Source organism: Cucurbita pepo, chromosome 11 (assembly GCF_057944985.1).
Source record: "Cucurbita pepo subsp. pepo isolate OVF chromosome 11, ASM5794498v1, whole genome shotgun sequence".
In the NCBI taxonomy this organism is placed as follows: Eukaryota; Viridiplantae; Streptophyta; class Magnoliopsida; order Cucurbitales; family Cucurbitaceae; genus Cucurbita; species Cucurbita pepo.
In genome coordinates, this window is record NC_141808.1 from 4662351 (window position 1) to 4734439 (window position 72089).

The 72089-nt window shown below is 36.5% G+C and overlaps 4 protein-coding genes across 5 annotated transcripts; 2 read left to right on the plus strand and 2 right to left on the minus strand.

Annotated features, from left to right (window-relative positions):
• Window positions 1-883: 883 nt before the first annotated feature.
• Window positions 884-6931, plus strand: LOC111805714 (uncharacterized). Its single transcript, XM_023690910.2, has 19 exons — window positions 884-1119; window positions 1265-1541; window positions 1795-1914; window positions 2010-2132; window positions 2235-2297; window positions 2433-2540; window positions 2999-3076; window positions 3240-3332; window positions 3458-3544; window positions 3759-3860; window positions 3961-4080; window positions 4166-4228; window positions 4710-4849; window positions 5474-5555; window positions 5658-5716; window positions 5817-5862; window positions 5954-6045; window positions 6133-6202; window positions 6376-6931. The coding sequence occupies exons 2-19, from the start codon at window positions 1317-1319 to the stop codon at window positions 6445-6447; spliced, it is 1743 nt and encodes a 580-aa protein (XP_023546678.2). The 5' UTR covers window positions 884-1119; window positions 1265-1316; the 3' UTR covers window positions 6448-6931.
• A 1771-nt stretch (window positions 6932-8702) lies between these two features.
• LOC111805187 (transcription elongation factor SPT6 homolog) lies at window positions 8703-26463 on the minus strand. The gene is made up of 17 exons (XM_023690123.2): window positions 26289-26463; window positions 26110-26196; window positions 24184-24310; window positions 23812-23884; window positions 23589-23739; window positions 23340-23469; window positions 22972-23218; window positions 22705-22893; window positions 22496-22615; window positions 22024-22410; window positions 21842-21952; window positions 20975-21754; window positions 16900-17041; window positions 15630-16801; window positions 10868-11077; window positions 10046-10538; window positions 8703-9113 (listed from the first exon to the last, which is right to left on the minus strand). Exons 1-17 carry the CDS (start codon window positions 26317-26319, stop codon window positions 8740-8742), a joined length of 4824 nt encoding a protein of 1607 aa, XP_023545891.2. The 5' UTR covers window positions 26320-26463; the 3' UTR covers window positions 8703-8739.
• A 1982-nt stretch (window positions 26464-28445) lies between these two features.
• LOC111805861 (putative peroxygenase 3) lies at window positions 28446-31633 on the plus strand. The gene is made up of 6 exons (XM_023691122.2): window positions 28446-28669; window positions 28769-28918; window positions 29536-29621; window positions 29698-29792; window positions 31068-31193; window positions 31304-31633. Exons 1-6 carry the CDS (start codon window positions 28561-28563, stop codon window positions 31455-31457), a joined length of 720 nt encoding a protein of 239 aa, XP_023546890.2. The 5' UTR covers window positions 28446-28560; the 3' UTR covers window positions 31458-31633.
• A 2682-nt stretch (window positions 31634-34315) lies between these two features.
• Window positions 34316-53259, minus strand: SUVR4 (SET-domain containing protein lysine methyltransferase family protein). 2 transcript variants are annotated; one of them, XM_087128087.1, is made up of 9 exons: window positions 53054-53259; window positions 52182-52349; window positions 50557-50821; window positions 45277-45971; window positions 37864-38129; window positions 35701-35767; window positions 35488-35538; window positions 34949-35062; window positions 34316-34482 (listed from the first exon to the last, which is right to left on the minus strand). In XM_087128087.1, the coding sequence occupies exons 2-8, from the start codon at window positions 52263-52265 to the stop codon at window positions 34949-34951; spliced, it is 1542 nt and encodes a 513-aa protein (XP_086984213.1). In that variant the 5' UTR covers window positions 52266-52349; window positions 53054-53259; the 3' UTR covers window positions 34316-34482. The 2 variants fall into 2 exon arrangements, with proteins under 2 accessions (XP_086984213.1, XP_023545762.2); XM_023689994.2 differs by having other exon boundaries at window positions 52182-52389.
• Between the last annotated feature and the right edge of the window lie 18830 nt (window positions 53260-72089).

Consider the following 72089-nt stretch of genomic DNA (forward strand, 5'->3'; position numbering starts at 1 on the left):
GATAAACATACATTAAACAATTATAAGGTACGACACATTCAAGGGGCATAGGGAATGCATCATACGCACTTCAAGCAATTCATCTAACTAACCCAATAGTGAAGTCACTTAAATGATTAGCTTAAGCCCGAGTCACTGGTTTATTCTTGGAGCTAGTCCAAATTTGTCTCTTGAAGTTTAAGTCAACCTAGGTGAGTTCACAACACCACCAAATTAGAACATGTTTAGGAACCTGATTTACCTAATACTCATAATTAAGCCTCTAATTTAGCTTACAACAATTTAATTTGGCAAAATAGTGATTGTTAGAAGGGTAAAAAATGGAATTTGAGGTCCAAAAAACAATGGAACAGGTTGAAAAAGGCTAGACCGAGCTGTTTGCGTCGCCAAAATCCGTCGAGCTAGAACAGCGCTGCGTTGGAAGCAAGCCACCACCGAGTCACAGTTAATAGTTTGTTCGGCCACACACGCTGCTTGTGCGTGCATGTTCAATCGTTGTGACACAACAACGTTGTATCTCATTGTCGTCTCGGTTCGCAACTACATGGTCCATACATCGTGATGTCATCCCATGTCTCTAAACACATCGGCCATCTTAATTTACTCGGACACATCCATTGGGAACTTACCCATATGTCGATCATCTCATTAAAACATCCCGAATATCCATCCATCTGAGTTCACTCGAGTATCAGACTCTTCCTTATCCATGCTAAATGTTTGTAGTGCATAATCGAAGAAAGGTACTTACTAGTATTGTGTACTAAAGGACTCATTTGGCCTTAGAAATGCTTAAAAAGGCCAATATCTATGCGTTGAAGGAGGGGCAATTACGACTTTTCACATTCACATTACCCCTTCTCAAGAACTCCATCACTCTAATGGCGTCCGTTCAATTTCTCTCACTTCGAATTTAGCTATGCAACACACAAACACGCAGAAAGATTCTTGAGATTTCCCTTCCACCGCCTGCCTGATTGTCTCCCAATATAATTCTAAGATTTTCCGCCGCTAACTCCGCCTTGCCTCTCGTTTCTGCTCTCACCGGAGAAGTTACAGAAAACCTGCTTTCCGTCTTGCCCTAACTATCCTCGTCCGCCGTGGCCCTGCTGGAAACAGGTTTTTCTTCTTCTTTACTCTATGGTTTTTGTTATTTTTCTGCCTTTTACTCCTCGGTTTTGGTTGTTTTCCTGTTCATCATTTGCTGATTTCCGTACATTTCTATTTTGATTTGTTATGTTCTGTTCTTCTCTTCATTATACAGTTGCGTACGCTGTTTCTTCATTGATCGAGTTGTGCGAAGACTGAATCCGAGAATGACTGCGGAGATTTCTCAGTCGAATGGAGTTGTCTCGAATGGCGACTTGGACCTTAATTCTAACCCTAAATCTGGCGCCGCCAAGAAGTCGCGGGAAAGCGAACGACGTCGTCGTCGGCGAAAGCAGAAGAAGAACCAGAAGGCTTCTAAGGTGGAGGCTACTGCTGGAGAGGATAGTGACGCTTCTGGCGACGATACGAAGGAGAACGATAATCCACTGCAGGTTTTTTTTTTTTTTTTTCTCTCTTTTATTTCAATTTCTAGTTTTATTTTAGGTTGTTCGTTCACCTTCCTTTGAGGAAGGTACCTATTTATTTCTTATTAAGAAAAAAGGAGTTAAGAATGTTGATTGTTGGACAGCGAGAACATTCACGGTTCAATTCCATCTTCCTTTTTGCTTCGTGCTATATAGTTAAATTAATTGCTTGATGTTGATGAGCCATTCAAAATGCATTTGTTTCTTTTTGAATTTATAGGTTGTTGAGAAAGTAGAAATCGAATATGTACCTGAGAAGGCCGAACTGGATGATAGCTTGGATGAAGAATTTAGAAAAGTTTTTGAGAAATTCAGTTTCAGTGAGATAGCTGGTACTGAGGTAAGTATAAACTTACCAGTGTAAGTTTGCTTATCAGTTCCATCTCTTCAGTCATGATCAATCCTCTGAACTTTCTGCTTTCTAATTCTATATAGGAGAACGAAAACAAAGATGAGTCCGCCCAAAATGCAGCATCTAAGAAGTCGGACTCCGATTCTGATGATGAAGAACTTGATAACCAACAAAAGGAAAAAGGCTTGTCAAACAAGAAAAAGAAGGTTTTAGAGCCTTGCTATTATCTTAACATTTATGTAGAAAAGTCGGCATTGGTTATTGCTTGTCATAGTGATCTGAAAGTAAATGATTTTTGTCACTTTCAGCTGCAACGGCGTATGAAGATTGCAGAGCTGAAGCAGATTTGTTTGAGACCTGATGTTGTTGAGGTAGAAAGGGAGCACTTCATACCGTATTGCATGTATCTAATACCTTAAAACATCATCATAAAAGTCTGAAACCGGAGTGTCTGGTTGCATTTTCTGGTTATGATGTTCTTGTGTGCTTGTCTTTTTACTGTTCAGATCTGGGACGCAACTGCAGCTGATCCGAAGTTACTTGTTTATCTAAAATCTTATCGCAACACCGTTCCTGTGCCAAGGCATTGGTGTCAAAAGCGGAAATTTTTACAGGTTAGTAATTCTGCTGATTTTAAATTTACAACTATATACATCTATGCACAATTGATGGGTATATTCAACATGCGGAAATGAAAGAGTTGAGTGAGGGGAGATCGTGTTAATAAGGTTTCTCTTATATATACATATCTGGTTCTTGCAGGGGTTTGGCTGTGACATTTTTTCGAGCTGGAACTTGTAGGTGTTTGCTAAGAGCACCCTTGGATTATTTATATTTTAGTATATTTGGTGGTGTGGGCGGGGATGTGAATAATTTTAAGTTGCATTGATGGGCAATTTTGTACCCATGATTTTTCCCCTTATATATATCTACTTCGATATAAAAAATCAGTCTGTTTTGAAATGTTAGAAGCCCTTTTCATTAATAATGATCCTGCCAATCTATGATTCTATTTATGAATTAATATCTTAATTTGGATTGTATCTTAGTAGTAGTTGGATTTCTTTTGTAGGGGAAGCGTGGTATTGAAAAACAACCATTCCAACTTCCAGATTTTATTGCAGCAACAGGAATTGAGAAGATTAGACAGGTAGCTTCCACTACAAGTTTAGTTCATATTATGCTGGCAAAAATCTGTTTTCAGTCCAACTGTATTTCAATACACATTCTATGTCCAATACGATGCCTGAAACTGCCAATTGTTCTTTTTCAGAAAAAGAAATTTCCAATTCTTTATTATATTTGTTATGCAGGCCTACATAGAAAAAGAGGATAGTAAAAAATTGAAGCAAAAGCAAAGAGAACGAATGCAGCCAAAGATGGGAAAGATGGATATTGATTATCAGGTTTTTACTTTTTTTCTTTGATGTATATTTGACTAGTAACATCTAGATTTATGTCTGCTTCTAGATGTCTTTGTTGTCATGCCCCGAATGTGAATATTCTAACTAATTAGATTGGCTCTTGTTAGGTTCTTCATGATGCTTTTTTTAAGTACCAAACAAAGCCAAAGCTGACAACTCTTGGAGATCTGTACTATGAAGGGAAAGAATTCGAGGTAATTAGGCTATTACCATTATTTTTCAACAATGCTCTTTGGTCTCTAGGAATCAGTGCATCTGGTTATATTTCATGTGTTAGGATATGATTGGCTAATGAGCATTTTAAGTTCATAAATAAGGAGCTGGTAGTGACTGCTGCTTGTATACAAATATTGTGTAGTTAATGAGTGGGGATTTTTTTTTATTACTTATTTCTTCCTTGGCATATAGGTTAAGTTAAGGGAGATGAAACCAGGCATGCTGTCACATGAACTGAAAGAAGCACTTGGCATGCCAGATGGCGCTCCTCCTCCATGGCTCATCAACATGCAGGTTCGGCAATTAAACTTATTGTCAAACTGAAATCTGACCTCGTGTTTTCTTAAAGCTGTTCTTATTTGTGATCATAATTTTCTTTTGTTTTTCTCCATAGAGATATGGTCCACCTCCATCCTATCCAGATCTAAAGATTCCAGGACTCAATGCTCCCATTCCACCTGGAGCTAGCTTTGGCTATCATCCTGGTGGCTGGGGCAAGCCTCCTGTAGATGAAGTAAGTATTTGACTTGTCATTTTTTTTTTCAGTTTAATGCCTATCAGATAAATCTTACCATTGTTCTTTCTGTTTTCATGGATAGTATGGTCGTCCGCTGTATGGAGATGTTTTTGGTGTTCAGCAGCAAGAACAAGCTAACTATGAGGTATCTTTTTTTTTTTTTTTTTTCAACAAAAGATTTTTCTATTGATTTAGAATGATGAATCCATGAAAAGTAGAACTAAGTATCCAACATTTAGGTTTTTATAAGACTTGCTCAAACTGTCCCTTGGAGGACATCCGATAAATTTCGATTGATATAAGACCTGCTCAAACTAGAGCTATGGAAAAGGGGTAGAATTACAGATATAAATGGTGAACATCAATTTGGAGATGTAAATTTACCATATCCAATATTTGTTCTTAATCACTCTATGTTTGAGATACATCGTTGCTGAAACCCTTTTTCACTCCAGTATGGATTCTCTTTTATGCCAATTCCTTACTGTTTAGCACTGAGATTTCAAGACGTTCTTTTATACTAAGTTTCTCTTAAGAAAAAGGTTTCGATAATAGTGTGATTCTCTTATCCATCCCCTTTTGAGTTCTGTGTATATGTTGTAGCTGATTGTTGATGCCTTTGACAGGAGGAACCTGTTGATAAGACCAAACATTGGGGTGATTTGGAAGAAGAGGAAGAAGAAGAGGTGGAGGAGGAGGAGGATGAGGAGGAACTTGAAGAAGAGGAAATGCAAGATGGCATTGAATCTGTGGATAGTCTATCGAGGTATGCCATTTTATACCATTGGTTTTTGTTTATAAAGACTTTTGTAATCATCTCTTATGTCTCATTTTCTCTAATTGAAGCTTGTTTTTACTGTAGTTGAGTTTTTTTCCCCTTAAGTCACGTCAGTTAATATGAATGTTTTGGTTTATTTCATGGACTGTGGTAATCCTGCTGAAGGAATTGAGATTCCCATTTGGGGTAGTATGTGGTTGGTAATATGGTTTGAGGCCTCTCCTTTTCTTTTCAATAGAAACCTTATCTTTAGCTAGAATAGACTGAACTTAAAAGATTAAAACCATGTTGACTGCCCCAAAACGGTTATGTTCTGTCCCAGCCATGTCCAAGTCCAATCCAATTGCATGTTTAAACTGAATATCTAATTGATTGAATGCTTATTTAGCCTAGTCTTATATGCATCTGTTTTGAAGCATACCTTCATGGTTGTTTGTCCCTGACCTTTTAGATATCTAAACCTGAACTTTGGAGTTCGTTTATGCTTTCCTGTTCGATTCTATTCTCTGGATTGACTCAATAATGAGTTCAAATATTTTGTTTGTACTGGATTCTGAACCTCTGTGATTATCCTGTAAGCTGTTCAATAATTGACTTTTCTGTTTCATGCAGCACCCCTACTGGTGTGGAGACACCTGATGTTATTGACCTTCGGAAACAACAGAGGAAGGAACCGGACAGGCCCCTTTACCAAGTAAGTAAACAGTCTGTGAATGTGATTTCATCAGAACTTGCCTTCTTTCTATTTTTGTTTTCCAAACTGAAATGTGATTTACCATCTGTTTGGTTCTTGAAGGTCCTAGAAGAAAAGGAAGAGAAAGTTGCTCCTGGGACTTTGCTTGGAACTACACATACGTATGCAGTTTATTTGCTTTTATCTTTTTATGATTGTCGTCTAACTTCTCTTTCTTTTTGTGCTTAAATTTGACTCTTTGATGTGTATCTCTCTCTTCAGTTATGTTATTAGTGGCGGTACTCAAGATAAGACGGGAGCCAAAAGGGTAAGCAACTTTCTATTGTTTCATGTTAATATGTAAAGGGTGATTATTCAACAAAAGTTAATCTATCTGTTCATGGCTATTTATCTTGTAGGTTGACTTGCTCAGAGGTCAAAAAACTGATAAAGTAGATGTTACTTTACGACCTGAAGAATTGGAAGCTATGGAAAATGTTCTACCTGCGAAGTATGTGATATCACCTAGATGTATAGTTTTGGCATTCATGTTATAGTATGGTTGCAGCTTCTAATTCTCTTTGTTCTCTTTTCACAGGTACGAGGAGGCCAGGGAAGAGGAGAAGTTACGGAGTCAGAGGGAAGACTTCAGCGACATGGTTGCAGAGGTTTGATTTTTTTTTTTTTTTTTTTTCTTATTATTATCAAATGAATTAACCCATCAGTTCTATATTATTTGTTTTTTTGGGAAAAAGAAAAAGGGCAGAAAATTTGCTCGTACTTGAACTTGACAGCGATTTCTTTTGTTGATCATATTTTGATGGGGAAAATTTTCTTGCAGAATGAGAAGAAAAGAAAACGTAAGATGCAAGAGAAGGACGGAAAATCGAAGAAGAAGGATTTCAAGTTCTAAATCATCCTTTGTTACGGTACTCAAACCACTCTATCGAATACGACAGCCATGCTCGTCATGCTTTTACTTGAAGAAGTTGGCCTTTTCTTTTGGTAGAGAGAGTTCCAATCTTGTGTAGTATCAAGTATATGTGCTTATTATCCCACAAACTTCAACGTTATGTGGTTCTTCCTAAAACCAGATCCTCTTCACGGGATAATCTACGTAGCTAGTTGCGTACGACTCTTCAGTGGAAGTAGTTTATCATCGTACTCAGTAGGTTTTGTATTCGTTCTTTTCGATTCCCGAGCTTAGAAATGGCTGATATGCTGTAACTTAAACTGATTAACAGTAGCTGCGATGGAAGAAGAGTTGGACCATCCACAAATGAGTTCTATGCTCTGTTTTGTCATGGGATGCTTTGCCTGTTGTACTTGAAACACCACTTGATCCATGAAAAAGCATAAAATGGTGTTAAAGAGTTTTATGGGAGAATTTATTTCTACCCTCACGCCTTGGGAATGCATTCCCATCTCCCCTCCCTCGTTTACCCCTTTTTATTGTTGTGTAATTTGTTATCAAGTATTGTATGAGACATAAATTATGGAGATACCAAACAATGGGGATGGTGAGTGTTTTAGTTTCAGAATCCAGGTGTACAGTTGTTAGGGTGGAGAGACGACTGGTTGGTAGAGTCCTTCCATAATATTTATAGACTAAAATCAAATCAAATGTCAACCGGAATCTACTTTAATAAAATAGATATCAGTGTCATCTCGACTAAACAATTAGCTAATGAATCTCTTTCTTTTTGCCATTGAACTTCCCAATCAAATTCGTTATAACACTTGGATCAACTTTACAAAAATCCTATAGTATTTCGGAAGCTCGCAACATTGGTGCAGTAGTCAAAATAGGGACAAGCACCCATAGACTTCTTTTAAGAATTCCAATCTTGAAAAAGAATTTCGATATCTTGGACTTATGATGTATCAATTAGCATTTTAACGATAAACTTCTCCCATAATGATATCTATGCTACTTAGTATTGCCATAATATTAGTCAATTTCATTCTTTTAACTAACTGAAGAAGAATTTGCAAATTGATAAAATTCAGCGTTAGCTAACCGAGGAAGAATTTGCAATTTGCAAATTGATAAAATTCAGCGAGCAAATTTTCCATTCCAAGGAAAACTACCATAATCCCCTATAAAAAAAATGCTCAATTCCCTTTTGGTACTTCTCCCAATTCAAAAGTTGGCGAAAGTTTTTTTTCATTCCATTTCAGAGACTGACTAACTAAAAATAAAAATAAAGAGGATCCAGAAAATTTCAAAATAATAATTGAAATTTGCATATGGATCAAGGTAAAAAGCGAATGAATAACAAGAGCGACCTAGAGCGATCTAGCATGCAAAGTTCATATTTTCTATGGAAATAAAGAATTGGTTGTGTAAAAATTCTTATCTTTTTATAATAATAATTGATCTCTAAGATTTAAAAGTTTTGACTTTAATGCCAAATAAATCTTATTTAATAAATCCGTTCAAAAGCTTGAGAACTTAATTTTTATTTTTAGAAGTTTGAAAATCAAATAAATACAAATTTCCTAAATAATCGTTTAAACCGTAGTTTGCAAATTTTATCAAATTTCAATTTAAAATTAGGGAGTGAATAAGTAAATACTATTAAGTACTCGAACTGGATAATAAAATATTTACACTGAACCAAAAAAGATCCAGAACTCCCACAATATTATATTGTGCGACTACAAAGTCTTGTCTAGCCCAAACAACTATAGCTAACTTACATCTTCCCAAAGAAAAAAAAAGGTAACATGAACTAATCATGTCACGATTCGAAAAACTAAAATCTACCAACCAAGCCAAAAGGTAAAAGAAAATGAACACTTAAGACTGATGGAACTAAGTTAGCAGTAAGAAGATGTCGACATACAGCAATGGTAGATTTTTGTGCTCAAGTATTCACATCAAGCAATCGGTTCGACCGAGAGCGAGCTTTTAGGACAAAAGAGGCTTATAAATACAGCCCTCGAAACCTTTTCTTTTCCTATATAAGGTGAATTCCACCCCACCCATTTCCCCCCTCCCTCCCCAACCACCTGAATGAATATGATGAGTTATTTTTTGTCACTGTGAAAGAGTAAAAGGCAGAAGACATCAGGAGAGGGGGAAGGGTTCACCTATTTCTGACTATATTACTATCTAAAGATCATAAGCTGCGGTGTAATAAGATCGGTACCCACTGTTAGACCTTCAAATGGCATCTAGTTGAGAGAAAAAGGTTTAGAGTTATGAACCCCACCCCCCACTGTTACCTACTGAACTCGCACCAGTCCCACCCCAACCTCCACCGCCACCGCCTTTACTGTCGCTCCATCCATTACCACCACCACCCCCGCTGCTCCCACCAGCGCTCCAGCCACCAGGAAAGGCTTCTTTTCCAGGTGAATTTTGAGTTTTAGCTCCTGGGAAGTTGCTTAATCCATCATCCCCATCCTTTGAAGATGAATCCCATCTGGAGCCATCATAACTAGAATCTTGTCTCTCATTATTCCCTCTATTATTATTGTATGAGCTTCGACCACGCCCACGTCCACCGTATGGTCTAGGCAGACCACTTGGATGTCCATCGCGACCACTGGAATTTCTGTTGTCATTTCTCCCTGCAAGCAGAATATAAAGATAAGTCGGAGGGTAAAATGAAATATGAGAAGAATAAATACAATAAACTGGCATGAATTCTCTACCAGCACCCAAAACCACGCCAAAAAGAAAGCGGGAAAACAACCAAAAGAGAGCAATCTGCGACTGGAGTAAAAATCATGGCCAAACCAATCAAGAATAAGAAAAAATATTCACAAATTGCTAACTTTCAATGGTACACCACTTACAAATGTATAGAACATACAAAAAGGGTCGAAAGGTGAAAATGCCAAAAAAGAAGCACTCTTACGGGAGCAAACTTTAAGGGAAAAAAAACATCAATCACGAAAGATGCACGCACAAACCCAATGAAGGTTTAGACCATTAGATGAGTCAATCTTACTACATAAAGATCAGATACTTAACAGAATATCAAAATACATAATATCGATGATGGCATAATAAAAGCAGGAAAAAACATATTCATGGTCAAAATTAATGTTATGTAATCAACATTTTCTCATAAGAAGTGAAAAAGCTTAAAGCCATTTAAATCTATAACAATGTAACTCGTTAATGGTATTTTGAATGTGTTCAGTAAAATCAACCAAACAACTTCAAAGAAGCTCTAGCTGTTGTTTTTTTCTTTTTCATTTTATTTAAGGAAACAAACAACTATATGTAAGAGAGGACTTTTCCCACCAAGCCAAGAAGATTACCCAAAAAATCGTAATTGGCATGGATACACAACAAATCATAGTAACAAAAACTTTTTAAAGAGAACACCAAAAAGAGGAAAACAGCCTGACTAAGCCCCAGAAAAGGAGCTCTAGTGGTTTAGAAAAAGAAATAACATTATTCAACCTGAACATTCCAAGAGCATATGTAATTTAAATGCACTTTTCAAGAGAAAAAGAAAAGAAAAAAGAATGCAACATCTTGTAGACCTCACCTGTTCTAGACCCAGGAGTAGAAGAACGATCCCTATCATATGACTGGCTTCTCCAGCTACCATCATGTGATGAACCACCCCAAGGGCTACCTGCAGATGCTGAAGAGCCACCAGTTGCAGGGCTCCGCATTGGTACCATAGCAGCAACTGATCTAATTGATGGTGCTGAATCATGCTGGGGATCATCGATGTGCCTTTGAAAATAGGCCACAAGCCTATCAATATCTTCGAACATTCTTTTCCTAAATTTAAACCCCTTTGGATAGAGACCAATATACTCGTGGTGTGGATTTGTGCTTCGTATGTATGTCAAAATGAATGTACCCGGATGTTCATGAGATATTCCAAAGCCATAAACTATTCTCATTGGATACTCTGACTTCTCAATCTTCATAAGTTCATCAATTTCTGCTTTTGTGCCCCTCCTGAACTTGCGATAACTTAGCATTGCCTTTAAGTGAGCAACTAAAGGATCAACATAGCGATCCATCACCTGCATTTTTTTTTTTTTTTTGGGGCGGCAAACAAGAGATATTCAATAGAGGCGCCATATCAAATTCAACAAACAACCAAGACATACAGTTCTGAGGAAGTTTGTTAATCATATGATAGTTATTCGATAAATTTTGTCAGGAATTTCTGGGGGAAAATATCAACACAGAGAACAGGGTACCAAGAATTAATTTAAAAACCATTATCTGATACTCAAATGCAGAAGCCTAGAAATCAACGGATCCTAAGATGTAAATAAAAACTACTACAACTTATGACATGAATCACATTGAAGACCTCTATCTATGGATACTGGAACACAAGACTAACCTCGTCCAGGTCCTCAAAAGTGTCATCCCCTATTTTCAACGTCTTCCCAATACGCAATAAGCTAGTGATGTCTTTATGCTCCTTTCCACCTTCAACTATATCTTTGTGAGCATATACCCCATCGTAAATTTTAAGTGTCAAAGTCAAAAAAGAAGGTCCACGAGAACTAGGTCGGACAATACTTTCACCAGGATCCTTGTCAGACAAGAGCTGCCATAAAGAAAAGTGTTAGAAAAGATCCAATAAGAAAATTAAGTGCACAAAAAGTACCATTCACGAAAAAACTAATCAATCATTTTTAAACATGCAAACTGTCGAAGGATTAGCCTTAAGTTAGGAGATATTTGTGTAATTCATGAGTTAGTATCCAAGCTGAAAAAGAATGATATCTATTACTCAACTTGAAGGTAGTGTCAAAGGATATTTATGTAGTCCAGTAAAATAAGAGAAGTAGTCGACCTCCCTATTTTATTTATTATTTAGATTTAGTTACCTAATATCTAAGGATTGTTATTTTATATTTATTGTTACCTAGTAACTATAGATTTATTTAGATTTATCTTAACTAAAATCAAACACTAACTCAATTGGTGAAGCCTTCATAGCCACCGATCATTTATCGTGATGAGTTTCATATGGAGCCTTCATAGCTGCTGACCTTCTGTGCATTACAGCCGCTGCTTCCTGCTTTCAACCGAGTATCATAGTAACTCATCCAATCAAGTATCACAGTCCATCACAAGGTCACCACTGCAAGTCCACTACCGCCCACTACCGCCAATAGCCACTATATTCCACTATCACATCAGCCACCAGCATTAATCACACTACCGGCAATAATCGCAGTCCACTATTAATCGCAGACCATAATTGCAACCGTGGTACATATATTCATCGCACATATATCAATTGCAGTCCACTATTTTCATCCTTGGTCTCGAAATAAAATTTCCATCAGCCTCCACAAATCCACTGCTTTCCACTTAAAAGTGAGAGAAAAGAGTCATAAAGAAAAACAAAAAGCGAGAAAAGCCAGAGTCCAGGTATCATGGACCTAGTACAGTGTGATGGGGCAGCCTTGCTTGGTTATGCAGTTCGTGGAATGAATGTTGCTATATCACAAAAAGAGAGTTTCTAGTTTTGGTCCCGATCTCCTCCCTTCTATCTACAAGCTTCTTCCCCAATTCCAACAATTTCCCAGATGATCGAATCCTTGTCAAATCCATTAACAAAGTTATTTGAAGCCTATTGACAAAGTTATTTGAAGACTTCATAGGTACTGCTAACAAATTTATTCAGAGCCTTCATAGTTACCGTTGACAACTTTATTCGAAACCTTCATAGTTGCCAATCTTCGACCAAACTTGTTTGGAGCCTTCCTAGCTATCGTTGAAGTCGTGTCGACGAAGTCGTGCTATCAATATTACACATAAACCTATCCAGTCTAAGCTGAGTAATAGATACATTCATTCTCAGTTTGAGGGGTAGTGTTGAAGGATTAGCCTTAAGTTAGGAGGTATTTGTATCCAAGCTGAGAATGAATGATATCTATTATGAGGAGTGTCAAAAGATATTTGTGTAGATTTATTGTTACCTAGTAACGAGAGATTTATATAGATTACCTAATATCTGGATTTATCTAGATTACCTACTATCCAGGAAATTTAGATTATCTATCAATTTAGATTTAGTCAGTCTTTCCCTATAGAAGGAACATGTAATTCTCTGAAAATAAATAAGAAAAACAGCAGACTTGCAACATATATATTGAAGACTAAACATGAAATTAAAGAAATCAAATCACTTTCCTCGTGTATTAAATCAGTAACTTAAAACTACAGAGTTAACCAGTTGCCCCAAAATCAGTTCCACAAAACAACATCATTCCTCTAAAGCCTCTCTCTGAACAAACTACAACAGTCTTTTCATCTTATGACCTCTCCTCTCTGAGAATTTAGCAGATTTAATATCTTTGGTACCTGCTTCCCTTCCAGTCGCTTCCTCAGATTCTGGATCCCTCTCTCTGGTTCGTCGATCCCAATGAATGTTTCATTCTCATTCTTCTCCCCTCATTAATCTTTCATTTTCTCCCTAAAAATAGACAGAGGATAGGATCATTCTAGTTTTTTGAGTGTTTACAGGAGAGTGAAAGGGCAGCCTCATCCTTCTTTTGTCTTGTCCGGCTGAGTTTGAAGCCACTATCCTTCGGTTCGAATATTTGACAAGACATTCCGTACCTTGCTAAAAAACACGATAACGGAACAAGGAGTGACAGAGCGAGGTTGACGAGAATTAATAAAAGGAGTAAGGTCTTTATGACACAATCAATAATTCGCTTCATTTTCAATTAGGCCTACCCGAAGGAAAGTCAAGAGAGAAAGTGGGTACCGGCATGGTTAGAGGATTCAAACTGGCAAATCTTTCTTTCATTCATTTACTCGACAGAGAGGAGCCAAGCAACGAGACAAATAAATAGGGAGAGGAGCGAAGCTTACCGACAGGGGCAGGAGCGAAGCTTTTCTTTTGATACCAACAGGCAATACAGCACTTTAACTGCATTCTCCTTAACTCCTTTACTCCTTTACTGTTCTAGAATCAATGAATTAGGAAGGAGGTAAAGCCGCTGGATGGATTTCTCAATAAGATCAACCTTTTTAGCCCTGGGATTTGACGGCGGACTTAAAAAGCCACCTACAGACGCTTTACGGTATTAACTAGTTGGACATTAGACCCATCTGGAATTTCCTCATCCAAATCTCTGTAATAATCATTTGGTGACCATAAATTCCACCATTCCCCTTTCTTTTCTAAGTTATGCACGTTAAAATTATAGCACTTCACAGGATTTTCTCATACAAAAACTCTTCTAGGGTGCATTTTCTCCAGTGGTGCATCTATTTATGTACAATTCAATATATTCCGATAATCCGACTTCATCTACTATCTTGGAAGACTTGGGAGCATTGATAAAGACATTTCAATTCTCATTTGCTCTCCTTACAAGATGTTGAAATATGATGGAGGAATTATATGGGAGAAAGGAAGAGTCCAATAGAAGTTTTATTTTACTTTCCACTGGTATTTTTGTTGAAAAGCAACCGCAGGGTGTTTTTCAGGGTAGAGTATTATTGGTTAGCTGTGGAATTTGGTTGCACTTAATGCTTCTTTGGCCAAAGTAATAAGTCTCTTTAGGAAAGATAAAATCTCATGGAGAAAAGGCTTTAGGTTCAAGTGAAAATCATTGATTTGAAAGTGTGCCTAAGGTCGGTTAATTACTCTATCCCGCTAAACAGTTAACTCTATCCCAATTCACTTCTTCAGCAAGAGCATCTTCCCTTCAAAGTTCTGAAAATTTTTACAAGACGCTTTTGGATGGACTTTTCCTTACTGGGGTGATACTCTTTCTCTTATCTCTCCTTTATTTTGAGGCACCCTTTCAAAAAGGATAAAAGGATTCTTTGGCTTAATCATGTTCCTGCCTTCGTTTGGAACCTTTGGTTGGACACAATGCTCGTATCTTCTAAGACAAGGATCATGACTTCGGCTAGTTTATTGATCTTATTTCTCTTTTAGGCATTTAGCTATTACGTGGAGCAAATTGCTTGCCCTTTTTTGTAATTTTAGTCTTACCCTCGCGAACCAATGGAGTTTTTTGTAATCATTATCGTCCAAAAGGAACTTCTTTTGTATTCCATTTCATCACAGCAATGAATGGTTATTGATTCTGATTAACAGAAAAAGAAAAAAAAGTTAGGGGATCCGAGCAGGGTAACACCTAATCTCTGTTTCTTGTGATCATTGATATTCTTAGCATGTTCGAGTATATGGATATGGTAGGAATTTTGTTAAGTCTTTTCTTTCATGTGACTAAGGGGAGAGCTCATCTTACACATTTTCTCTAGTTCAAGGAGGGAGGATTTTTTTCCTTAATCTTAACAAAACCCACCGTGTGTTCATGTGTGACTTAAGATTTATAGCCATTTAGCAATCTCATCATTAAACGCAAGCAAAATGGCAAGATGCTAAATGGCTATGGCCCCCTCTTAAGTATGTGCTTTGTGATATAAGATTGTAGTAAGTGAATATGATATACATCTGACTAGTAGGTCCACACAAGTGTCACTCTCGTCAGATTTCCCTTAATTTTCCATGTTTGTGAAGCTTTCCCTAGGCAATGGATCCCAAGCATGTGCTGGCAAGATCCTTGGTTGCATGACAACCTGCCTTGTCTCCTTTATTTTTGAAGTTCGCTTTTGCCCTTCCACTTTGCACAACTTTAGTTTGCGGGCTCTTCAAAAGAAAAGGAGGTGTGGTACATGGCTCGATACAATGCCTTAGAGGTCCCATTTTATCTGGGCTTCTTCCTTTTAATGTAATTTCCTTCTGTTCTATCATTTATCTTAATAAAGTTTAATTTCTCATACAAATGAATCCTTTTGAGAATAATCTTCACTTTTCATTGTAATCACTAACTATTCAGATTCTTTGCGTTAGGAAGTTTTGCTTCTTGTAGTTGGCCCATAATGTCTCCCCTCTGCCTCCCAGCTCAAAATGTCGTTTGCCTTTGCATTAATATTGGGCATTCCACCTTCATTTTCCTCAATGAAAGGTGCTCTTTATTGTTTTTCTAAAGACTTTTAAGGTGACTAAATAGTAAAGCATATACCACCTAAACGATTTTATCATCACTAATTGTGACAACCTGATTTCTTTGTTTACCTAAAATTTAAAATAAGAAAAAGTTTTTCAGAGGAAAACAGACCTCCATTGCTTCATCTGCTGTTATATTCTGGAATCGAGGGTGTACGATCATTCTTGGCTTGAAATGCTTTTTCGCAAGTTCCCTCTCTTTCCGAGACTTTTCCTGCTCACTCTGTAGGCTGCTTCGATCTTCATGATAGTAGGGATCAAGATTTTGAGTAATCTGGTGCCGATTACTTCTCATCTCACTGTCCTTGCAAACAAGGAAAACCTGATACCTATTCTTCTGAATTGATTTGATCTTGCAAGTAACAATATCCCCCTCATGCAACCTTTCGGATAAATCAGAAATCTCTCTAGAACCATCGGCATAATCTTCTTTCATAAGCATCCCAGTCAATCCTGATTCAAGTCCACAAATTGCTTTTTGACCTAGTACCTTGCGGACTGTGGCCTGCACAATTCTCCCTTCTGCAAGTGTATCCTCTGTTTCACCAGATATCATGTAAAACTCTTCATCCTGACTGGGCTCTTCATATTGCTTACGCCAATCCTGAAAACCCTGCATCAGTTCTCTTTTTATGTCGAGAAAAGTTTCTCTTTTATCTTCCCATTTTTTGCTCTTGGCATATTCATCCACATCAAGAGTTCTCAGTAAATGAGGCCGGTCTCTGACATGCTCTATGGCCATCTCTGCATCCTCATCATCATTAGCATCACCTTTAATATCTTCATCAAAAACATCTTTTGCTAATTCTTGCGCCAGGGCATAAGATTCAGGATGAATTCTCGTATCATCCAATAAATCTATAAATTGGCTGCTGCTCGCAGCCAACCCACTCCGCCTAACACGCAAGAACCCAACTGCATTAACAAAAACCTTTTTACCAAGACCATGTACTGTAACAAAGTCCTTCCGTGTGAAAATTGATCCTGCCCTCACCAAAGATCTCTGCAAAGAGGCTGCCTTCCTAGGTCCAAGGCCAGCTATGAATTGCAATGGGCTGAACAACCATTCATGGCTTATAGCCAAATTAGTGTCCAGGCCAACCTGGTTGGTCACATCCACCATAACTTGTTCAACCATCCCATACTTTTCATCTGGGGTCAGAAAATTCTCCAAAGGATTTAGTTTCCAAGATAAGATCTCCCTTCCTGGACCACAAAGTGTTGCAACCATAGCCAAAGGATTTTGCAGATAACGTCCAAGAGCAACAGCACGTTTCACAATGCCTAGTAAGAAAAGAAATCCATAAAATTATTCACAATAAAATAGGAGTTTAAAAGCAAAAAGAAGTCATACATACGAAAAAGGTCAAGTGTTCAAGTACCTGATTGCCCTTGCAATTGGTCAGAGGAAATCCTAGAATTTTCATACAGACGAGGAAGGGACTCATCACCGTATACAATGCTTAATCCATCCATCTCATGTCCAACATCTCTAGGATTCTCCTCCACCATCTTAAAGATGATCTGATCAAAGAATAAAATAGCAAATGAATGACATGATATACACCATCCGAATTGTTATACTATCTGAAATGAATAACATGACATAAACCATCTGGAATGCTGTACATTAAAACAACTTAACGGAGAAAATAGGAACAAACAGAGGAATGCAACCCGGTCATTATAAGCTGAAATGCAGATCCTTAGTAAAGCCTTGAGGAGCTATTACTATTATTCAACCACTACGAAGTCATCTAAATAATGGGCTTGATCCAATGTTTGAAGTTGAGCTGATGAGTTTTGTGCCAATGGGCACATAAAGAAGTATTAAGGCGGCCCTATGGCCAAAGGACCGAGCTAAAGCAGGTAATGTCTCCTAGACCCAATAAACCTACCACTGTGGCTGCATTTCAACCCGCTGTCAAATATTTTGAGCTGCCCCAACACAAGTAGTAACTATGATGGAGAGGATTCTACCTACGTGTAAGGATGGTCCTATTAAACGAATCACAAATGCAGAGTTTCAAGCTAAGAAAGAGTAAGATTGTGTTTCGGTCGTGATGAAATTTTTTCATTAGCCATTGATGCAAGAATAAAGAATTGAGGCTGCTTTTAGTCCATAGCAAGGAAATAGTGTGAAGAAATCAAGGATATGGAGATGGAAGAAGCAATTTCTGCCCAGACGATGAAGGTGAGGCAAGTTGTCAAATTATTGTTGAATTTAGTAGTTAGGTTGATGACTCGTGGCACAATGAAGATAAAAGGGAAGATAGACGAACATGAGGTCATGGTGCTATGCTTATCATAGGTAACAATAGTGGATGATTTCCTTCCTCTAAAGTTAGGAGGTTTAGATGTGGTGCTAGTGATGCATAGGTAAAGAAAACAAGAAGTGATGGTGATTTATTGGGAAAAAATTTAGTATGTTGTTTTAAGTGGGCGAGACTAGGGTCATGTTGAGTGGAGACCCGTCACTTGTGAGAAAATGAGAAAAAAAAAATGAACTATTGGATGAGACGCACAAAGCCTACGTCTTTTCAAAACTAGACTTGCATTTGAGATATCATCAAATTCGTATTCGTGAGGAGGATATTCCAAAGACATCGTTCCAAACACACGAGGGGCATTATGAATTTGCTGTGATGTCAAACCTTGATGAATCAAGTTCGCTGTGTCGTCTGATTTGTTGCATAAAGGGGCATTTGTTAGGATGGAAAAGCTACTGAAGCGTTTGAACGCCGAAAACACGCCTTGGTGACCCTTCCAATTCTAGCATTGCCCGACTCCAATAAACTATTTGTGGTTAAAGCAGACACATCTAGAAAAGGGGTAAGTGCAATCATGTCTCAAAATGATAGACCAATCGTTTAATTCAGTCAAAAGTGACTATTGTAATCAACGTCCAAAAATTGAGGCATGATCTGCTTGGACACCATTTTTTTCGTGTGTACTAACGAACATGCCTTACATTATTTCCTCAAACAAAAGGAGGCTCAACTCAAATTTCAAAAGAGGGTGACCAAACTACTAGGATATAACTTTGAAATTCAAAAAATGTGGCAGATGCTCACTCACGTATGCCACGTACCACTCATCTGGCACCTATTATTGTCCCTGCATTGATTGATTGACATATAGGTGGTTAAGGAAGAAGTGGAACACAATGACCAACTAATGAAGACTTTGAGGACTTGAAGGAAGACTCGCATGCAGTCCCTAAGTATTCCCTCCAGCAAGATACTTTAATGTACAAAGGGTGTCTAGTGTTATCCAAAGGATCTAATTTGTGGCCAACCATACTTTTAACCACTTGTGACAAAATGATGGGGAACACCCCATGATTTTTAAGAACTTACAAGCAATGGTCCAAGGAGGTAAAATGGTACAGGCATCACCTCCATCTAGTTTGTTGCAACCTTTGTCAATCTTTGAGCGAGTGTGGGAAGACATTTCCAAGTAATCTTAGATGGTTTGCCGAAATTTGTCTTTCAATGCTAAAATATTCCTACTTCATGGCAATAATCCATCGATTTTCAGCAAAAATGATAGCTCAAGCATTGGTCAAAGAGGTAGTTCCCCTACACTGTGCATTTCGTTAAAGAGAAGTACAATCTACCATCCTCAAACGCATGGCCAAATAGAGCCGGTCAACCAGTGTTTAGGGGTTTACTTGCATTGTTTCTACGGTCAACTGAAAGGGGTGAAGAAAAAATTGGCACTACAATTGAAATGGGGTCTCACCCACGACAAACCCACTTTTATGGTCATTCCCATGATTGAAGATGAAGGCTCGTGTGAACCAATTTGTATACAAATCCAGCAATTCTTAGAAAAACACTACGATGTAATGCTAGAAAGTCTGTCAAAAGTTTTATCCTCATGTAGAGTCAATCACGAAATTGAGTTACAACCACGGGCAAGAACTGCTAAAAATGTGTATACTGCTAGTAGAACTTCGATAATAGCTAGATGAGTTGTTGAATGTCGGGTTTATTAGGCCTGCAAAGGCTCATGTCATTGACTACCAATATGCTGGAAAGAGTCTCTAGGCGTAGACTTCACCAAGTGGAGACAACCCCTTAAAATAGTTCGTGCTTACTTAGAGAAATCATCTAAACGGATGAAGATATAGGCCAATTTGAAACACAAGCCACTAAAATTCAAAGCCAAAGACAAAGTTTTGATAAGCTGACAGCATAATAGTTTTGAATCCAAAGCAACAAGAATCAATGATTGTTGCGAGAACACGAAGGAACAATTGAAGTCATTTAGAAGGTTGAGAAATCATACATACAAGAATCAATTGTCTTAACGGATGACGATTCACTCCATTAAACACGCGAGTAACTTGAAACCCTACTATCTCAATCTAAATGACATCAGGCACAATGAGATTACCCGACCACCAATCATGGTGAAGAATATTGTCAAAAAGAAGTGGTAGAGATCCTAGCTTAGAGAACGAGACAAGTAGTCAATCAGAAAAGAGATGTGCACGAAGTCCTAGTACAGTAAAAGGGATTTTTGGATACAAATATCACTTGGGAATGCATTGAAAACCTAAAGTCAGATGCTCCACATTGCTGAATTTGAGTAGAGTCAGTTAACAGAGACATCAACCAATTAAGTGGAGGAGGATTTCACGGTCATACTTGTCCAAAGCGTATTGTTCACGGTCATACTAGTTGTCAAATCTTCCAACCCAGGTTATATACCTCATTTTTGTTGTCCTTTATTGCTTGCTAGCTTATAGCATTTGCTTCCACAAATTGCTTTCAAAATGTTTTCCAAAGCTTTCTCTCACCCTCTAGTTTTAATTGATTGACTTACTTGAGGATGAGAGTAAGTGTCGCAATTGCTTCGTGAGTCCCGAAAGAGTGCAATTGTGACACCTAGCACCTCAAGGCACCTTTAAAACACTAATCAATATAAATAAAATGTTGTCCTTTATTGCTTGCTAGCTTATAACATTTGCTTTCAAAATGTTTTCCAAAGCTTTCTCTCACCCTATTTTCTAAAATCATTTTTCAAGAATGGGGCAAAGGCTAAATCATAGGTCATTTGTGCCACCAGCGACCCAAGTTTTAATTGATTGACTTACTCGAGGATGAGAGTAAGTGTCGCAATCGCTTCGTAAGTCTCGAAAGAGTGCGATTGTGACACCTAGCACCTCAAGGCACCTTTAAAACACTAATCAATATAAATAAATTGTAAGACCATACGAATACTCCTAAAAACTTCTAAATTATCATCAACCATAATGTAACATAAGACTCTTATAGCAGAGTTGATAGCAACCAAATAGTAGAAATGAAATAACATGAAAGCAAGTTTAGATGAATTTTGTGCTTTATTCCCCATCTATGCAAGCGAAGATCATTTCTAAAAGGAGGGAATACTATAATTTCATTATAGAATTTAATGATCAGCACCACTAGTTATAGGAGAACTAACCTCGTAGATATCATCTTTCAATCGGGTACAAGATAAATTAACAGCTCCTAAAACAACAACATGTGGTTGATGATCTGTCATGAACTTCAAAACTCGCTCTTGATCATTTTTCTTCCTTTGTTGGTCATTCACATTCTGAGAACGTAGGGTGAGAGATCCAGTATAAAGAACATCAAGCACCTCACCTGCTGAGTCTAACATCACAAAGGTGGTAGCCGGCTTTCCAGGACCCCAACAGCATGCCATTACCCTTGGGGCAGCTTCTTCATCAGAACTAATATCATTTTCTTTGTGTTGATATGGACCAACAGATATTTTATTCCATAAATTCTTCCCATATTCCGTAAGTAACCACTTCTTTGCTTTACTAGTCATCACGGATCTTGCTTCTTTCTCCATTGAGGGCAGAAGAAAACCAGAAAGTGCATCCTGCAATATTAACTTTCTCTGCTCATTCCAAAGCTGAGCAGATTTGCTAACACCATCACTGAGATAATATTCATTAAAATCATTTATCAACTTGTTTAAATGCTTTTCAGGTAGCTTGAGAGTGACATTCAGAAGTTTTTCTTCTTCAGCCTTCTGAATAAGAAGCCACTGTGCATCCTCAAATCTACTTAATGGCTTTTCACGGAGCCACTTAACAACTGAAAATTGATGAAACGAATCTATTGCAGCATTTCCATCTGACGTAGGATTTGTTGATATCACAGCATAGTCCATAAAGTAGCTCCTGACATGCTTCCTTACACAAGGTTCACAACTAATCTCAATAGCTGCCTGAAATCACATGAAGAGACAGAAAAGACCATGAATAACACTATGCAGCATTCAATAATTAAATCTAAGGAAACAAAACTATAATACCATATGTCTTGCTCCCTTGAGTACAGCTTGAGGAGACTCAAACATCGCACAGGTAAAGTTTGATGCCATCTCTTCAGGAGTTTCCTTTGGATCCTCCAACTCATCATTTCTCTACAAAGAATTGAACAGATGTCATTATCATATCCAAGATTAGAAACAAAATCATATCAAAGACCACTAACCATCTTTTCTAAGGAGAGTTGCAACCCGAATTGCTCAGAGCTATAACCAAATTTTCCTGCAACCTCCCATAAACCAGCCTTACTACATATACTATACAGTGATTTCCTCTTAGGCCTTTTGAACTGTCCTTCATCAACACCAACTTCACCTGGAGGAAAATGCAAATTAAACTTTGAGTCAACATCATCTACCTCTCTCTCTGATTCAGCTGCCTCAAGAGATTTCTTGACCGAGTCAAAAAGCTGGCTATTCAATGATTGTCTAGTTACATCATCATCCCTGCGTAACTCTTCCTCAAATCGCTTTCTATAATATAAGTGAAGAGCCTTTTTTCTCTTTTGAAGAAGCAGCCACTTTTTGTCCAAGTCTTGAATTGCCCAAAGTATCTAAAATGAAAAGTAAATGCACATGGCATCTTAATTTTCCAATCCATACAAGCAAAACACTACTTCCAATTACACTCTTACTCACCTTATGCCACTTTAAAGTTGGCGTTTTATCATTTTTATCCTGATCATTACCAGCGTCATGTTCTGTATCTTTTAACAAGCTTAGAATCTCCTCCTTCCTATACATGGCAATGAATGGTATCTAAAAGAAAGAACAAAATAGAAAAAAAATTAGAACGAACAAGTAAATATGAGAATAATGAGAAGAAAGAAAGATAACAGAATACTAACATCTAATTTTTGGACATGTACAAGATCCAGAAACTGCAGAATATCATCCTTTGTTACAGATAGGTCTTGCCCACTGGCATTGCCAAACAAAGAGTTCATTCCATTTGCAATATGACCATGTATCCATGAGGCTTCATCGTCCAGACTCATCTCATCCATAGGAGGAGACCCGGTACTTTCTTCTGAAATCTATAAGAAAGGAAATGAAATCAAAACCCATGAAGAATGCATATACAATATGAAGTTATATCAGAAATAAAAAGAAACCTGCATTCTTTCGGGCATATCAATCCCCCTTATCTGGTCATCTTTTTCTGTCATATACTTCTCAGAAATTACAATCGGTTCAAATTCATCTTCTAATCTATTCTCACGCCACTCATGAGTATCCAATTCTCTCTTGCGAAGCTGAAGGAGCTCATCGACATCGCCAAAAATTTCATGTGCCTCCTGCAAAGCAGTTGATGAAACACCAGGTGCTTGCCTGGATTTTTTTTTCTTCAACTTCCTCCTCCTAGACCAAACAGTTAATAAATTGAGATTTTATATGTACAAAAAGATGATTAATGGTGATAAAATAGATTAAAACACTAAAAGAAGTGGTCTGAGGCTCCAAAATATATGAAGAAAAAAACCTTAAGGGAGCCCCATCTTCATCAACTTCTTCATCTACAATGAAATCAGCCATTTCATCCTCATCTCCAATGTCGACATCTTCTTCCTCTTCAGGTTGTTCCAACTCTTCCGCAATATCCTCAAGTGGCGCTTCAAATAATTACACCATAATGTTTCAAAAAGTAATACGAAAGATGACTATTTGAGAAAGTAGCTTGGTACTTCAGTTGGAAATGTGGCAGTAAGAAAAAATGAATTCAAATGTATACCTTCATCATCACCAAACAAGCTACGTTTAAGTTTTTCCTCAGCCGTTCGTCCACCTCTGCTGCTTTCTATAAAATCCTCATCGTCCGAAAACCCAGAAGGTTCCACATTGTCCCTTCGAGCTTTCTTAAGCCTCTTAAACTTTTTGCTGCCCTGAAAAAGATGAAGACAAATGCTCAGAAATAAATACTATGAAGCAACAGTATCAAAATCCAGTACCACTACCTTTGGTCGTTGAATGCTAATATTGTTGTCCTCAAGGAGTTCATAGTCATCTTCATCGAGCACATATTCCTCCCTAAGAAAGTGAAAATCATCTCAGGTCAATAGAAGATCTAGTGAGAACTTTTAGACATAAAGAGCTACTTGACCTACTATACACTATATGCAACAACATAAAGAGGGAGATGGACAGATATGCCAACCCAATGTGTTACACTGTTTATTAACAAATAATAATCCAAAAAAATTATAGCACCTGATCTTTGACCTACTTTCACTATTATTTCAGACTAAACTCATTTGAACAGGAAGAAAGACAATATCAATTTCAAGTATAAAATAACATTAAACAACAAGTCAGAGAGTAAAATTCACTTTTTCTTCCTTTTCTTCTTCCTCTGCTTTTCATCATCACTGTCTTCCCTCTCCTCTAGATCTTCTTCATCTTCTTCAATATCATCAACTATGAAACCATCCTTTTCATACTCATCCTGTTCTTCTTCTGAAAAAAAATAGCTTATTACAAATAAGGTACTGGCAGCAGCAAAATAAAGGACCATACATTTAAAATTATTTTTTGCTACAAACAGAGACTATATGAGAAGGATAAGCTGAATAATGACTATTTGACCACAAATTAATTCCAATGTCTTACAGCGGCGCTAATCTTTTCCTTTTAGATCAAAACATTTTATTAAATAATCATCCTACCAAGTACAAACATATATAGAAAATGAAACAACCTTCCGAATCAAAAACCGAATAAAGGATTACTTAAGGACCCTCTAATTAGCTTGAGTTAAACAAGAAATAACTGTAAGCCCCCTATAACAAGAAACTCGATCTCAAAGCATAACAGACATGAACTCCTCGATTAAGCAATTACGTTAACGTGTATTGTTAAAAAAAAAAAACTAATATTCTTCACAAGCTAAAAAATCTAGCAGGTTTCCATAATTGCATTTAACCGACAAATTTTATCTTTTCCATTAAAGGGGTGATCCATAAATATAAGCAGTAGCATCAAAAGCCTCAAGTCTCATATGCATGCGCACCAATTAAAATCGAACGGCTTAAGAATAAAATAAATCACCCCCCCCCCCCAGAAGTAAGTCTTCCTCCCAGGCGCAGTCTTTTCTAAACCTTGTCAATGACCAAGCCACAAAGTGAAGACGCTCAAGGAATATGAGCTAACCAAAGAGCACACCCATATGCATAAATTGTAAAGGTGCAACACCTAGTTATAGTAAACTCCCAGAATAAAACATTCATCCCTATAAACCTGAAAATCAACTAATAAAGTACGCAAGGTAATAATTAGGTTAAGAAAAGATTCCTCTTCCCCAAACAAAAGAAAGTATCCCTTTTTATATGTTAAAGTTCACCGGTTATCAATTTCACTTTAGTTACAAATGTTACAAGTTTAGTCATGAACTTTGTGGCTCATGTCTATTTGTTCCCTAAACTTTCAAAAGTATCTAACAGGTCCTTAAACTTTCAATTTTGTAACTAATAAGTCCTTGAAAAACTCAATTTTTTTGTACATTAATTGATCCATTACATATAATTTCAAATCTTATGTCCATTAGAATCCTAAACTTTCAATCTTGTATCTAGTAGATACATGAATTTTAAAAAATTCAAAAGTTCAAAGACTAAATTTGTAATTTTGAAAGTTTAGGGATCAAATAAACACACCTCAAAGTTTAGAGACTGAAGACTAAATTTATAATTTAACACAAAAAAAAAAAAAAAAAAAAAAAAAAAAAAAACTCTATTTTCTACATCTCTAAGCTGTTACCATTCCTAAACCACATTTATAGACATAAAGTTGCCATTTAGTTTCTATTCGCACCCCAAATCATCCATAACTAGGAAGAAAGACCTCGAATGCATAAAAACAGTTTTTGGATCTTAATGTCTTGAAGCCGAGTATACCTAATGATAGCTAATGCAACACCTAAACATTTGACAATCACTGACTCACGGAACTCATAGGATATGCCACATGCCCTAATGAGTTACAAATATGCCATGCCCTTCAGTTTCATCCATAGTCCCCAACCCAGCTCAACAAGTCTGCCCATAACTTAAGGACTCGTCGCAGTTTCTCATCCACTAAAAACGAACGGAAGAACAAAGGAGGGTGGAACAACACACTCCTCACGAGCGAACCAGAAAATACAGCCGACATACAAACAACCAATCGAGCCATATAAACCCAAAAACACACACCGAAATTAAATTAAACTGAATAAAACAACAACCAACGATTCCTGATACAAAAACGAAGATACAAACCATCTTCTTCGTCGTCTTCGTCCCTCATGTTGTGACCGTCAACATCGTCACCGTCAAGCGGTTCCCGGTCTTCCAATTCGACCTCATCTACAGAAACACACCAGTGAGAAAAGGGGAAGAACGCAAAGAGGGCCCTAAAAATCCGTGCGAAAATTGAAAGAACAGAGACGAGGTCAAACCTTCGTCATCGGAGATCACCGCCTTGCCCATCGGGGGAGATGAAAAAGTAACGTACAAAGAAGTAGAAGTGAGAAATGAGTTGGGGAGATAGGAAACTGGAAGCAGAGAGCACCTGCAATGGAGCTCTAAGTGGAGAGATGGTATCCAAAACGAAGCACTAAGCACTAAGCACACAGCCAAACCAAATTCATTCGCCCCTAAAATCGTTCGGTTCGACTCAGTCTTCATCAACCTTAAACCGAACCGGAATATATACATATATATATATATATATATATATATATTAATTAAAAATTTAAGATTTATTAGTCACCAAAATTTAATTTAATTTAAGACTTTTAGACATAAAATTTTTTAAGCGAAAAATTTTAAGACTTATTAGTCACCAAAATTCAATTTAAGACTTAATACACAGAAAGTTCTTCGATCTTAAAAATTTTAAGATTTATAGTCACCAAAATTCACGATGATTCACTCGTCGTTCGAACTTATCACTGAAGGTAGAATACGAGGTAAGCATCCTCAAGGTGTTGCTCGTTTTGTGGAGGAAGCAAATCATCACAAACACCACGCGCACGAGAGAGATTTTGTTGAAAGTGAGGTTAGAGTTATTGATTTTTCTTATAATATTGACCTTTGATACTTTATTCCGTGCGATTTTAGTCCAACTAGATTCAACTTGAAGAGATCTACAAGATTCATGCAAGGTAAGATTGAAGGAAGAAATTGCAATTATACCCTACACGTCTAAGTTTATAACAAAATGGAGTTGCATTTAATGCGCTCGAGCTTCATTTATGACAAACTTGAGTTTAAATTTCATGTAGGGCTTAAAACTTTCTTTTAGCATTGACCTGTTCATGATGTTCTAAATAAGAGTTTGATTATGAACATACCATAGGCAGTTTCTGACATGTCCTGTTTACGATTATGCATGTGTCTTTTCACGTTATCAAGTCACTATGGATTGAGTGTTAAATGATATTCAACTAATTTCAATGAGAAGTCAATGTAATGGGCTATGTAACCGCCGAAGCTTATCACTACCAAATATTGTTCTATTTGAGCTTTTTCTTTTAACTTCTCCTAAAGGTTTCTAAAATGCATTTGCTACGGAGAAGTTTTCACACTCGTATAAAGAATGTTTCGTTCTCCGCCCCAAGTGATGTGGGATTTCACAATCGACCCCCCGTTCGGGGACCATTATTCTCACTCATTCCCTTCTCTAATCAACGTGGGACCCCCAATCTGATGTGAGATCTCACAATTCACCCCTTCGAAGCCCGACGTTCTCATTGTCACTCGTTCCCTTCTCCCATTAATGTGGGATCTCACAATCCACCCCCCTTCTGTTGAACACAATTCTCTGTAGGAAACACTCGCACACTTTATTAAGACCAATCAACACAATTCTCTATAGGAAACACTCGCACACTTTATTAAGACCAATCGAGAAGAGATTTACAAAGGGTGGAGGGGTATTTATATAAATAATCTATTCCTAAAATTTTTCAATGTTTTCCCTAAATCATTTCCTAAATTTATTCATAAAATTCCTAAATTATTTTCTTAAATTTATTCCTAAATCCTAAATCATTTTCTTAACATAAATATCGTACAATGGTTGAACTTAACCTATTGAGCTAGTGATGATATTTTAACACCTTCGAGGGCTCAACGTTCTCATTTGCACACCATACAATTTCCACCTACTTCGGGCCTCAGTGTTCTTGCTGACACTTGTTCCCTTCTTCAATCTGATCCAATGTGGAACTCCCAATCCGATGTGGGATCTCACAATCCACCCCCTTCGGGCCCAGCATCCTCGCTAACACTCATACTCTTCTTCCATAGATGTGGGATCTCATAGACTCACATACGTATCTAAATGGTATATAGTATATCAGATTATATAGTTTATCAATAAAACAAAACAAAAATAATATGAGGTATAATAATTTATCTTTTGAAAAACGCTTTTAGAATAAAATAAATTAAATGCATCATCTAAAAAGCACTTGAAATTCATTTTTTGAATACGTATTTGAAAATTTTCAAACACGAAAATTAAGGGAATAATAATAATAAATAAATAAATAAATAAATAAATAAATAAATAAATAAATAAATAAGAACACTACTTGGAAGGATCACCACAAGCATAGCGTCCGTCTGCAACGGCATCTCTGTCGAAACAAAACACCCCAATAACTCCACATTTGATATCATTTCACCGCCAAACTTTTGGGAAACAAGCACAGAAATTAAAGAATGGCGACAGAGGCGTCGGCGGAGGCCATGGCAACCACTGCCGAGAAGTCACCCATCACATTGGAGCGCAAAGTTCGAAGCGATCTGGACACCAATCTACCAAAGCCATGTGAGTCCAAAAAACGCAGCCCTGTGTTCGTTCTTCGGTTGAATCTCGCCGGAGAAAGACGGCGTCATGGTGTAATGTTTTGTTTTGTTGTTGTTGCAGATTTAGCGAGAGCTCTGGCGGCGCCGGATTCGGAAAACATCAATGGAACATGGAGCCACAAACACCATGGAATGTCTGTGCTTCAACAGCATGTTTCATTTTTCGATCAAGATGATGATGGCATTATCCGGCCATGGGACACGTATCGAGGTACGCTCATCGATGTTAGATGAACAAAACTCTTTACAATAGTATGATATTGTCTACTTTGAGTCTCTCATGACTTTGCTTTCGGCTTCCCAGAAGGCTTCATACCTCATACTAATGGGGATAGTATTATTTGATTATAAACTCATGATTAGCAGATGTGAGACTTTCATCCAACGATAGAAACACATAATTGGTATAAATTGTTAGAAATCACGACTCTTCACAATGATATGAACCTCCCAAGAGGCTTATAGATCCCCCAAACAACTTCTCCTTCCCCTTAATTGAGGTTTGATTCTTTTTTTTTCGAGTTTTCGAACAAATTACACCCTTTGTTCTATACTTGAGTCACTGTTTTACTACAGTTTTTAGGCTCACAACCTTTTTTGTTCGATGTTTGAAGATTCTATTGACATGAATAAGTTAAAGGCATGACATGACTCTCCACAATGATACGATATTGTCTATTTTGTGTATAAGCTCTCGTGACTTCATTTTTTGTTTTTCCTGAACCTAGTATCAATAGAGATGTATTCTTTACTTGTAAATTTATGATGATTTTCTTAATGAGCCAATGTGTGACTCAATCCTCGACATGAATAATGTAATTTTTGTAGGATTTCGAGCTATGGGATTCAATATGATTTTCTCGTTCCTCTTTATGATATTTATTCATGGAGCTCTCAGTTATGCGACTCTCTCGGTAATAATCGCACCGCACGTTTAAATTGATTTGAATGATTAAAAACATGTTTTAAATTGATTTTGGGTTCATTCAGAGTTGGATACCTTCTCCTTTCTTCCCAATATATGTAAGAAACATCCATAGGGCAAAGCATGGAAGTGATTCAGGGACCTATGACACTGAAGGAAGGTGAGTTCTGCTTTCAAACTGCATTCTTTTTATGAAGTTATTTATTTATTTTTTCTAATTAAGTAGTCTTGAATATATATTAGGTTTAAAATTTTGAATTTAGTTTTCATCCCACAATGATAGTTGTAAGGATATTTCATATATTTATATTAATTTATGTGTATATTACGAGAAAATAAATATAACTTTCATAGACTGAGATAGAGATTGGACCAACACAAAATTTCGAGTTCGTTAGAGATTGGACCAACACAAAATTTCAAGTTCGTTACACGTTGGTGATCTTAACAATCCAAAGAGAGTTCACAAACCAACCCAACCCTCTATTTTTAGGTTGGGTTGTCGGGTTGTTCTTTAATATATATATATAATTATTTTTTAAAAAATTCTATTTATCTACCGTACATATTACTATAAGTTACAACTTAACACTAACATTGGTTGTAAATGTCAAATATTCTTAATCTTCATCATAGTCTTAAAAGTATATTAGGTTGTGTTAGGTTGCAACACTATTTTCGGGTTGTCAGGTTGTCCCAACCAAAAAATGTCAACAACCTGCAAACCAATCCGAGTTTTTCAATTTCCAAAAAATTTAACCCAACTTAAATCGAAAAAAATCTAACTCAACCCAACTTTTATGATTAGGGTGTTGGATGAAAGTCTCACATCGGCTAATTTAGGGAATGATCATGGGTTTATAATCAAAGAATACTATCTCCATTGGTACAAGACCTTCTGGAGAAGCCCAAAGCAAAGCCATTGTAGAGAGTCGTGTTTGTCTAACATGATACCAGAGCCATGCCAATAGAATCTTCAAATGTCGAACAAAGGACTCCAAAAGAAAAAAGGAGTCGAGCCTCGATTAAGGGGAGACGTACTTTGTTCGAGGGGAGGTGTTAGATGACAATCTCACCTCGGCTAATTTAGGAAATGATCATGGGTTTATAATCAATTAATACTATCTCCATTGGTGTGAGATCTTTTGGGGAAGCTCAAACCAAAGCTATGAAATCTTATGCTTAAAGTGGACAATATCATATCATTGTGGAGAGTCATGTTCATCTAACATAAGGTTGGCTAGTCCAAATTAATCTAGAGTTATCAGGTCATATGAACACGCGTTCCCATTTCCAAAAGCCGAAATGGGGGGGCGGAGACAAAGAAAACATCCCTATTTCTACAACAATCTCTTAACCCCTTAGTCGAGAAAAGGTTAAGAAGAGAATAAATAACGATCGAGCAGGGCTTACAAATTAACGCGTGTTTATGCAGGTTCATTCCAGCACAGCTAGAGAACATATTCAGCAAATATGGTGTGACTCAGGCAGACAAGCTTAGCTTCAAAGAACTGTGGCACATGACCAACGCAAACCGTGATATTTTCGATTTCTTTGGCTGGTGCTCTCTCTTCTTTTTTTTTTTTGTTTACAACTGATGGAATATTATTAGAAGCTTGGTTTGTTTATGTAGAATTTTAATTAAGAGTAGAGAGGCATTATTGGTTGCAGGGCCGCAAGCAAGTTGGAGTGGGGAGCTTTGTATGTTCTTGCTAAGGACGAAAATGGGTTCTTATCAAGGGAGGCTGTTAGGCGTTGCTTCGATGGCACCCTCTTTCCTTACTGTGCCAAAATGCATCAAGGTGGTGTCGATAAATTCGGCTAGACTTCGGATCGAATCGTTCTAGGGTAGAACATTTGTGGTTAAATAATGAATCCAATTCAAAAAAATTATTATTAGGTTGGGTTGAGTTGATAATAAATTTTTTGAGTGGGTTTGTTTTGTTAGGATAATTTATTCAAATTTTTATTTTTAATAAAAGTAAATGGTTAGTTAGTAAAGTATTTATTTATTTCTTTCGGGCATTTAAATATATATTCGAAAGATTTATAAAAATTAATTTTAAAAATTGTTGGAGGAAATATAATAAAAAAAATAATTATGAAATTAAATAAAGAATAAAATAGATTTATGCCCATATACATTATATATTAAGCAAAACAATGTATTCTTTTCAATTAACCATAAATTTTAGTTGGTTGGATTTAACAAATTTAGTTGTAGAGGAATTCATGGAGATCGGATCAACTCAAGCTCTCTCTATATAAATGTATGTCTTAACGGTTCACTATTAGAGCTTAGTTGGTTCTAATAATTCAATATAGTACAATAAATCATAATCTATTGGAGTGAATCTCTTCTATAGGAGTGAATCTCTGCCTACTATTAAGATACTATGTAGACCTCTATTGTAACGACCTTAAATTTCTACATACTCAGAGTCGCTACTAATGTCTCATGCTCTATTAAAATGCGGAATATAACTCTTAAAAGAAAACCTCTCTAGTATAAATGACGAAAACATTTAAAACAATCTCCTCTCTAGAAAACACAGCCATGGTCATTTAAATATGAGTCTTACCCTATGCACGTGCCACAGTCTTTGCTCACGATGTCGCCGTCCTCTGTATATGTGCGCCTTACCTTTACCTGAAAAATGATGTGGCACACGACCTGAGTATTTCAAAGAATACTAGTAAGTGCCCCATTATAGGGGGCCATGCAAATGCAAACACATGTAATCATGCTCTTGGGACCTATTTCTATTCTCTAGGGGTGGCCTCCAGTCTCGAACTACTATGAATGTGTAGTACTTGCCTACACACGACCCACACGTGCGAGTGTGAATCCCGAGGGGGCTCGCACACCCCCTGGACCCTCTCTGGTCAAGCTACTTTGTAGGGATGTCTAGAGGTCAGTGGAACCCCTGGGTGTCATGCTCCCCATGAACACCCTCATCATCATACTATGTGCGTCCGCACTCATCGTCTCTGGGAAAGTATCCTTATGCTTATGAACATACAACATGTATGAGGTCCCTCTAATTTCCATCCTATCATCTCTTTTGACACAACCCTTTAGTCTTAGTAGGAAGATGTGGATTTATTTCCTAAAACACAAGTCAGATGTGTTTGCCACCTTTAAGAAGTGAAAACCTGAAGTTGAAAACCAGTCTGGCTTGAAGACTTGAAGATCATATGCCTGAGGTCTAACAATGGAGGAGAGTATGACAAGTCAGAATTCAAAGCATTGTGTGCAACTGAGGGAATTAGATTAACGAGGATAGTTTCCGGTAAAGCAAGACAAAATAGTGTTGCTGAAAGGATGAACAAAACATTGAATGAGCAGACAAGGAGTATGAGGATTCATTCTAAATTACTAGCGACATTTTGGGCTGATGTTGTAAATATAGCAGTCTACTTAATCAATAGAGGGCCGTCAGTGCCCTTGAAGTTCAAGTTGTTAGGAGAAGTATGAACAGGAAAAAAACTCAAGTATTCCCACTTGAGAAGTTTTGGCTGCCCTGCGTATGTTCATGTTGATCTAGAGAAGAGTGACAAGCTTGATGCTAAGCCTCTAAAGTGCTACCTTATAGGCTATGATTATGACACGTTGGGGTACAAGTTTTAGGATGTCAAGAACAAGAGAATCCTGAGACATTGTGACGTGACTTTTGAAAAAAATGTCCTGTACAAGGATAAAGAGAAGAAAGGTTCCGGGACAACGAATCAAGTGGGAGTTGAGGTTGAGTTGCAGAACAATTCACATAGTGATGTTGTAGCAGATACTCGAGAAACTTCTGGGACTGTTGCTGAGTAACCAGAGGTAGAGCAAGTGACACCTGAGCAGGTGTTGAGAGGATCATCTAGAACTATCAGAGTACCAAATAGGTATGTACCTTCATTCCACTATCTGTTATGGTTGATAAAGAGGAACCAGAGCTCTTTGATGCCCTATAGTTGGAGGATACAACCAAGTGGGAGCAAGCCATGGATGATGAGATGAGTTGGACATCTAGGCTTCAGAATTGTGTTGCTCATTCATCTACTAAGGTTGAGTACGTGACAATAGATGAAGCTAAAAAGGAGATGATATTGATGATAGACTATCTAGAAGAATTAGGCAAGAAGCAATGCGAGAAGATTCTTCATATAGATAGTTAGAGACAAAACACATCAAAAGACGATACTATTTCACTTATAAGTATGGTGCAATGAAGACGTTAATAGTTGTTTGAGAATAAAATTCTTGGTTGACTGGATTAGTTTCTAAGTAGGAGAATTGTTGGGTTATGGATCATGCGGCTTACTTATAGCTTATTCAGTGTAAAATGCAGATAGAGATATAAATTGGTCATAGTTTCATGAGGCTATCCATAGGATCAAAGCGAGGATGCAATAAAGCAGATAAAAAAGTTAAGCGTGTGCGTAGAGAACTAAAGTCGAAGGAAGAATAAAATAAAATTTAATATAATTATATTGACTTAATAAAAAATATTTAATAATAACTAATTATCTAAAATTTAAAAATTTAATAAAATTATTGAAAGTAATTGTGCTGGCTAGAAATAAATATTATTTATTTAATTGAAATACTAAATGCAATTATTTGATTCACAATCATTCTCTTCTCAAATATTATAAACAAAACTTTAAACCAAACAACTTCTCAAAAGTAAAAAAAAAAAAAACAAAAAGTACTTTTGATCTATGGGCACGTGTGTCCCACACACCGACGAAATGTTGGGATTCGGTTGATTGGCAATTGATATCCTTTTTGGTTGGGTGCGGAAAAAAAAGCATACTCCAAGATAGAGTTCCAAACCCAAAACCTTGATGGTTCACAAAACCTAATTGCACTTATATCATGTTAATGTGAGACCAAATATGGAAGAATTATACACATTCTACACAATAGACTTAAATATATATATCAGCAAGATTACAATAAAGGAATAAAGGGAGAAAAAACAATAATAATCGCTTACATTCAAGTTTGTGCTCAACACTTGGAACATTTATAATCCTTAATAACTTCACTCACTACCAAACCACCCAAATTCTTTGATAGTTTCCTTGAATCATTAGTGTTTCTAGCTACAACTTGGCGTAAAAATTGCTCTTTCTTGTAAAGATTTTGCAATACCACATCTCATATCCCTTAGATTATTTATTTAATCTTTTTTTTTTTTTTTTTTTTTTTTGGCAAAATATGCTTTTGGTCCCTATATTAAAACTAGACATGGAAAAAAGATTCTACACCACCAAAAAAAAACCATTAAAACATTAATTATTGATGAAGAGAATGCAATGTACCTATGGAAGTGCTTTCTTGTGTTTCTTCTTTGCATCTCGACAAAATGCACTTCCACAACAGCACTTAAAGGCCTTCACAGGATGATCTTTATCATCAAAGTCAATTGCATAGTCCTGTAGATACTCAAAAATTAAACGTACAACTTCAAGTACACTTAAAAATATAAGAGTGAAGTACTAAGCTCCATCTATTCCTAGTTTCAGAGCCTAGATTGGCACCGATGTCATAGTAAAGTACAACGTAGCTAGACCAGATTACATCCATCTGACATAATTGTTCGAATATTCAAATCAATGTACTTTTCTAACTAATACTCCAGCATAATTCTTTGGCTAAAAGACACAAAATTAATAGAAACCTATTAAAATAAATTACGAACAAATTTGATGTACTATTGAAAGTTAAAAAATCTACTAGATATTTTTTAAGAAAAACTTACTAGCTATTAAACATAGCTTTGAATGTTTAGAAACGAAACTTGTAAATTCACCCTAAAAAATTCAGAACAGAATTTAGTTTGTTATTCAAGTATACCTACCCATGTGAGCTCTTCCAAAGCTTTGACTTCCCTGCTAGTAAAAAAAGCAAGCTGCACGTACCGGATACGCAATGAAATTAGACGAACTTCTTTAGCTAAAATATAAAATACTTCCATTTTCCAGTAAAAGAGGCAGAATAATATTCTACTTTTTCCTGTAGACAATGACATCTAGTGAGTTGAGAACAGTTACAAGTTTATCGATATTCATACATGATAGTAGTGGCGATCAGGGGTTTCGACTTCAACAGGAATGTCGATCAAATTTGCATCGGAACATCTAAGAAAAAAAGAACAAATTGTAAACAAGTTAGGAAAGTGTATTAGAGGGATTAATAAGTTGTAACATAATTTATTTATATAACGTACAATAATGTCCTCATAGAAAAACAATAACCTCAGTAAAACCAAATTCTTCAATCTACGGAGTTTCATGATGATTTATAAAATTCTTCATTCGGTACTTAGCACAATCACAGCTCAGCTCAATTAACAGATTATCTTGTCTAAGGAAAGGAAAATGCCTGTGGAATATAGAATAGTAAAAAGGTTTTGATGTTCCCAAGAAAGAGCTAACTCAGACCCAATTTCGGTCCACTGGATATTTACAAAGCGCACACCGTTGAAGTTGATACCTATAGAACTACATGCTACGTAGTCCCAAGGTGGCCGGGGAAAACTAAGTGAAGAAAGAACAAAGTGGAACAATTATGAGTGGGAGCTGTATGCTTTGGTCAAAGCACTCAGAAAGTGTTACACTGTTTAATTGACAAGGAATTTCTGTAACCCCTGATCATGAAGCCTAAGAATATACCAATTCTGAGGAACATTTGAGTAAAACACTAAGCACGTTGAACATTTCTATTCAGAAAATTTCAAAAACAAAGTAACAATTCAGACAAAAATTGAACAATCCCAAGAATGAAAAAAAAAAAAAAAAAAAAAAATCCTTTGATTGCATTGATTGATTAATCGGAATAGTACAGCTCTGAATTTATACCTACACTTGTAAGTCGCATACTTAACCAATCAATAACAGCTCATCAACTAACATTACATACTAATAACGATACAATCCTCTAATAGTAATAATGTAGTAGAAGACCACATTATGCAGGGGAACTAAAAAAATCACCTTTAGCTATCTTACAAACTGAAAAGGCAGCGTTTGACAGCCAATAGTACAGATGTGGGAGAACATATTGTTGACAGCAGTTTTCATAAAGCCCTTAAACTTCGTATTCCACAAGTTTTTGTGTGGGAACAGCTTATTAATAAAGATCTCTATTATGGAAAAGTTGTCGGGATTGTGGATCCAAAACAAGGCTTTAGAGCCATTAGACCCCAGAGGATAGAGGATAATGTCGAGATGTTGGTTTGACAGTTGCGACACTGATATAAAGGCAAAAGAAAAGGCCAACTTAGAGTCAATTCTATGCTTATTCATCAATGATCAACTTCCTGTTGTAGTACCCTATCCCTAGGGGAAATCGATTCCCCCATGCCTCCTTGAAAGAGAGATGTCCTGAAGCACTATGACTGCCATCATACTATGATTATAGTCTGAATATAATGGACTCATATGATACCTACCGTTCAAAGGGTTTTTTCTCTTTTTTTATTCCTTAAAACTTTTTTATTTGGGATTTATATTTACCAATTGTTCATTCTAATCACCTTTCCGATATAATTCTATCTAGAAATTCTTGTCTCAACGCTACCCACAGCATCCCAACATTACTAAAACATCCAAAAGAAGGATAAAGACAAATATCGATGTGAAGATGCTACAACATTGTATCATCACAATGTCATAAGCAGCAATGTGACGTTGCAACATCGTATTGTCACAATTTCTTTATATGTTTTCAACAGGTTTCTTCAAAAGTGGGGGTTTCGTTTTTTTTTTTTGGTCGTAGAGACTCATAAAGCAAAATGTTCTAGGCTATTGTCATAGATACAGAGATTTTTGAGAGCATTGAATAGTTTCATATTGATTTGGGGGTATTTTTCATTGTAGTATACATACTGAGAATCAGTCTTGAGCTTTTGTGAGAATCCCAAAGTAATCTTTACCTTTTTAATGAAACCTGAAATTGCAGAATATTGGACATAGTTCTAAGTTTGGAGTATAATAGGATAAATTCTCAAGTCCCATTCTTATCCTTATCTTGTCTCCATTTATTTAATTATCTGTGATTTGTTTTACCCTATGTGGAAGGAGAATTTCTAGATCCAGATGCAATGAAGGACTGAAAGCATTTGATAAATACCTTGTGTGTAGTTCTAGTCTCATAACTTAACACACAATAAACTTCCATTCTCAGTTAAGGAAATGTGTACAACTAAAATAACGTGCATGCAATACTTGCATACCTGTGGTTAATAAATCTTGCAACATTTCCATAATACGTTGCATCCAAACAAAGTAGCTCATCATCCTCTAGAACTCCCTCTGAGCCCCAGTCTGCATCAAGAGTTACAGGATACGTATGCCTCTCATTACCAGTGCTTTGCATATTTCGATCATACAACTCTGTATTTGTCAATACTTCACCAACGTACTCGCAGACAAAAGACCCTTTTGGCAAGTTCTTTAGTGTTCTGAGGCCCCATCCTTTTCCTTCACAAGTGAAGTAGACCTGAAACACGGAGGTCAAGTATGTATCTTAACTAAATGAAGTCATAACATGAAATCTGGCTTAAAGTTACCAAGTCAAACAAGCATCCGTTTCCTTTATATTGTCACATTACATCATGAATGTTTTAGTTTAAAAGATTCACCATGAATTTAAAAAATGTAATTGAACTATTCAAGAAAGAAGAACTAGTTAAACAGTTTCCACGTTCATTTGTCTGACTTGATACTCAAATAAACAAACAAAAAGCTCTGTTGAAGATTGAAACAACCAAACATTTCCAATTATTCTTCTAGGATCTTATGAATACTTTTTGAAAAGCAAGGACCACCTATAAGGCCAATATACTCCCTGATAACCAATAGTGTAGTAGTATTGTGAAGGGGGGAAAGTGAAAAGAACTTCACATAAACTCTCACCTACAATTTCTTTTTTCTCTTTTTCCTTTTGTGCATGGTCATTGATGTAATCGAAAAAGATGGTCAATTACATTTTTGTTGATGACAATACTCATCTATCTTATGTTTATTTGATGGCACAAAGTCTGAGGTGAGAAATCTATTTATACACTTTGCATTTTGACAATGGAACGGAGTATTTTAATGAATATTTGGGTGATTTCTAAAAAAGAAAGGTATTTTTCATCAACTTACTTGTTGTAACGTGCCTCAACAAAATGGGACTGCTGAAAAAAAAACCCAGACATTTACTTGAAGTAGCTTGTGCAATAATGTTTTCCATGCATGTTCAAAAATGTTTTTTGGTGGGAGGATGGGAAACTTACTTCTGCCTATCTCATAAATAAAATGCCTACCAAAGTTTGGAATTTCAAAACCCTTATAATTATCTTAAACAATATTTCCAACAACTCGCATAAGTTTTGATTTATGTATCAAATTTTTTATACTACTACTTATGCTCGTATACCTAGTTACTTTTAGTCAAAACTTGCCAATAGAGCCCTCAAATGTGTTTTCTTGTCGTATTCTTCTTGTAAAAATGGTTATAATATTTTGATTCACAGAAAGAAAAGCAATAAAAAAAATAAAAACTTTGAGAATTAATGGATCTCTGTTGGAAAACCATCTAAACCTTCCCAAGATTCTCTTCAAGGGAGAATTCAGTAGGAGGAGAAAATTTTCGGGACGTTTCTGTTCCTCTTCCAAATATTATATGTTTTAACTTTTACAAGTCCTTTAACGGTAAGCTTAGAAATAGAAAGTTCTTAATCAAGGGCAGAGAAATACTACAGAATGATTCTGATAATCAAGTTCCAAAGTTGAAGTTTTATGCTAGAAGAACAGTCCAAAGGAACAAAGACCAAATACAACATCCTTCACAAAACCAATCTGAAACTTCGACTGATGAACATGTAAAGTCTAATAACCCTTCTTATATTCCTACTTCAACTATTGTATCATCTTCTATTCCTAGTTCTTCAACTATTATATCTGATTTTGATGTTCCTATAGCTGTTAGAAAAGGCATTGAAGTTGCACCTAACCTTTCAAACCCGTTTTAAAACATTCACATCCAGGATAAATACCTTGTTTGTTCCAAGGCAAACACAAAAAGCCTTAGAGATTCCAAATTGGAAATTGGCAATCATGGAGGAGATAAATGCTCTAAAACAAAAAGGTACTTGAGAAATAATAGATTTGCCAAATGATAAAAGACCAGTAAGGTATAAATGGGTTTTAATGATTCCCACAAAATGTAATGCAGATCATAGTATTGAGTGTTATAAAGCCGGATTGATAGCTAAAGACTTCATTCAGACCTTTAGAATTGATTGGTAGGAGTCATTTGTTCATGTTGCTAATATTAACTCTATTGAAGGTCTTTTATCTCTTGTAGTAAATTTAGATCGACCTCTCCACCAGCTTGACGTGAACAATGTTTTTTCAATGGTAATCTTCAGTATGAGGTTTTTATGAACTTGCCACCGAGTAAAAATTGAAAATTACAGAAATCTCTTTATGGTCTCAAACAATCTCCAAGGGCTTGTTTCTAGTGTTTTGGGAAAGTTGTATCTAGTTGTGGATATCTTCAGCCTGAAGTATCTCATACTATGTTTGTAGTAGACCATGCTATGTTTTATAGACATTCTAAGAATAATAGGATCTCAATTTGGTTTCTATATAGATGATATTATTCTCTTAGGTGATGATGAAACTGGTCTAGCTGATTTGATGGAAAATCTTGCAAATGAGTTTCAAATCAAGGACTTGGGGCATTCAAATGTTTTCTAGGAGTGGAGTTCACAAGATCAAAGATATTGAAAAAACAAGGTTCCTTGGCTGCAAGATAGAAGAGACTTCTATTGAACTCAAATTGAAATTACAAGCAAAAAAGACAGAAGAAATAATGGATAAAGAACAATATTAGATACTTGTGGGAAGATTAATTTATCTATCTCATACTCATTCAATATTGCGTTGCAGTGAGCACGATAAATCAATTTATGCATGTACCTGAGTTGGCTCACTTTGAAGGTGTTTTATTCAATAAAAACACTATAACATTCGAATAGAAGTTTATATTGATCCAGACTAAGCATGTAGTGTTACTAACAAAAGATCTTGTTAAATCATCACCTAACCTAAAAACTTAAGTTGAGATATACGATAAATTTAATTATATCAATATTTTAACGTTCCCATCCACTGTGGGCTTGAAAATTTGTATAAAGCCCAACAAGTGGAAATCACTTGGAGAAAAAATGACATTATAGGGGTTCGAACACAAGACTTCTTGCTCTCATACCATACTAATCCCCACTAAATCCAAAATCTAATTAGAGTTACGATAAATTTAATTATATCAATACTTTTTGTTTGTAAGCTCTCTTAGTCTTGCAGGAAGTTGATATTAGAATAGTTCTTCATTCTTTAACTACTTCCTTGTTTAATGGAATTACACAAACATCCTTTAAACAAAGGTCATTCTTTCAACACTCCCCCTCAAGGTAAGGAATAGATATCATCAATTCCTAGCTTGGGTACTTACTCATGAAATGTGAAGTCTTTTTGTTAATATATCTGCTAGTTGAAGTTGTGAGGGCACAAAACTAATGGATACTATCCCCTTCTCTAATTTCTCTTTGATAAAATGTCGATCAATTTCAATAAATTTTGTCTTATCATGTTGGATAGGATTATATGCAATATTGATAGTTCATTTGTCGTCACAGTACAACTTTATCAGACCTTGTCCCTTGATATGTTATTCATCAAGGATTGTCTTTAACCATAAGAGTTCACATAACCCTTGTGCAATAGCTCAAAATTAATTCAGCAAATGATCTAGCCACCACATTTTGCTTTTTGCTTCTCCATGTTGCTAAATTACCTCCAAGAAAAGTATAATATCTCATTTAGATCTTGTCCAGTATCAATCCAATATAGTCATCATTGGTGTAAGCTTACCTGCAAGAGAATTGTTCCGTTTGAATAATTTTTGTTTTCCTAAAGTTCCCTGAAGGTAACATAATACTCTATATACGGCCTGAAGGTGAGGCTCCAGCGAACCATATATGAATTGGTTGATTACACTCGCTGAGTATGCTGTCTAGTCGAATGTGAGCTATATATAAGCCTCCGTACTAGCCTCTAGTACATTTTTCCGCTCACCGCATAGTCTTTTTTCATTTTCCCCATTTTCTAATTTGGATCCATCGGTGTTCTTGCAGATTTACCTATGCTTTTCCTGTTTCCATCAATAAATCAACTACATATTTCTATTGTGATATGAAAATACCCTAAGCTGAGTACGTTACTTCAATACCAGAAGTACTTGAGCCTTGACCACAACTTCCCATGTGTTATTGAAGTGTAAGACTTTCTAGATGTAGGGTTGTAGTATTTCAATTGATGTGCCTTTTTAGTACTTCAATTGATGTGCCTTTTTAGGATCTTTTGCTTTTTTTCCTTTTGGCCTGTCCACAACTTCCCATGTGTTATTCTTTTTAGAGCATGCATTTCTTCTTTCATAGCATCCTGCCATTCTCTTTTGAATAAAGCTTCAAAAACTGTGTTAGGTATAACAATTGAATTTAGACTCACAATGAAACTCTTATGTGATGGAGATTGTTTTAAAAGAGAGATAGAGTTTGATAGAGGGTATAAAGGTCATTTTATGCATTCTTTAGTAGGTTTTTTGGAAAGCTATAGGTCTATCATCTATTGGTAATTGTGTTACATCCTCATTTTGAGTAGAGTCAGATGTTTGTACTTGAATCGGCTATGAAATGACTTTCCTTCTAGCATATATCTGAGAGAACAACGGATCTGGCAATGGAGGTAGAGTGTATGGTTTAGTTGGTAACTTTGTGGCAGTAGGGGAGAGGCGTTGGTCCTGTGGGCTGGTTATTTAGTGACTAGGGGTTCAATAGTTTCCCATGGACCCTCTTCAATCTCCCCTTGACGAGAGGCCTTAGAAAAGAACAGTTTATGCTCGGTGAATATCACATCAATTGAAGTGTAAGACTTTCTAGATGTAGGGTTGTAGTATTTGTACCCCTTTGTGGTCGAAGAATATCCTAAAAAGGCACATTTTATTGCTCTTAGATCAAGTTTACTCTCTGAGTGTTGTGAAAGGCGGTTCACCCAAATATGCAAGGTATGAGACGATTTGATGTTCGAAAGTGAGGATGAAATAGTTGAGGACTTCTATGGGGATTAGATTATTCAAGACACGAGATGAGAGACGATTAATCATGTGAATTGCAATAAGAATTGCCTCTCTCCAATAAGTTTTTGACATGTTTTCATAAAAAAGCAATGCTCGGGTAGTGTTTAAAAGGAGTCCACTTTTCCTTTTGGTCACTCCATTTTGTTGTGCTATTGGTATAGTAACACACGAAGAATCATGGATAATACTTTTAGAATAGAAATATGGGGATAAGATTTGATTGAAATAATCTCTTGCATTGTCATTTCAAAATATTTTGATTTTTGACTCCAAATTGGGGCTAAATCATTGAGTGAAAGGTAGTAATAATATTACTAACATCTGATTTTTGTTTGAAAAGGAATAGTCATGTGATCCGAGTACAATTATAAATTAATGTAAGAAACCAACGAGCACCAGAAAAACTTGGAATAGTTGAGGGTCCCCAGTATCACTATGAATCAAACAAACAAGGATAGACTTTTATTTTGACCGGCGAGAAAAGATATACGAGTATGTTTGGAGAATTCACATGTATCACACTAAAAATCAGAGACTTGAAATTGTTGAAACAAATTTGGCAACATAATTCTCAAAACTCTAAATGAAGGATGATCCATGCGAAAGTGATTTAATCAACTTGAATTCTATTAGAGAAACTAAGAAATGACACAGGTACAGGGCTAGTTGTTCTTTCAGGTAATTGCAAGTAGTATAGGTCATTCAATTCCTTAGCAAGTCCAATTTTCCGTTCCAATTTTTGGTCTTGAAAAACACAACATGATGAGGAGAAAATAGCATTATAGTGGCTGTCATAGGAAAGCTTTTGTATGGAAAGGAGACTAATAGATAGTTTTTTGGGACATTTTTTAGTGTAAGGATTTGAGAAATAAATATATCGCCTATTCATGCAATGGTGGCACTGGTTCCATTTGTCACTGTAATTTTCCAATTACTTGGGTATGGTTTATATGTTTTAAATAATTTTGAGTGAGAGGTCATGTGATCAGTTGCACTGAAATACTTACTTGAAGAGTTAACCTAACTTATTTCTAAAGAGCTTATACAAAAAGTGAATGAAGAACACCACCAAGCTCTCAATCTCTTCATTATTGAATCCACTAGTCTTAATAATTGGCACCTTTTATTCCTCTGTGATGTACACTTGTGCATTTGACATTTATCCCTTGTTTCTCAAACTACAAACAAACGCATGTGCGCTTGCAAACTGATGGATGAATAAGTGAATAAATTGATAGTGGGCTTGGTGCTGCACTTGTGGTGAATGAAAGCTAGGAATGCTAATGCTAATGTTTTGGCCTTCCTACTGTGAATACTCTTTAACGTGCTCAGATTACTGTTCAATGCTAACGCAATGCTGGAACAATGATGTTTTATTGATGGATGGTAGCTATGAAGGCTTCAAATGAAACTTGGTCAAGGTGGAGTTCGATAGCTATGAAGGCTTCAAATGAAACTTGGTCAAGGTGGAGTTCGATAGCTATGAAGGCTCCAAATAAATTTCGTTAAGGTGGAAGATTGGTAGTTATGAAGGTTATGTTGATCAATCAAATCTCCCAGAATAGGACTCTAATACCATGTTGCAAGTGTAAATTATCTTGCTTGCTATAAATCTGATCTAAATAAATCCCTTGATACTAGGTAACAATTGGGAGGTCAACTACTCCCTTATTTAATGGAATTACACAAATATTCCTTAAATCAAGTTCATTCCTTCGACATTAATTGTATCAATGCTTTAATAGATCTACCTTCAGTTACTATTATTTCGTTGGAGGAAACCTAATCACATGATATAGCATTAGGGAAAAAAGAAGGTGGTGCAAGGTGTAGGGTTGAAGCAATATGTAGAGTTTTAACACATGGAATTTGTAGATCAAAAGGACATTAGAAGAATTGAGGTTATCACAGATAACCCCTGTACAAATCTATTATAACAAGGTTGTCATCTATAGCTTATAATCCAATTCTACCTCATAGAACAAAACATATTGAGGCTGACAAGCAAAATATTAATGTATTGACTAAAGGACTACCAAAGAAATAATATGACAAACTAAGGGACAAGCTATGGAAGACGTATTTAAACCAGTTTGAGGGAGAGTGTTGGTTTGTCTAATATTTGTAAAAATTTATTAGTTAATATTCATTTTCAGTTTAGGTTTACTATAGTCAATAGTTTTTCCTTATTTTGTTATTGGTCTTTCTCCTATATAAAAAGGTCTAAATTGCTCATATTTGAATAAGAAAGAATATTACTATGCATATAAAATTAATACAATATGGATTTCAGTACAGGTACTATTTTTTAGCATTTTATGGAAGTACTTTATTAAATGCGGTTGACAGTGAACAAGTTAAATCAATAATGTCCAGTAACTCAGTAAGTTATACAAGTTGGAGGATAAAAGCAGTTTCAGAACAGTAACATCATAGGAAGATATAAGGAAAATCTGACCTGCAATTTGCAAGAAATACCTCGTTGTACAACTCGATTTCCACACTGCATGTCACATCCACATTTGCCCCAGCATTCTTTGATAAACTTCCTGAGCAAATGACCCTTGCATCGATCAGGCTTGTAGCCATTCTTTAACCTCTCAATTGGGCAATCTTCACAATAAAAGAGATGCTCCTTCTTAGGCTCGCATCTCATAGACATACATTGATTTAGAAATTCTTCTTTCAGTAGGCCTTCTCGTGTGTAAGCAAATTCCCCACCAGTTTCACGAGCACAAGCACATGGATAAGATGATAACAGGCAATCACCTGAGCAACTTGAACAGCAATCATCCTCTGAAATCCGAGCCAGTGAAATGTTGACACTGGCGTTCTGAAAAATTAGATTGTTTGGTATGTAATTGAACTTGGGGATAGACTCATTTCCTAATTCATTAACCCAAGATATTTTGACTTTCTCTGCACCCTTTGTCAAGTCATGCATATGATGCAAAGAACTATTTGTATTTTTTCTGTTATGTTGATCACGAGAAATTGGTCTCACATGCTCAGAGGAAGTTGAACGCTTGCTACTGTTACTGGTGCATTGATCTCGAAAAAGTGCAGTATTCAATGACCTCGCACACTGAGAAGAACTTGAGCCCTTCTGATGTGATTTGCATCCCATGTTACCATTTGTTAATGCTTTCTTATCTGATTCAGCAAAAATGAAGGTTACTACAAAAATTAACAACAGCTTTAAAAGAAATCTCAACTGTAGATCATCTGTTAAAATAATTGGTTAAAAGTAACAATCAATTACAGATAACTCAATATTTTCTCAGAAAATCATGGTTTTTCAGCTCTTGTAGATGATGCAATGGATAAGTCAGTTTAGTAAATTTTACTTCTCCGAATGGCATGAAGAAGTATCACATAACCTAGTTGGCTTAAATCATTGTGTCACGGCGAATATATATCCTTGTTCTGGATCCTGTCTACCAAACATATGACGAAGACTCAGCAGCACTATTCCTGGTTGAGTTGTTTATGAACATGAATTGAAGATAAGATGTACTCCCCAATCTCAAGCCAATGGAGATTGTCAAAAAGCTATTCATTTGGCATTAATGGGGGAAAAAAAAAACGTTTAATCACAACAGGTTTTAGACAAAATTCCATCTACAAGTTCGGTACCATGTTTCATCCATAAAATTCATGGCAACGATTATGTCAGCTTTTGACTTCAATTTCTTCATGGTTTCCCTCCAACAAAATTTTCAGGTAAGTAGCCATGATGACTCCAAGCCTACCTCACTAATTATATCAATTAATTAAAGGGAAATCGTAACACAGTTAATAAGAGGAATTATAATGTGGTTAAAACTAAACGCCATATTTGTAAATTTGTCACATGAAAAAATAATTTGCAAACATGACAATTTTTCCCTGGTATATTGTTATAACCTTTTTGTAACATTGAAATATCTAATATAGAGTAGATTACTGGTTTACCATTTATGCGATAAAGTACATTGCTAATATACCAAATATTAAGTTTATCACTCAAATACCATTTTTATAGATAAAGTACATTACAAATGTATACCAACACTATCTTTGTATCATCGATGAAGTACATGATATACCAATTTTAGATCACAGGTAAAGTATATCGTTGATATTTCTAATATAAAGTAGGTCACTAAATCTACGTATACCACCAACATATGAGTTTTTAAATTTGTGCCATTTTTACAGAATGTTTTATCATGTGACAATTCTATTATTATCACACAACCCATTTTCATCAACTAGGTCAAAGCTTGAAACAAGAAACCTTGTTGAACACAACTTGTTGTGGAAAACACTTGCACTCTTTAATAACACCAATCGAGAAGAGATTACAAGACACTATGTAAAACTACTGCACTTTGTGCTTTGGATTTCTTGGGATGAAAACCTTAGTAGGTTTGAGGGGTATTTATAGTACATGCTAAACAATTTATTCCTAAAATATCTAACTATTTATTCCTAAAATACCTTAATTCTTTTCTTAAAATACTTAGGTATCTTTATTCCTAAAATACTTAAATCATTTTCCTAAAATTTCTAGATATTTTTATTCCTAAAATACCTAAAACATTTTCCTACAATGCATAGACAATGGGCTCATACAATTATTGTGCTTGACCCTATTAGACTAGGGATGATATTTTAACACTCCCCCTCAGCACTAGCCAACATTCGTTGCATTATGTTGAGCTGATAGTGAAAGCCCTCATATTTGTCAGTATTCAGCCCTCTTGTAAACAAGTTTACCACTTGGTCATCCGTATTCTTCTTTGAAGACGTTCTCTAATAAAATGGTAATGCATCTCCACATGCTTTGTTCTAGCACGATATCTCAAATTTTTTGCTAGGCAAATTGCAGATTGGTTGTCGTAATGAAGTGGTATTGGATAGTCAATTTTCTAGAATCAATTTTCCATCAAGAGTTTCAACCATGTACTTTCCTGAGTTGCTCCAACTAGTGCTTTGTACTCTGCTTCTCTAGTTGACAATGATACTGCTGGTTGTATTTTGTTACACTAAAAAATTGTTCTCAAACCGAGCTTGAACACATATCCAGTGCTTGACCTTCGGGTATCATGATGTCTTGCATAGTCAGCATCACAGTATCCAACTAGCTTGGTCTTTACTTCTTTTGTACAAGAGACCATAATCGATTGTACTTTTGACATATTGCAAAATCTGTCAAGCTGAATATAAATGAGGCTTCTTCGCACTTTGCATGTACTGACTAATGACTCCAACTTCATTTTCAAATCAATTAGGTTGGTTCATGTAGATCTCCCCGTCCAACTCTACATGCAAGAAAACATTCTTCATATCCATCTATCATAATTTCCAATCTTTAATTACCATAAGTACTAGAGGAACCTGTACGATAGTGATCTTCGCCACTGGACTCAATGTTTCACCATAGTCTAGTCCATATTGTTGAGAGAACCTTGGAGCTACAGTCTGAGCTTTGTATCTCACGATTGATCCATCTAGGGTAAACTTTATTTCGTAAATCCACTTGCAAAAGATGGATTTGACATCTCATGGTCTTGGCACTCGTTCCCAAGTTTGATTTTGCTCTAAGGCTATAGTTTCTTCCTCCACTGCTTGTTGCCAAGCCGTATTTTGTGATGTTTCTTCATGTCTCTAGCCCTTTAACTTCGTCTTTTATAATAGTTGTATTGGCATGCTTTAAATTTGGCTTTTGGATTCTTTCTAATCGTTTAAGTTGTTGAGGTGCCCTTTGTTTTTCACTATGTTTGCTGGATTGAGTCACTTCTTGCTCACCAACACAATGTCACTTGGATCTTCAGGCACAGCAACCCTTAAGCAAATGTGTACTTAAGCAAATGTGTACAGTTTGCTCCATCATTTTCTGTGGTAAAGTTTTTTCAATGTTGTCCAAGTCTTATAGTACTTCCTTCTCTGAGGGCCACCCTACTTCCATTACATCACTCTGATCGTCAGCCATGTGGTTTGAGCATCCTGAACCAATGATCCAGTCATCCTCGTAATTGATATGTTCTCCTATCATTGCCATGAGCGCTAGTTCGTCTTCTTCTATGACACATATTGCCTCTCCATCCCATTCATCCTTCATCTCCTTTTCGATGTTGTCACATTGCTTTCAATAGACTTTTTCTTGGACAAACAATCCCCGAGCATGTGACCATTTTTTCCCAATTGTAGCAAATACCTCCAAATCTCTTCACCTGAGAGTTATTGTTGTCGTTCTTCTAAGCTCTCCTTGGTTGTGCAGTTCATTGATGGCTTCTTCCTTTGTCACCATTTTTGTATCCACGTTTGGTAGACGACTTATTGTTGCTCCGACTTTCACGTGTAGAGTGCTTCTTCTTCACCCTATAATGTGATTTCACCCATTTGTTTAGTCATGGCTTCTTGACTAGCTAACAAATTTTCAAACACTACAAGTGATGGTTGAGCCGGTCATCCTTGTATAGCAATAAAGAAGCTTCTATATTCTGGTCACAATCCGTAGATAATGATCCTCTTCAATCGAGCTTCTCCAATGGCGAACTTCAAGTCTAGTTCAGTAATCTCCCGACAGATCGACTTGACTTTGTGAAAGTATTGAGGAATCGTCATGTCATGTTGTGAAATTGATAGTAACTCGTTCTCCAGAAGTTGTAGCCTCGTATTGTTCTTTAATAACAACATCACGAACGTGTCCGATGCTTCTTTTGGTGTCTTGTTATCTCAAATATGCTCTAACAACTCTTCTTCAATTGTGGTTTTCAAGGCAAACATTGATTTTTCTGCTTTGATTCTCTATTTGTGCAAGGCGCTGTTAGAATCCTCCTCTGGCGGCGTAGTTTCACCCCTACCAACGATCTCCCAAAGTTCATGTCCTTGTAAATAGGACATCATGCATGTTGCCCATGTATTGTAGTTGTTGCTGTTGAGTTTCTTAATTCCTCAAATTTAGATTTGGAAATCAACCATTGTGTTGGTAAGACCTCAATAGTACCAAACAAGCCTTTAAACACAAAACCTACAGAATCACGAACAACTCACAACACAAAGAAACTTACTCACTAATAATCTCAAGAAATCGTTTTTGATGTGGAAGATCAAACAACGCTGCAACCACAGAGCAAATTAAGAATTTCAAGAGATCAGACAACCTACACTAACCTCGCTCTAATGCCAGATTGTTGAACACAACTCTTTGTAGGAAGCACTCGCACTCTTTATTAACACCAATCAAAAAGAGATTACAAGACACTTTGTAGAAACTACTGCACTCTGTGCTTTGGATTTCTTGGGATGAAAGCCTTGGTAGGTTGGAGGGATATTTATAGTAGAGACTAAACAATTTATTCCTAAAATATCTAACTATTTATTCCTAAAATACCATAATTCTTTTCCTAAAATACTTAGGCATCTTTATTACTAAAATACCTAAATCATTTTCCTAAAATATCTAAGTATCTTTATTCCTAAAATACGTAAGTCATTCTCCTAAAATACATAGACAATGAGCTCATACAATTATTGGGCTTGACCCTACTGGGCTAGTAATGATATTTTAACAAACCTATCAATAAAACTTATTCATGATGTGTATAATTCATCTACGAGCACAACCAAGGGTTCATTAGAAACAGCACACTTGGTATTCACCATATGATAGAATCAGATAATTACATGACGTTCCTTAAAAAAAAAATATTGGCATTTTCAATAGTCAAATTCTTTATAACAAATTTACCTGGAAAAACTACCGAAACGGGTTTCACTGATGACAACATTTCACTGGGCCTAATGACTAATCCTTGTTGAGAACCTTGAGACGAGTTTGTAGTTTTATGTCCAAGATCTACTTCAGAAATTTTATCCTTCCTGACAATTAATTTACGACCTGAGCTACCGGTGATAGACGAAGCCCGATTCAATTGTTCTCCATCACGTGATCTCTTTAGTGGTATCAAAGACTTTTTGTCTTCCACAAGACGACCTTTGTTTCCTTCTAGTCCCTATTCACAACACGTTAAGAAAAAACACTAACACTATTGAAAGGATAAATGATATAAGAAAGAGAGAATAAAAACTGTCATTCATATTAGTAAGTTTTAGAGGAAATCTAATATGCAGTACTGCTGGCCAACAAATTGGACAGGCATGCACCCTTTGCCAATGACATATATATTTTAATGCACAAATACAGTTCTCAAAGTTTCGACTGTGCCTAAATAGATGTGAAACATTAAAGTGTCTACTAAGTTCCAAAGCTATCGACTTTAATATCTAAAAGAACTTGAACTCTTCAAACTGTCAACTACGTCCCTCAACTTTCAATTTGTGTCTAATAAATTATGACACATGCAATTTTTTTTAAAACTAACAAACTTATTAGACATAAAATTTAATTCTCTTATTTGATAGGATTCGAAACATTAAAAATTCTAAACCTTAAATTTTATGTAGACATAAAAAATTTTAAAATGTTGAATAGGTCTAAGTCCCTCCTAAGCTTTTTATTGAAGGTTTAGACTCTATTAGACACTTCAATAAAATTTCAGAAACCTATAAGACACAAGTTTAAAAGTTCAATGACTAAGCTTAATGACTAAGCTTGTAATTTAGCCTATGATATGGCCAAACATTTACCAGAACAACAGTTTCAAGGAAATTCTTATGTAATATGTAATATTTTTGAGACATTTTTTTCTCTTTTCAGCATTGATAAGTGACTCAAAGCAACTAACTCTAGCATTGTGAAGACATTGATTAACCAAGTTCATATATACCAGTTGAAATTGCACTCTATGATTCACTTAGGTTTGGTGGATATGATGGTTTAATGAGAGGGCCATAGTTTGACGAGAAGAGACTTAATTTGGTTGAGTGGTAAACGGATACAGCAGAAAGATCCTGTATATGTATATAAAATGAGACCATTTGTGATATCAATCGACAGAGAATGTGGTAATGAAAGCGCTACTGAATTAAATAAGAAATTCAACGAAAAGTTTCTTCCCTACAAAAAAAAAAAAAAAAAAAAAAAAAAAAAAAAAAAAAGATAAAGAGAGCTTTCATGGGTTTTGTGTGGTTCTCTGGTCCCATTTTTTGGATGGTCATTGTATTTCTATGTTAGATAACGAAAGTTCTGTTCTCTAAAAGGAAAAAACAAATAAAAAAGTATCAATCAGATTTTTATCACTATATCAGGAATACTAGTGAAGCATCATCTCAAGAGCTCAAGAAATTAAACTGTGAGAGATGCAGGCCAACAAAAGTAAGTTGAATGAAGAAAAGTACACATTAACAGTTAACTAAGTAGAAATAATTGATAAATATACATATTTAAAAAAAAGATAAAGAGTAAATAAAAACCTCGCTTTCATTGTGCTCAAAATAAGCATCTACAAGGGTCCGGTAATTGTCTTCTTCGATGAGTTTCCAGTTTCCATCATACATTTTTAGGAGATCCTTCAAGATTGGTTTTATTTGACCATCAGGAATTCCCAAGGATCTCGTTGCATTAAAAGCCTTGGAAATTTTCTGTTTCGAAGACATTGGCACACCCAATAAAAGTTGTTCCCTGTTCATAAATTTTGCGCAAACATGATAATGTTGCACCACATAGTACTAATTTTATATATATGAGGAAGCGAGTTTCTTAATGTATGAAATAGATATTAACAACAAGATGAAAGAAATCGAAAAAAGAAAAACATACACCAAGTGGCACATTCATCTAAATGAATATATAGACCTTGCATGTGGATTTTAATGAAAAGTATTCATGAACCAAAAACATTGTAGCCACCTAGAAAAAATCTCATCAAAATAGCTTTTACAGAAATAGTAGGAAGCAAAGATGAACAGATGTATATATTTAACAAATGTAAACAGAACTCAAAAGAAAAAGCTTTTATAATCCACAATTATTAAAATTTCGAACTTAATCTCGATGATAACTGCAGAACTCAAAACAAAAAACGGATTCCCGATCAATTTTTTCATATTCTCTTCTACTTCATCATGATCATCGCAACACTACAATGACTTCGTTAACTTGTTCCCTAGACTCCACCAAAATCGATTCTAAACGAAAAGAACATTCCAGAACAAGCAAAAACCGCATTACCATTAGCATTCAAACCAAAAAGAATACGAAATCACAGAACACCAATACAGTCTCTAGACTTACAAAACAAACATTCTCAGCCTTAAAAAAAAAAACAAAAAACAAAAAAGGTTACCTCCAGAAGCGTCGCCACTCTTTCCAAAGCTTCAATGGCGTAGCAAGCAAGTTTTCAGCAGTGAATGAAGTAGTCGAAAATGCGGCTGTAGAGACACGAAGGAATTGATCGACAGAGAAGAGAAAATTCCTGAAATTGATTTAGTTGAGAGACGGGGCAGTGGGAAGGTGAAGAAGAATGACGTAGAGGGTTACAGGCACTGGAATGCAAAGTCTGAACGGTTGATTTTCCACACAGAATCATGTGGGGTCGAGGTCGTTACACCGTTTCATCCCCTACAAGCTCACACACGGAACTCCCATGAACCTTCTACGTGTTCAAATACTATTGGTTTTCATTCGTCTCTAATAATATCCATAAACAGCTGTATTTATTTAAAATCCATTATTATTATTTATTATTATTATTTAAAGAAGATATACTCATAAATAGAAAAATAGCACTATAAATAATAATTAATTAATTCTTTATTCTTTATTTTTTATTTCATTTTCTAAACAATTAAATAAAAAAAAGTAACTCATATTCATTAACCAACAATAAAAAAAAAATGTAAATCACAATTAATTATGTGTTATAATTCTTTTTATATTTTTTTCCATAATTTAAAATTATTGTTGACAAAAAAAAAAAAAATCAATTAAAAGTAAATTTTTAAGTAATTAATACTTATTTTTTTTTTCTTTTTGATTAGTACAATCAAATAAAGTAATAGATTCCTTCCTAAAATTGATTAATTTTGTAATCCTTCATTCAACCAATTTTTTAAATAAACCTAAATTATTCTCAAATTTACTTCTAAATAAAATTCCTTCTTGATTTGGATTTTTCCTTTTTTGAAACTATAACAATGAGATCCCACTTCCTCACTCTTCATTGATTGGAGAGTGATTGGAGAGAGATTTTAGTGATTGGAGAGGGATTTGGTTTATGATTGAATCATAAATAAATTGTTTAAGAGAGAATCAATGGTACTTAAATGTAATATGTATTACAGGGGTAAAATGAACTTTTGACTAAATTGTAATTATGAACCACTCAGTGAAAGATCGACTTGCACGTAATGATTATATCAATGAACACAAGTTGTTCTATAGTGCATAAAAGGCACTCTAGATCTATGAGCTTAAAAACAATTTTTTTTTTTTTACTTTTAATCTTGATCATTAAGATAATTCGTTCCAAAACTTTAATTAAGTTGATTTAGGACATTTTTTTTTATAATTGAAATCTAAAAATCTTGTTATTCAACAAGATTTTTAGATCAAATTCGGAGGGATTCATAAACATTTGGTACAAGAGTTTTAGGTTCTCCTATTCTTGTCTCTTTGGATTATTTGTAACAGGTCACAAAAAGGAGCCCAACCAAATTTAAGTAGTTGTGAGATTTCTTTGTGACCGGAGCACTTAAACTAAGTGTACCTATTTTTTCTGTTGAATTCTTGCAAGAACTTAAAATGATTTTTGAAAAGTAAGATTCAACAATTGATTCCAACCCGAGCCAATAGCGAATTCGTGGGAAAAACAAGACCCATGGGATACAGTACAAGAAGCGGCACTCCTATTTCACTTTTACATCCATGCATGACCTAAAGATAAAAGAGAAGACCTCGAGAAGTTTAAGACCATGAAATGCAAATGATTTTAGGTTTCCATTACAAAAGGATCAATGGATTCGAGGACGATTCCTCTTGAAGAATGAGAAAATAATACGAAATAAGGTGTCTTAATCATGGCCTAAAGTATTGTATCATACATGTTTGAATTTAGGTAGGTTTCATTGTATTTTTCAACTTTAGAGTATTATTTTTAAGGTTTGAAGTTACAATTAATTAGTGGTCATCATGGCATTGATGAGCAGGAGAGTTATGACCATAGTTTACTTTATTTTCAAAGTTATAAATAGTCACTCTGTTTTAGTATAAAAGATTTTTTATATTAAAATGAAAGTGGCATGTTATGCTTCTTAAAACCATGAACTTGTTCCATTGAATTTTTCGTGTTTAGATTTGCATGCTAAAATTATTCAAGTAATTTTAATCAAACTATCTTGGGAAAACAAAAAAGTTTTTTTTTACTCTTGATCTTGATCTGGATAGTAAACAATTTTTTTTTTTTACTTTTGATTTTGATCGTAAACAAGTTTTTTTTTTAATATTGATCTTGATCATCAAAGTATTTTATTCCAAAACTTTTCTTGAGTTGATTCCATAACGTTAATTGAGTGAGTTGATCTTAATCCTATTAATTGAGAATATTAATATTTCACAGATGATCATATGCGACTTGATATTAATCATGAGTGAGTTATAAACTCGTACATGTGAGTTTGTCATTTGATTTGCCTGAGTGAAAATGATTTTTAGAGATGATTTAATATACTTACCCTAAATAAAATAATAAATAAACCAATAAATAAATAAATGAAAGATTATTTAAAAAAAAAACAATCATTTACCCGTTATCTCTAGTAACCTCTCATCCATTTCCTCAATTATCTCTCTTCAACCAACCCAATAGAATATCACCCAATAGAATATCACGTTAATCTCTCCTCAACCAATCTTATAGTAGAATATCACAGTGAAACAGAAAAATGTCATAAGAAAAACTAAAATGGTTTTCACACCTATATGAATACTGATTTAAATTTTGGTCTGTTCTTATGGTAAATCATATTTTTGGTCTGGTTTGTTATTATAGTAAATCATATTAAATCATTCTTAGATCTCTCTGTTCTTATGTTAAATCATATTTTTGGTCGGTTAATATAGATTTTGGTAGGTTATAATCATATTTCAGATTTCTTGTTTGTTATCATGTAAGTAAATCATGATTTTCTCAATCTGTTATTATGGTAAATCATATCTCAAATTTTCTTTTAGGCATAGTTAGTGAGTTGTTATTAAAGTAATATTTACTTTTTGCTTACCAGAAATAATTAGTTGTTATGATGGTAAATCATATCTTAGATTTCCTGGTCTGTTATTATGGTAAATCATATTAGATTTTCTCTACTAAATCATATCTCAAATTTCCTTTTACGTTTAGTTAGTTGTTATCACCGCCGTAATATTTACTTTTTCCTAGTTGTTATTATGGTAAATCATATCTCATATTTACTTTTCAGTTGTTATTATGGTAATATTTACTTTTTCGTAAATCATATCTCAGATTTCCTCTACTAAATCATATCTCAAATTTTCTTTTACGTTTAGTTAGTTGTTATCACCGTCACCGTAATATTTACTTTTTCCTAGTTGTTATTATGGTAAATCATATCTTATATTTACTTTTCAGTTGTTATTACGGTAATATTTACTTTTTCCTGCTTACAAGAAATAATGAGTTATTATTATGATAAATCATATCTCATATTCACTTTTTTTTTTTTTTTTTTTTTTTTGTAGTTGTGATTATGGTAAATCAAATCTCACATTTACTTTTCTTGCGTTACAAGAGAGAAGTTAGAATCAATAAAAAGAAAAAATTAAAATAAATAGAAGAGAAAATTTTAAAAAATACATAGATGAGGTTTAACCCAATAAATGAACCTAATTAAAATAAATAAAAAGGGAAGTAGAGGAAAAAGGGAGAAGAAAATGGGTAGAGGATAAGGAAGAAGAAAATGAAAGATTTGGTGAACATTACAAGATAAGGGTGAATATAATTAAAATAAATAAAAAGGAAAGCACCTGACTCACGTTAATAAAGTCCAATTATTTTCAACAATAATATCTTACCTAAATCAGTAATAATAGAAAATAAGATATTTAATAAAAAATAGAATTATATATATATATATATAACCTTCCAAGGCTCTATTCATAGAGTCGCTAATGCTCGTATGAAGTCTAACACATCGACCATTCTAAAATTTAGAGAATTGAAATTGAAATTGATGTCATGATTCATATAGGTTGACTTGAATACAAAGGACAAAATCGAACTTTCTTAAGGATAAATTGGTGACACCAGGTTAAGCTAATCAGGTAAATAACCTTACTAACTACATGTTTATATTTGATGTTGACACGTGCCCCATGGTTCTGCACATATCATATATATTGATATGTGTGAATTGTTATGGATCGATATGTTTATGATATGATATGTATATGTTATAATATGTGAATTGTATGATACCACTTATGGTACGATGTGTTGAATGATATGTTTGAGATAGGATACGAGAAGGATGCACTAAACATAATGTAACGATAGGAGTAAGATATGTTCATAAAGCGTTAAGAGTTACGTATCGAAGTGCTATGGATATGAGAGATTGATAAAAACGATATGGTCACGATCAATTGATAAAAGAATACGGTTAGGTTATGGGTAGAAATGGATAGGATTATGATAGATTGATAGAACGATAGTGTTAGAATACGTTCTTGTAACGATATGGCTAAGGTACGTTCATGTAACGATATGACTGTGATATGTATAAGAACGCTAAGACTATGATAAGTTAGGGAAGGATATGACCACGAAGTGTTTACGATATAATAGGATTATGATATGACATGTGAATGACGGATATATACATATATATGTTGTGATATGATATGAAAATGACATGAAATATGTTATGATACGAGATATGTGATAAATTGACATGTTTATGATATGATACATTGTGATGTGATATGTTATGTTTAGATTGTTTTATGTGACCATTGAGGTAATTATTGTATGAATCGCACGTTAGCGAGAGTCCGTAATGTGTTCTAACTGTCCATGTTGCGAAAGTATATAGCAAACCTGACTCATATGGTCGACTACCGTTGAATGGGAGGTTGGATTATATAGAAAGACCTATCCAAATTGTTGCTAAGAGAGGTACAAAAAAAATGTTGTGGGGCTGAAAGTTTCAAATTCCTTTGGTAGAATCATGAGTTAGAGGAAGCAAAATGAAAGCGAGAGGATGAGATGATGAATAAATGTTTGAGCGGTTTTAGGGAATGTGAGGACAAAAGTGGTTTCATCTAAATGATATTAAACATTTGATAGTAGAAAGGAAACTATAAGCTTTCAGCTATAAAAGCGGAGTAGGCTTAGTGTCACAGTCATGCTCGTCCAAGGCGTGTTGCCCATGACTGTATGGCCATGACAAGCCAAACCCTTTATGTCTTTCCATGTTGTAGTGTTTTACTTTTGTATTTGTAAGAAGTATGACGTTTCGAAAAAATCATGTCTAGGCCTGTTAGACATGAAATGCCTCAAAATGTACTTCAAGGGATATGACTAGTTGACAACTTCTTCCTACCCGATAGTTATATGTAGTAAGCCGTTGTTGTTGCCTTTTGCTTACATTCCCATATAACACCAATTTCAATTTCTCAAATCATGCTTTCAAAAATCTCTTTCAAAATCTCTCTGCCCTCGATTTCTAAAACTTTGTTCTTGAATCGGGGCCAGAGGCTCGAGCATATGTCGCTTGCCCGTAGGCGACGCAAGAACGAATAAGCTTAACTCACTTGTTGCTGGAAAGTGAGTGCCGCACAATCGCAAGTCCGCTGCCATCGAAGTGCGATTGTGACAAGTGGTATCAGAGCTTTGTTAGCTCCGTGACATAGTAAAGATCGAAACCATGTCGACGACAAAGTTGACACCCAAATCACAAGCCAACCAACTTACTCTAATAGAGGAGGAAATGCTATTTCTCAAGAAAGTCCTTGACACCGTCGCTTCCTAGAAGCACAAGTGACAGAATTGAATGGAAAAGTCAGAGAAATCGACGCAATGGGCAACTGCCTGGATGGGTTGCCAATCAAAGAACTAATATTTCGAGTGGACTCGTTCGAAGAAATAGTTGCTCCTACGAGCAGCTCAAGACCTGCTGATAGCTCTGATAGCTCTGTCGCACACAAGGAGGGACGTGGCGAAGAGTTCGATGAGCTACAAAATACCATGATGAAGTTGTTTAATGGACTAGCTGACGAATTCAGAACAACGATCGATGCCATCCAAGAAAAGATGACCGAGATGAACACCTGAATTGGGACCATGAAAGCTGTGGAGATCGTCACGGCAGGACAAACTCATTTAGGATCCAACAAACTGAAGTTCCCAGACCCTAGACCCTTCAAATGGAATCGAGATGCCAAAAAGTTGGAGAACTTCATCTTTGATGTCGAATAGTACTTCAAAGCCATAACGACCTGTATCGAGGACATAAAAGTTACAGTAGCCTCAATGCATCTCATAGACGATGCAAAGCTTTGGTGGCGTTCGAAGGTGCAAGATATCGAAAATGGATTATGCACCATCGACTCGTGGGAAGACCTCAAGAGAGAGTTGAGGGACCAATTCTGTAAGGGTTCGAATTTTATTTCTTTTAGATTTTATGTTGAGATTTTATTTTTGCTCCCAAAATGAAAAGATATTATGCTATGCATTTATTCTCATTGAAAAAGGTGCACGATTTTCGACAAGGAAGTTATTTTCTTAATGGAAAAGTTATGAAACCTTTTATATTCCTATATTAAACTCTTCTCCTTCCTTGAAAACGACTTTTGCTCTCCAAACTGGTTTGTGTTTTCGAGGTGTCTGAGAGTACGGGAAAATTGAGAGTGTTAGCCGGGAAAACTGTGGGTTGGTTCGCTGGGTGATTTTCTTGTTCGGTGAGTGCTCAAAATCGTTTGCGTTGTTGTTTTGGGGGAAGAGTCGAGCAGAAGTTAGCGTCGACATCGGAATCACTGCGTTGAAGAAGGCAAACCGTCGGAAGTGAAGGAGGAGGACACCACGTGACCATCGTCAGAAACAGAAGAGATTGTGTCGTCGGTAGTGGCAGTACATCAAATTAGGGTTTTCGTGAGGGTTCGGGCGAAGAAGACACATAGTCGGGTCAGGTTTCGGCCTCTGAACCAGCCTAGGACGAACGCAGGCCCTGTGTGTTTCGACCCAACACGGACGCGCGCCTGCAGCCTCGGTGTCGGCTCCACACGCGTGCTCTCGGCTCGGCTTGACGTGTACGATAGCTCGGCTCCGACAAATCCCGCGGCTCAGATTGGTGGCTTAGTTGGTCGGGTCAGCAGCTCGGCTTATCGGCTTTGTATCATTATAATATATCGATTCCTAGATGTTCGGCCCTTCTGAAGCTGTTTCTACCGTTAGTTTTTCCATATGAGGTCAATATGGTTCCTAACCGTCAAAGACAGATTGTGTTGGGAGTTTATTTTGATAAATAGCATGAGATTTAGCTAGGGTATGTTATGAAAGGTTCCTTAGTTTTTATGTGGTTATATATAGAACGTATTTAACCATCGAAATTAGCTTGTTGTGAGTGACTTCGGCCAAGGCCATCGAGGTAAGTGACCTTACTGTGTGAGTTAGCTTACTACGTGTTGTATGATGGTGTGTGCCCTATGGCCCCTGCATGCACCATATTTTATGTGTTATGACTATATGATGTATGGATTATGTGACTGTTTACTCTATGAAAAGTTATGGATTATATTGACTGTTGACTGTTTACGCTATGAAAAGTTATGGATGATGTTGATTGTTGATTGTTTATGCTATGAAAAGATGGTTGATCTGCTAGTATTATATGTCATGAAAAATGTTGATCGATGTCATGGATACACGTAGTATTATCAAGTCATGTCATGAGATGCTTATGCAACTAGAATGTATTTTCATGTTATGTAATATGCCATATAATGTAAGTCATGTGAGATGCCATGTAATGTAAGAAACGTGCATGCGATGTTAGCAATGTTTATGTAATCCCATGTTAGATATGTTAAGGGATCTCATGCATTTATGTATGTCACTTGCATCGGGATAAATCCCCTTTATGATGCGAAAGAATGAATTACGATATTTATGTTCGCCATGATATCATGCAAACCCTTTTCTATTCTGTGGTGTTCGGCGACGTGTAACATGTTCTGTCCGACCAAGCCAGACCCAGAGGGTATTTATACGAGCCCGGCTGGTGGGTCCATGTATGCGTACATGGGCCATGTGTGAAGGAGTACCACACATCCAACCCTACCCGGAATAGAAAAGTGCCCAAGGCTATGTAAAGTTTATGAAAAGTTAGGTTCCGCTCATATGTTGCATGTGTTTGCATTCATAATCCCAACAATGGGGTGACTGAGTATTTTATAAAGTACTCAAGCCACGTGCTACCTACATTTTTAAGGTAAAGGCAAGACGCCAATGTACGGTTGACGGCGGAGCTGAGGACACCATGGAAGTTGGAGAGGGGATATTTTTAGGAGTTTACATTTATTTGACTGTTTTATGTTAAAGCATTGACTATTGTTTTATTGAGATTTATTTTGAATTCAGTTACTGAAGGTTTTATGTTAGGAGATATGTTTGTTTTGGATTTATGAATCTTTATCAAAGACTTTGTTGTGTTTTTCCAAGGTTATTTATGATGAGCTTCCGCGTAATGAATTATGTATGCATGAGTGACGTCACTTATTAGGTTTAGAAAATTAGGGGCGTTACAAATTCTTCCCCGAAAACGTAGAATCATAGCAAGGGAAAAACTATTCGCACTAAAACAAACTGGAAGCATACGGGATATGTCAAGCAATTCTCGACCCTGATGCTAGATATCAGGGGCACATCAGAGAAAGACAAGGTATTCCTCTTCATAAATGGGTTGCAACTGTGTGCCAAAACAAAAATATACGAGAAAAAGGTTCAAGACCTAGCCACCGCAATCGCCAGCGCCGAAAGACTCCTAGACTTCGGAAGCGAAGCGAGTTTCCCAAGAAAAACAACACAAACCCCAAACACTAGGGGCAAAGCATATAAGCCGCCGAGTCATTGAAACGAAGGCCCCCAATAGGTCAAACGTAAGTAACGACAAACCAAATGGATGGGTAGATAGACCTCCTCAGAATAACCAACCGGGGACATCTCGCGGACCTTACCCTCAAAAGAACTACCTGACGGTACCTTTATAATGCTTGTTGTGTAAAGGCCCCCACAAACTGTCCTACTGTTCTCACTGGGCCTCTCTCAGTGCACTCCAAATGTCCATTCAAGAGAGCAACGATATAGGAGTCAAGACTACACAAGACAAGAGGGAAGATCAAGACAACCCCCGAATGGGTGCGCTTAAATTCTTGTCAGCCCTCCAACGGAAGGTCGAACCAAAGGAGATAATAGAGAAAGGGCTTATGTTCATAGATGCAACAATAAACTCATGACCGAGCAAGAGCACCTTGATAGACTCAGGTGCGACCCACAACTTCATCGTCAACCAAGAAGCCTGAAGATTGGGACTCACCATAGAAAAAGACCATGGAAAAAGAAAGTTGTCAACTCCGATGCCTTGCCTATCGTGGAAGTCTCCAAAAGAGTCCACTTGAAATTAGGGGCCAGATCAGGAGAAATGAACCTTGTCGTGGTTCGTATGGACGACTTTGACGTGGTACTTGAGATGAATTTCCTCCTAGAACACAAAGTTATCGTAATGCCACTGGCGAAATGCTTGGTGATTATCGACCACAACCCCACAGTAATACCTGCAAGCATCATACAACTAGGTAATCTTAGAATGATCTCTACCATACAATTGAAAAGAGGACTCGTACGAGAGGAACCCACATTTATGGCTATACCCCTGATGGAAGAAGTGACCACTGAGGAAACTATTCCGAGTGAAATTAAGAATGTACAAGACAGTTATGCCAACATAATGCCAGAAAGCTTACCACAAACATTACCACCTCGTCGAGGCATCGATCACGATATTGAACTCCTCCCTAGGGTTAAAACCCCCTGTGAAGAACGCATATCGGATGTCTCCCCCTGAGCTAGCCGAATTGAGGAAACAACTAGATGAGTTGTTGGCGGCAAGATTCATCCGCCCGCAAAGGCACCTTAAGGAGCCCCCGTACTGTTTCAGAAAAAGAAGGATGGGACGTTGCATCTGTGCATAGATTATAGAGCCTTAAACAAGGTGACTGTACAAAACAAATACCCACTGCCGATAATATTAGACTTGTTTGACCAGCTTCACGGGGCCAAATACTTCACGAAGCTGGACTTACGATTAGGGTACTACCAAGTACGTATCGCCGAAGGGGACGAGCCCAAGACGACATGTGTAACAAGATACGGGGCTTTTGAGTTCCTGGTAATTCCTTTTGGCCTGACAAACTCCCCAGCTACGTTTTGCACGTTAATGAACCAGGTTTTCCACGAATACCTGGATCATTTCGTCGTAGTATATCTCGACGATATAGTTGTATACAGCGCAACCCTAGAGGAACACAATATGCACCTGAAGCTAGTGTTCAACAAGCTGCGGCAGAATCAGTTGTATGTCAAGAAAGAAAAATGTGTCTTCGCACAAACATGCATAAACTTCCTTGGACATGTCATTAGTTGTGGACAAGTCGGTATGGATAACGTCAAAGATAAAAGCTATCCAAGAGTGAAAAATTCCTACTTCTGTATCCGATGTACGATCCTTCCTGGGATTGGTGAACTATTATAGGCGGTTCGTTGAAAGGTTTTTACGATGAGCCGCCCCATTAACAGAACTTCTAAAGAAAGACCACCCTTGGTCGTGGTCAAATGAATATCAAATGGCCTTCGAAGATCTGAAGACAACCATGACGAGGGGTCCTATCCTCGGATTGGTGGATGTTTCTAAACCATTTGAAATAGAGACAGATGCTTCCGAAAAAGAAATGCTAGCTATGGTCCATTGTCTACGAGTCTAGAGACAGTACCTCTTGGGATCACAATTTGTTGTGAAGACGGATAACAGCGTGATTTGCCACTTCTTCGATCAACGGAAGTTAACGGCAAAACAAGCTTGGTGGCAAGAGTCGTTGGCTGAATTCGACTTCAAATTTGAACACAAGATAGGAAAGAGTAACCAAGCAGCCGATGCGCTGAGTCGGAAGGGAGAACATGCGGCCCTATGCATGTTAGCCCATATTCACTCAAGTAAGATCGATGGATCGATGCGCGACATCATCAAAGAACATTTACATAGAGACCCGTCGGCCAAAGCCGTCGTTGAACTAGCCAAAGTTGGGAAGACACGACAGTTTTGGGTCGAGGAGACCTTATAATGACAAAGGTAAACCGATTATACATCCCAAGAACAGGAGAACTAAGGAAGAAACTCATTTCGGAAAGCCATGATACTTTATGGGTCGGACACCCTGGGTGGCAACGAACTTATGCCTTAATAAAAAAGGGGTATTTCTGGCCAAATATGCGAGACGACATAATGCAGTACACCAAGACGTGCCTCATCTGCCAACAGGACAAAATCGAGAAAGCCAAAGACTCGGGACCCTTGGAACCTCTACCAGTGCCAACAAGGCCTTGGGAAAGTGTGTCTCTAGACTTCATAACACACCTCCCAAAAGTCGGGGAGTATGAGACCATCTTGGTTATCATGGACCGATTCTCGAAGTACGCGACGTTCGTTTCCACCCCCAAATTATGCTCGGCAGAACTAACAACTCAACTATTTTTCAAACACATTGTGAAGTTATGGGGCATTCCGTCGAGCATCATCAGTGATAGGATGGTAGATTCATTGGCACATTCTAGACTGAGTTATTCGCTTTCTTGGGAACGACTTTAAACATCTCCTCGAGCTACCATCCTCAAACTGATGGATAGACAGAACGGTTCAACTGCTTGCTCAAAGAATACTTACGTCACTTTGTCAACACTCGTTAAAAGAATTGGATACAACTGTTAGATGTCGCTCAATTTTGTTTCAATTGTCAAACAAGTTCGTTTACATGAAAGAGCCCCTTCGAAATTGTAAGTGGACGACAACCAGCCTTGCCCCATATTATTAATCATCCTTATGCACGAAAGAACCATCAAGCTCAAAACTTCACCAGAGAATGGAAGCAGACAACAGATATAGCCCGGGCGTATTTGGAGAAAGCTTCCAAGCATATGAAGAAGTGGGCGGACAAGAAGCGTCACCCCCTCCAATTTCGAGCAGGAGACCAAGTCCTCATCAAGTTGAGGCCTAAACAGATTAGATTCCACAGTCGAAAAGACTAGAGACTAGTTCAAAAATATGAAGGCTCGGCTGAAGTCCTAAAAAAGATCGGGGCTACTTCTTACAGAGTTGCGCTACCCACATGGATGAAAATCCACCCAGTAATTCATGTGAGCAACTTGAAGCCCTATCACCCCGATCCAGACGACGATCAACGAAATGTAATCACAAGACCGAGCATCGATCTAAAACAAAGAGACACCAAAGAAATAGAGGAGATCCTAGCCGACATGGTTAGGAAGATAAGAAGACCTGTATGGAGGATTCGTGAATTACCTGTCAAATGGAAGAATCTCTCTATGGAGGAAATCGGTTGGAAACGTGCCGAAGATCTGGACTCCGCCATTACCCACATGCCAGGTTTGAAAATATTCGGTTGACAAAGATGTCAACCAATTAGGTGAGGGAGGATGGCACGGTCATGCTCGTCCAAGGCGTGTTGCCCATGGCCGCATGCCCATGATAAGCCAAACCCTTTATGTCTTTCCATGTTGTAGTGTTTTACTTTTGTAATTTTAAGAAGTATGACGTTTCTGAAAAATCATGTCTAGGCCTGCCAGACATGAAATGCCTCCAAATTTACTATATGGGGATATGACTAGTTGTCAACTTCTCCCCACCAGATAATTATATGCAGTAAGCGGTTGTTGTTGCCTTTTGTTTACATTCCCATAAACACCAATTTCAATTTCTCAAATCTTGTTTTCAAAACTCTCTTTCGAAATCTTTCTACCCCCGTTTTCTAAAACTTTCTTCTTGAACCGGGGCCAGAGGCTCGAGTATACGTCACTTGGCCGTAAGCGATGCAAGAACGAAGAGGCTAAACTCACTTGTTGCTGGAAAGTGAGTGCCGCACAATCACAAGTCCGCTGCCATCAAAGTGTGATTTGACACTCAGCTCCTCCTCTCATAAGATTAGAGCATGTAGCTCGAGGAACAATTGGTTTCATTAGCGGCTTTGCTTCAAGCTAACGGTTGACGTTTATTTGAATTCTAGTTGGGATCATGTGTCTAGCTTCAGGGAAATGACTTATCCGTGGTGAACATCGATGTCTCGACTCATCTCCTTTGTGTAATCCATCTTTGTTCATAGCTACTCGATTCAACCAACATTCATCGTCATTTTTTTTGTTTGTTTTTCGACTATCATTGATAAGGCAACCCTAATTCTCAACCCAACGATCCAAACTTTTGTTGAAGCAATAACCCTCGAATCAAAGTAATTAACACCTCCTTATACAAAATTTGGATCAACCAAGAGATAAGGCTAGAATTAGATTACCTCTTACGATCGAAGATTTAGAAGCAAGATTTGGAACCTTGTTCTAAATTGAGTCACTCCACAATCGAACTTGATCAAGGCTTGATTGAATGACTCGGATGCAATTCTATCCAAGAATTGCTTAAAACTTAAAAATGACAAAATTGATGCTCTGATTTCTAAGGAAAACGTCTCAATTCGAGATCTCAATTTCATTCATTCACCAATATGTTTTTTACATAACATATTGCGGGTATTTATAGTCTCCCGACAAAAGATGTTTGTGGTTGGGATTCAATCTCGATCCCCTTTAATCACCACAAAAAATGAAGTCAATTTTGACCATTTGACCATTACAAAATGAAAACGAAAAAAACAATAAAATTTTTCAACAAACGTTTATATGTTTGAATAGGTAAGGAGACAAACTTGAAATCTATTGGGCTTCACTCGTGTAGGTTCAAACCCTGTTGTTGACATTTTAAAGTTTTTCCACTTCAACCGCGTAAATATTCAATTCATCGTGATTCTTATCATCTTCTCCCTTTCCAAAAGGATTCATCCTTGAATCAGAAAAATTATCACCTACATCAAAAGGACAAGTCATCAATTAATGATTCTTATCATCTTCCCCCTCTTCAAAAGGTTTCGTCCTCGAATCAGAAAAATTATCACCTACATCAAAAGAACAAGTCAGTTTTCCAACTTCAACCGCGCAAATATTCAATTCACCGTGATTCTTATCATCTTCTCCCTTTTCTAAAGGATTCGTCCTCGAATCAGAAAAATTATCACCTACATCAAAAGGACAAGTCATCAATTAATGATTCTTATCATCTTCCCCCTCTTCAAAAGGTTTCGTCCCCGAATCAGAAAAATTATCACCTACATCAAAAGGACAAGTCAGCAATTAATGATTCTTATCATCTTCCCCCTCTTCAAGAGGACTCAAATCAGAAAAGTTATCACCTACATCAAAAGGACAAGTCAGTTTTCCAACTTCAACTGCGCAAATATTCAATTCACAGTGATTCTTATCATCTTCCCCCTTTTCAAAAGGATTTGTCCTCGAATCAGAAAAATTCACCTACATCAAAAGGACAAGTCAGCAATTAATTCTTTCAAGGACTCGATAAGGGGTCAGTAATTAATTCTTTCAAATACTTGATAAGGGGTCATCCCCTCTCTTTTATCATCTTCCCCCTCTTCAAAAGGATTCGAGACTTATCGACTTGATAAGGGGTCATCCACTCTCTCTTATCATCTTCCCACTCTTCAAAAGAATTCGTCTTCGAATCAGAAAAATCATCTCACTCTTCAAAGGAATTCGTCCTCGAATCAGAAAAATCATCTCCCTATTCAAAAGGATTCATCCTCGAATCAGAAATCATCCCCCTCTTCAAAGGGATTCGTCCTCGACTTAGAAAAATCATCCCCCTCTTCAAAAGGATTCATTCTCGAATCAGAAAAATCATCCCCCTCTTCAAAAGGATTCGTCCTCGAATCATAAAAATCATCACCTACATTAAAAGAACAAGTCAACAATTAATTCTTTCAAGGACTTGATATGGGTCATCCCCTCTTGTAAAAGGACTTGATAAGGGTCATCCCCTCTTGGATGTAACTTTGTCTTTCATTGAGATGGGAATCTCTCCTTGCGAAAATGTATCCAAATTTTGTTTCTCAATTCTCTCCTTCACCTCCTTGTGCAATGTTTTGATCAAATTTGCCTTACTTGTGGCTGCGTCACTCACAAAAATATGAGAAGGAATAGGAAGCAAATCCGTTGAGATGAGAACCGCTCCTTGCGAAAATGTATCCAAATTTTGTTTCTCAATTCTCTCCTCCACCTCCTTGTGCAATGTTTTGGACTCAAACTCTCTCGTATGTAGCTCTTCTCCATGAGCTCCTCTACTTGCCTTTGAATTTCTTTAGTCTCAGTTGAGTTGGCTCTATAAGCTGGCCTATTAGGAATGACGACCCCTGGAATGAAGTCTATTTTATGTTCAATACCACTAATGGGTGGTAGTCCTTTAGGAACTTCATCTTGGAATACGTCATCAAATTCCTATAAAAGAGATTGAAACATACTAGGCAAAGACAAATTGTTATCGGTAGAGACCAAACATCCTTCCTTGTACACAAGTACAAAGATGGTTTTTTTTGTGAGAACATTGCCCTTCTAACCTCTCCAACTCTAGCTAAACAATTCAAATTCTTTCCTTTTTTTTCAATTTCATTCTTTTTTTCACTATGTTTTTCTCTTTGATTTTTTCTCTATTTTTTCACTCGACTCTTGTTTTTCTTTCAACTCTTTTTCCTCAAACTCTTTCTTTTTTTCTTCCAACTTTAATTGACCATCAAATACATTTGCAGAACTCAAAGGTACAAGAGTGGTTTTTGTACTATCTTTTACAAAAGAATACCTATTCAAATAGCCATCATACATAACTCTCCTGTCAAATTGCCATGGTCGGCCAAGCAATATGTCTCCAGCATGCATTGGTAAAACATCATAAAGAACTTCATCTTTATATTTTCCCAAAGTAAAAGATATTAAATTCCACTGTCATTGAGCCATTGAAGCTTGTAAGGTTTAGGATGGTGTTGGGTGAAATTTGCAACCTTTTGATCAGCATGGAACTTACGACATTGATGCAGCTTCCACTATCAATTACAAGACTACAAGGAGTCCCCTTGACTAAACATCTTGTGTGAAATAGGTAGGTTGTCTCTTTTATCATCAACATCATTCTCTGTAACTTGAGTTTTAAGAAGTCTTCTAGTAACAAGTACCAAATGACTCCCATCTTCCAGTTCCTCCCCGTTCTCCTGGATTTCTTCTTCAACTAGCTCATCCTGGTCACTTTCCTCACTATCTGTGCCAACTTGTCCATTCTTGATGATCATGACTCTCTTGTTAGGACAATCACAACTAAGATGACCAATTCCTTGACATTTCCAACATTTGATGTCTCTATTTCTTTCTCAAACTTCCTTATATTCCTCCGCTTTCTCTTTACCCTCGGAGGTCCCAACTTTGTTTTTTTTTTTTGTCAAGATCATACTTGCCTCCAACTTTGAAATCTATCTTTTCAATATTTGCATTCTTTTTCCAAGTATTGAAAGCAGTAGACTTTGAAATACCATACCTCTTGAAGTTCTCCTTCTCCCAAGCTAGTTGCCCTTCGACTTTGACAGCAACGTGTAACAATTCTTGCATATCAAAGTATGCTTGCCTATCCACTTGATGAGCAAGTTGTCAGTTTAACCCACCAAGGAATCTAGCCATTGTATCTTCCTCGTCTTCATCAATACATGCTCTATTCATAAGTGCTTCCATTTCTTTGTAATATTCTTCAACACTTTTGGATCCCTATTGCAAAGTATAGAGTTTTTGCTTGAGCACTCGAGAATAATGCTTAGGAATGTACTTTTTTCTCATTAATATCTTCAATTCCTCCCACATTTCAATTGGTTCTTCATAATTTCTCCTCCACTCTGATTTCAAAGATGTCCACCATATAATGGCGTAATCACAAAATTCAGCCACAACAAGCTTCAACTTTCTTTCTTCACTGAAATTGTTGCAATCGAAAACATGCTCAATTTTGCTCTCATATTTCAAATACTCCTTTGGATCAGATCTCCCATAGAAAGTTGAAATTTTTAGGTTTACTCCCCCGACACCTCTTTCTTCTCCTCTCTCATACTAGTACTCCCTCTCAATTCTTTTTGGCGCTAAAATTTCTCTACCCCTTCTTCTGACTCTTCCTCTCCCTCGATCGACATCTCTCCCTCCCTTAGGACTATGTGCCGCTAAGAGGGTGACATTGTCATCTTCTTCATTTTCAACTCCTTCATTCAAGAGTACTTCCCTCTCTTGAAGATTACCTAAGGCTATTTCGATTCGCTCCATCCGGTTTATCAATGTACTAATAGCTTGATTCAAACGAGTAATTATTCCGACCTGTGCTTCTCTCCACCTAGCTCCATTGATCTTCATTCAATTTCCTCTGTCTTGGTTCATGATTGTACAGACAGTAGTGAAATATGTTTAGGACCTCACACACTTAACTCACTGATTTTACACTCTACACTCAAGGACACTAGTGAAAGGATGTGAAGATTTTAAAAACGGTCTAACTCGCCTTTTTACAGAATTCGAGAAATTTAGAAGTTCTCTTCAAGCGTAGATTATGAGAAAGAAAAAAAAATCAAACACAACGATTCTAGATTTAGATGGACTAAGAAAAAATGTGAATCGAAGTTTATTTGATCTTCAAATAAACATGCAAATGATCTAAAATAAATGATAAGGATCGTTTATAATCACAATCGTAAGAACAAATATGATAAGATTTTTTTTTTCAAGATCTAAACTTGATTTTTAGAAAGAAAATGGGAAGAAAGTGGAAAGTTGATGAATAAGTGTTAGGATCGATATCAGTCGTTAGCTCTGATACCAGTTGTTAGGATCGCACAACAACGCACACGCTCGATCTAGATGAACACAAAGATTGAAATTGAGAAGTTCGATGGATTCGATTTCGGTTTCTGGAAAATGCAGATTGAAGATTATCTGTACTAGAAAGATCTTCACGAACCTCTGTTGGGGGTGAAGCTGGATACCATGACCACGGAACAGTGAAAGCTCAAGGATCGACAAGCCTTGGGGCTGATCCGGTTGGCGCTATCCAGAAATGTGGTGTTCAACATTATCAAGGAGAAGACAACGTCAGGTCTATTGAAGACGCTGTCGAATATGTACGAAAAACCGTCGGCTATGAACAAGCTATATTTGGTAAAACTATATATAGTAAAGCTATATATGGTAAAGCTATATTTGGTAAAGCTATATCCAGTAAAGCTATATATGGTAAATAGCTATATATAGCTTTACCAGATTTAGCCATCTACTATATATAGCTATTTACCATATATAGCTTTACCGGATATAGCTTTATCATATATAGCTTTACCAAATATAGTTTTACCATATATAGTTTTACTATATATAGTTTTACCAAATATAGCTTGTTCATAGCCGACGGTTTTTCGTACATATTCGACAGTGTCTTCAACAGACCTGACGTTGTCTTCTCCTTGATAATGTTGAACACCACATTTCTGGATAGCGCCAACCGGATCAGCCCCAAGGCTTGTCGATCCTTGAGCTTTCACTGTTCCGTGGTCATGGTATCCGGCTTCACCCCCAACAGAGGTTCGTGAAGATCTTTCTGGTACAGATAATCTTCAATCTACATTTTCCAGAAACCGAAATCGAATCCATCGAACTTCTCAATTCCAATCTTTGAACTTTCCATCTTCACAGATCGTGGTGAGTTTCGCCTAGCTCTGACTTCCGCCTGGCTCTGACTTCTGCCTGGCTCTGACTTCCGCCTGGCTCTGACTTCTGCCTGGCTCTGACACCGCCTGGCTCTGACTTCTGCCTGGCTTTGACTTCCGTCTGGCTTTGACTTCCGCCTGGCTCTGACTTCCACCTGGCTCTGACTTCCGCCTGGCTCTGATACCAGTTGTTAGGATCGATACCAGTTGTTAGCTCTAATACCAGTTGTTAGCTCTGATACCAGTTGTTAGGATCGCACAACAACGCACACGCTCGATCTAGATGAACACAAAGAAAAGGATAGAGAAAATTGCAAGGAGAACTCTGGCTAAAAGGATTTTGTTTTTATTGATGACTTCAGGTTACAACAAGAGAGAGTACAGAGAATAGAAAAGTACATTTT

Bases quoted from the DNA above. Each gene is read 5' to 3' on its own strand.
- LOC111805714 (XM_023690910.2), top strand. From the start codon at position 1,317: ATGACTGCGGAGATTTCTCAGTCGAATGGAGTTGTCTCGAATGGCGAC. The intron at 3,861-3,960 runs GTTCGGCAATTA...TTTTCTCCATAG, and splicing joins CATGGCTCATCAACATGCAG to AGATATGGTCCACCTCCATC. The intron at 4,081-4,165 runs GTAAGTATTTGA...TTTCATGGATAG, and splicing joins GCAAGCCTCCTGTAGATGAA to TATGGTCGTCCGCTGTATGG.
- LOC111805861 (XM_023691122.2), top strand. From the start codon at position 28,561: ATGGCGACAGAGGCGTCGGCGGAGGCCATGGCAACCACTGCCGAGAAG. The intron at 29,622-29,697 runs GTAATAATCGCA...GGGTTCATTCAG, and splicing joins TCAGTTATGCGACTCTCTCG to AGTTGGATACCTTCTCCTTT. The intron at 29,793-31,067 runs GTGAGTTCTGCT...GTGTTTATGCAG, and splicing joins ACCTATGACACTGAAGGAAG to GTTCATTCCAGCACAGCTAG.
- LOC111805187 (XM_023690123.2), bottom strand. From the start codon at position 26,319: ATGGGCAAGGCGGTGATCTCCGATGACGAAG. The intron at 23,470-23,588 runs GTATACATTTGA...AATTATTTGAAG, and splicing joins CTTGTTTGGTGATGATGAAG to CGCCACTTGAGGATATTGCG. The intron at 21,953-22,023 runs GTTAGTGGTCTT...AATTCTTTGTAG, and splicing joins AACTCTCCTTAGAAAAGATG to AGAAATGATGAGTTGGAGGA.
- SUVR4 (XM_023689994.2), bottom strand. From the start codon at position 52,364: ATGTCTTCGAAACAGAAAATTTCCAAGGCTTTTAATGCAACGAGATCC. The intron at 38,130-45,276 runs GTCAGATTTTCC...TCCGTGTTTCAG, and splicing joins GTATTTCTTGCAAATTGCAG to GTCTACTTCACTTGTGAAGG. The intron at 35,539-35,700 runs GTATGAATATCG...CGGTACGTGCAG, and splicing joins CTGATCGCCACTACTATCAT to CTTGCTTTTTTTACTAGCAG.